At 34.4% G+C, this 72,089-nt stretch overlaps 2 protein-coding genes across 2 annotated transcripts; both read left to right on the forward strand.

Annotated features, from left to right (window-relative positions):
* The first annotated feature begins 3,367 nt into the window (after positions 1-3,367).
* LOC129804988 (uncharacterized) lies at positions 3,368-56,512 on the forward strand. The gene is made up of 5 exons (XM_055852790.1): positions 3,368-4,168; positions 17,744-18,085; positions 18,157-18,267; positions 22,880-22,983; positions 55,690-56,512. The coding sequence occupies exons 1-5, from the start codon at positions 3,742-3,744 to the stop codon at positions 56,170-56,172; spliced, it is 1,467 nt and encodes a 488-aa protein (XP_055708765.1). The 5' UTR covers positions 3,368-3,741; the 3' UTR covers positions 56,173-56,512.
* Positions 56,513-61,103: 4,591 nt separating this feature from the next.
* Positions 61,104-67,686, forward strand: LOC129804990 (uncharacterized). Its single transcript, XM_055852791.1, has 6 exons — positions 61,104-61,573; positions 61,687-62,061; positions 62,129-62,312; positions 66,570-66,601; positions 66,662-67,051; positions 67,107-67,686. The coding sequence occupies exons 1-6, from the start codon at positions 61,187-61,189 to the stop codon at positions 67,527-67,529; spliced, it is 1,791 nt and encodes a 596-aa protein (XP_055708766.1). The 5' UTR covers positions 61,104-61,186; the 3' UTR covers positions 67,530-67,686.
* The last annotated feature ends 4,403 nt before the right edge of the window (positions 67,687-72,089 follow it).

A 72,089-nucleotide genomic window follows, 5' to 3' on the forward strand; every position in this document is an offset into this window, starting at 1 on the left:
GTTTTCCAATTATGAATAAATCAATTTTTTGTTTTATTGATTCATCATTAACTCACTGGCCGTAACATATTGCTTTGAACATCTACATAGTTTGATCTCGAGGAAGAGGAGCATAGTACAATTAAATGATTAAACGAACTTACCAAGTGAAGTTCAATCATAATTGTACGCAGCTCCTCTTCCGAGATGATCAAACCCCACCCAAACTCAAAACAAACCCATCTTATTTCGTAAACTTATAATCCCTTAAGTTACGGCCAGTCAACTTTAAAATAATGACATTTCGGGGTGACGGTGGTGCCATCGTGGGACAGTGTTGGATAATATTGGATAATTTTAAAAATTTATCTACGAAACGTGTGAAAAAGGCATAGGGTAGGAGGACTACATAGTTTGATCATCTCGGAAGAGGAGCTGCGTACAATTATGATTGAACTTCACTTGGTAAGTTCGTTTAATCATTTAATTTTCTTACTTGTAATTTTATTAGAACAATAATTAGATACAACATTTAATATAAAATATGATATTTATGTCAAATATTAAAAAAAAGAAGAATTATTTATTGAATTACTGTCAAGAAACCTTAAAATAATAAGACCCTACCTGTAAAACTTCTGTTGGTGATTTCGTACACACATTCCTTAAATATTAATTAAGAATTATTATTTATTATTTCTTTTGTCACGTGATCATCTTATGACGGATGTTTGTGAAAATTTTTTAAACTTTTACGAACTCTTTAATGGGTTTTACGACTTACGAAAATTTGTAACTACCCAGTAGGATTTCACAAACATTTACGATCAATTTTGCGAAATATTTATTAGCTGTGGTTCTTTACAATTTTTCCGTGTGGAAGAATTTTTAAACTTCAATTTTAATGAAAAGTATTTCTATATACCACAGTTTATAATACGAATACTTTTGATTCAAATGACTTGCGCAAAAAGTATGGTTAATTACTATGTTATTTTAATGAGAAGAATTATTACGATATTAAATAAAATATAAGTGTACTTAACTATTTCATGGGTATATATTTTTTTCAAAGTGCTACGCGGCACGTCCGTGAATTGTTTAACAGGTTTATTTTATAAAAAATGAAAATAATATGCATGAATAATAATAAATAAAACTATGTTATTATAAACTGCAATTTTGGTATAACGGAATAAAAAAAGAGATGACAAACCGTCAAATGCTTTACATCGTGTTCGAATTTATCTAACTTAACTGACTTCGATGCTTAATATTAAAAAAATATATATATTTTCGCATCATTCTCCACTTAACGGCTTAAAACCGATTTAAAAATCATAAGAGATCAGTCAAAATAACTTAGGAGTAATACAATTGGGTTTCGGATAATACGGGTCATAATCAATTCGGTACCGGTTCATAACCGATTGAAAACGGTTTATTCTTGTTAGTTATTGCAAGGTCTTCCTAATGAGTCTAAACATGATACCATTCGGATGAGAAATACGCTCTAGGGCCTTCTCGATTTTTGACCTTGCAAACCGTTTTTAAGAATAATTCAATGGCATTTTAACATGTGGACGAAATGTCCGCATAGATGATCTCTATGACATGTCCAAAAATGAGAAGAATGTCATGACGCGTTTTCGAGCAATTTCGCAAACAAAACATGGTTTTAAACGGGAAACGGATCGATTTATGGGGGGTTCCCTGAATCCTCCAAGTCTCTATCACTAACTGTTTGGTCATTAAGTCTGTTGGCAGCCATACGAACAAACAAACAGTGAACTATAACTCAAAATTAAGGCATGACTGCTCGCTTTGTGGAGATCGAGCAGTAAAAATAAGCTTTATTTGTTATCTGTTTTTTGTTAAATTTAATTTTCTAACATTATGCATTATAAACAATAACACCCCTACAATCAGGGGCTCATAAAGCATAATAAAAGTGAAGCTATTTTTAACTTTTCCTTAAAAAATTTTACAGGTATTGCACCGGGACTTAAACAAATTTGCTCATAGTTCTTGTATTAATTCGGCGAACATTATGAAATATATATTTTAGATTTAGATAGATAATGCACAATTTCGAAATATATATGACTGATAAATCAATTCTCTTTAGGAAAAAACGTTCTATTAGGTTTCAGTGCTTAAACGTATGATAAAATGAATGTTGAGACTCTCAGAGGCCTCTGCCTACATTCCTTAAATTACACAAAAATATGATTTCAAAAGAAGTTTCTTGGAAACTTCCTAGAGTCAGGAAACGGACTCTTATCCAAACCTGGCGGGCTGAGAAAGAATTTTCCACCGTTTTTCTCTGGAGGTTGGCTACCAATGCTAAGGCGGTGGTGGCCGCTATCAGACAAACATTGAATTCCTTGAAAATATGTATCTGTCAAATTGTTGCTTCCGAAAGCTCTAGCTTATAGCAATATATATGAATAAATTAAATAGTTTGAGTACAAAAAAAGTATGACATATATGTCTAGTTTCTAAATAAGTTTAAAACGGAAACATGGAGTTTGCGTTTGCATTGAAATTTTACAACTATTTTTTTTTAATTTGATTGTGTCGTAAAGATTATACTTTATTCCAACATAATCAAGCAGTATTTTTTATTGCTGCTAATAATTTAATGTCTTTTGTTCCTATTAGTAAAGTCTTATGCTAATGTAGCCCGCCATAAACAACAAGGATACTTATTTTTGCGATAAGCCTTTTAAAATTCCGTGTTGGTTTTATGAAAAATTTTACCAAGTCCCCAAAATAAGTCACTCCGTATTTGTGCATGCTCCAACAGATCCCATTCCAGTCCCATTCGTGCTGCCATGGAAAAGCAGCGGAACATTTCAGCAGAGAAGGGAAAACGAGGCTCAAAATTGCGATGAGCGCACAAACAAATCCCCCCACATGGGGGGTTATATACTATAGCACTCCCCCTTTCCATCGTGGTGGATGTGTTGTACCCCATTTTATTCAATCATTGTCATGCATAAACGTATGCATAAAAGACTCACTTATCTTGTACCCATCATCATTGAGGATACAATAAAAAGGACTCGCAAGTAACCACGCCTTCTGTTTAAAAAAATATCCCATATAGTGCTATCTCTGTTTCACTCAACCCGGACTGGAGTGAGCAACTCTCCGGGGGTTGAAGAATGTCTGGGCGCAGTAATCCATCCCACTTCTGCACATCGTCATCTCTGGCAATTCTTCCGTGGCTTCTCCACCCTTCTTCCCTCTCGCTCGCACATGTCGCGCTCAAACCCCGCCAGAATGAATCAGGGGTGGGATTCGTACCCGATCTCCCGAAAATTTTCAATTGTCCTCAATTGGATTTTCCACAACTGCACCCGACTTTTGGGATTCCGCATTCAGTTTTGCCAGAGCCACGGCCTTGTTAGCACGCTCTTATCATCCCCTATTAACTAGGCGCCTGTTTGTTGCTCATTTACCACTCGAATGTACAACATTCCAGCGTTGTGTATGCAATCCGGACGCGACACGCGCTATAATTTGGTGTAAACATTCCTCCCACACTTCAGGGGGATGTTGGGTATTTTTGCATGAAATGAGCGTGAAAACAGTGATAAGCAATTGACCTATATTTAAGCTCCAGTTCGCGGAAAAAAAGTATCTGGAGGTGTGTGACAAATGAGGTGGAATTTTGGTGACATCAGGTGAACCGATCTCTGGGATAATTATAGTCCATGCTGACATGGTGATTGTGCGAGGATCGAAAGTGTGAATATGTCCACGGCTTTCCTCGTCGATAACATCCTCAATGACAAGGACGATCAGCCGGATTCGCTGGTGTCGGATACTGAATCGGAGAGTACGTCGACAGACCTGAAAGACTCTCTGTGTGACTCACCCACTCGTTCAGAGATGCAGTTGAGTCAGCAGCCTGAGGAGCGTCTCAGTCTGCCCGAGGATCTCCTCAGGACCTACACAATGCTCAATGGGCGGATGACCATTGAGGTCTGTTGCGCCAAATGTGGTCACTTCACGCGGCGCTCCATGGACAGTGATGTGGAATTTAAGTGTGAGAAGTGCGGCGCGGCGGAGTTTGTCAATGACAAAGAGACCATCCTCAAGGAAACCGCTAAGCCGGTGCTTAAGTTTAGTGTATCTGCGATCTTAGGTGATAAGAAGGACTGTGTCAAAGTTAGAAATGGTAAGAATCATAAAACGTTGTCTTCGGATTTTGAATTATAGATTGATGTACCGTCGTAGATGCGATTGGTTTTGCCCCCTGCTGTTCATAAGATTTTCTTTAATTGTAGCTATTAAGGCTGGGCCTTTATGGATCAGACATGGACGGTAAAGACTATCCTTAAGTTCTAGTATTAAAGAAAAGTTTACGAATAGCAGGGGATGCAAAATTACCCCCGAAGGCCACTATCTACGATACATGGTATGCCCAGCCGAAGGGGTCAGACAGAGACTGAATTCGATTATTAGTAGTACGTTTTTTGATCCTTCCTTTAAATCCCTTTGCTCAGGTCTTAGGCCTTAGGCCTATTTTGACCGATATCCTGTCAAATAAAATAACCTAAAAAGGATCAAACTGTCAATAACTTTAAAAAAAAATCAATAAATAACAGAAACGGACTACAACACACTTAAAATCCACTACTATAAGTGAAAATAGCCAGACTACTTTAGTAGTACGTATTGTACTAAATAACTCATAGGTTTCTCATTGAGCTCAAATTGAGCTAATCAGTATTGATATTTTCTGTAAGCCAAATATTCCAAAAATAGGGCTCAAAATTTCATATCTTTTTATTTTACAAAATCCTTCCTCGAATCCCTTGAAACTTTGTAAGTTTAAGAAGGTTCATGAAACCGATCTGTAAGAAAATTTCAAGCCTCAGTTTCTTTTATTTAAGAAAATAGTGAAAATTGAAATTTTCGTTTTGACAAATTATGCCCCAGGCTCCCCTACGCAGCTTAGGATCGTACGAAGAATGGGCACTTCTAAACTTAATTCGCTGTTACCCAAAACCCGATATCTCCATAGACGGTAAATCTAAGACTATGTTCTCAAATATCGTTATTCATCACCAAACATTCGTGCCTTATTAATGGATGATGTTATGTAAAGTTGTGTATAAGTTTCAGTAGTTTAAAGTTTTGAGTTACCCTTTCACTTACTGAACTTCAATTCCAGTGGTACACAAACCGCTTGTTTAAAACACGTAAATTTTAGAACAGTCCAAAGTTTTCAAACTGAATGTTTAAATTTATTTCTGAAAACTTATTTATAAAAACCAATAAAGAACACTGATCGTTTAAAGTCTGAATAACTAATTTACATTTATTTTTTCCTGTTTTAAGTTAAAATTTCTCATAAAATCTTGTTTATTTATTAAATTTTACTACCGATAAAGCTATTCAGCTATATTTCAGATTTGTAGAGTCCAAAGAAAAGCAATAGAATTTTAATATATTTAATATTTTAATACCACAAGCATTATGACCATTATGACGTAGCCAGTTTTAGTTCGCAGTTCTTTGATTAGTGTCAGCGAAGTTGGTTCAATTCATGGACTCATGCATGCCTTGAGTATAAATTAGAAATAAATGGAGTAGCAAATCTTCATGGATCATTTTGTCTGTTCAAATCTATCTAAATCAGTCTTTTAAATGCTCTCCTCAACTTATCTTCACTATCCTGTTTAGGAACAGTGTAACGATACCCTCCTGTATGGTATATTTTCTTAGACATTGTTTTATGAAGAGAACCTTAAACCTCTAAACGTCCTGAAGAACTAAATATGAAAAGAGATTGTAAAAAGAATCATAGCTCAAACGTAAAAATACCATGTTATTCCATTCACGTCCTATTTTACACAATCCCGAAATCCTTAATATCGTACACTAAAGCAATTTCTTTCGTACACTGTTCGTGTTCACTAAGTTCACTACTCATCGTATTCATATTTTAAAAACTAGGGGTAATTGCCCAGTTCTAAAAATATATTACGAAGTCACATTGATTTAGAAACATAGAAAGAATTTAGTTAGGGGAATGTAGGCATGGTTCGCATACAGTGAACATTCAAATGATGCGAATTTTCGCCTTGTTTGCAAAGAGCTGGTCTACCATTCTCATCTCGTATAATGAGGTTAATAGTTACCGATCTTATGGCTAAGAAATGACGAAATAGTGTTTTGCAACCAAAGAAAAAAATCTCACATCGTTTGAAGATTTACTGTCTGCGGACCATGTCTACATTCCCCTATTAAGCAGCGTGGGATCGTACGAAACATGCGCACTTTCCCCTACTGTCCGTGTCCTAGCCTGTTTTTAAAAATATTTAGCACAATCTTTAGATATCAAGATATGACATAAATATAAGAAATTGCTCTACCTACCAACATTATGAACCGTCAAATACAAAATAATTATAGGTTTAATTTCTCGTACTTCACAGAAAGAGAACTACTGTAATTCTTGAATTACAATTTAGTCATTTTCAATTTACAATTTCTCAATATTGTCAATTTCTTTTTCAAGCTTAAGTAATTAAGGAAACTTTAAGTCAGAAAAAGTGAGCCACATTGCTTTGTTAAAGTTTGGCGAACGAATAATTTTTCAAATAAAATTTGAAAAAAAAATTGTAGAGTTTGCCAAGGAATATTTTTTTGATAAATTTAGATAATTAGGGTGAAAGGAACACCTATTGCCACTTTAAGAACTCATGTAAGGACTTATTGACACCCTACTCTGTACCATTTGGAATACGAAATTCGAACATTTATTCTTATCGAAAAACGCAGATTAATGAAAAAACGTTATTATTACTTAGATTTCATAAGATGCACTAAATAAATTTCAACCTTTTGATAAAAGTGTCAATTGGGGTTGCCCGTCGAAGAGGTGTTCCTTCGACCCTAATTGAGACAATTTAGGTTTGTAGTTCTAAAAGCTTAAGAACTTGTTTTATTTCCTTTTATTTTGTTAAAGAAAAAAGAAAATGATCTGTTTTTAAATCTTCATGACTAACGTAACTGCTTAGGATCACGATTTATTGTATTTTCAAAGATGTTACATATCGACATTAGGACCATTCTATGCTGGATAGACCTTCCGTTATTATACACATATGAATTCTACGCTTTTTAAGAATCGCATTCGCCTAATTATTCTTTTTTAATCATAATATTCTTCGGAGACTTTATTACGGAAACTATTTAAATTTCTTAATAACTTCCTTGAATAAATTAACAATGCCGGTCATCTGTTAAACCTGTAGGTCTGGCCGAACCTCTAATTAGAAATTCCGTTTGAGAACCATCGAGGAATTCCTATATTAAATAAAGAGAATAAAAAACAGGCGCAGAAGAATGATAAATGCAGAATCCGACTTCTGCTAAATATCCGGTGGGGAGGGGCGAACATAAAAATGGGGAAAATTGAAATAAAACGACATAATTACGCTGCGAGCAGTGTATAATTTCCATTGGGTTTTCAAAGGGGAGCAACCCCCTGTCTATGAGGACTAATGGCGAAAAGTGTTTGGGGGATGGGTAAATGGTGAACCACTTTGGAGTAATATATAAATCGCGTCAGCTGGTGGCTCACTTACGAGAAGCTCGGTCCCTCTTTTAAACAATGCATGTACTCGCCTTCAGGGGGATCTTTCTGCAGCACGTATCGCTCCTTCTGGAGGATTTGTGGAGAGGTAGAGAGGATAGTACATAAATCTGTGCCGGCATGAGAAGGCCCCCAATACTCAGGATGTCTATATGGCTATGAACGCCAGATTCTTCGACGTATCTTTCTGTATTCTTCACCCACCGACGGCTGTTTCAGTCCAGTAATTGCTTACCTCATCCCCAGAGGGAGATCTGGGATGGGGTAGACAATTGTGGAAGCAAGTGCTCCAAATCGATTGCGCCCAGAGAGAACGTTTACAGATCCATTGGCAGGAAGCAATTTATATAGCACTCCCGCACCAAAAGTTTTATGACACTTTGTGTGTGATTTCCAATAGAGTGCCGAAGTGCCAAATAAATTTCCAATGCGCGGTTTATACTCTTTTATTGGCACTCTTTCATTTTCTCAGCCCATTTGGGGAGATTATATGGATGTGATTATTGGATTTATACCATCGTTTGTTCTCACATTATTTCACCCTCACTTGAGGAAGTATTTTATTGAATGTTAAATGCTATTGAAACGTTTGGGAGAGCCATATTGAAACTATTGAGTCTACATTTAGAGAATTTGGAAGATATTTAACATCTATGTAGGAATATGTTATGATGACGATTTGCAGTTTAACAGGGAATGCTTTTGGTAGTGAAAATTATGATGAACAGATAAAAAACAGAATTTAGTACTTGGTGAAAATGTATTTTCTTATGATATTCGAATTTTTCGACTAAAAATGTGAGAACTAAAAAATGAGAACAGTGTACTTGCGAGAAATAAAAGAATGTTCTTGTTCGGATAAAAATATAAGTAAAAATTTTGTTTATAGTAATTTTGCAAATAAAATACTTTGCGCAAAATGTATCGAATATATCCAAATCAATTCTTCGCAGATCATAATATTGAAAAATGTTGGAAAATAATATTTATAATCAGAAACATAAAGGTCTAAGGATGTTCTATGAATATATCATTTACTCAATAATCTCTAAAAGTGCTTTACAAGCTTTTAAAATCTTTTATTTTAAATTTGTTTTTCAATTTTGTAGAAAAATTTTGTAACAATATAGCAATGTCATATGACTTTAAATTTTTTTATGTGGTCTGATTTAAAAATTAATAATATTGAAAAACCTAAAACTTTTCGTTTTGTATATCAAATTTAAGACCATTAGTAACGGACAAATCATTGAATTTTTTGAAATGCCGGTCGTTGCGAGTAACTTTGCACTATTTTTCGCTATTTTTCAACTTTACCCCTTAAAAATGGGTAGTCAAAATGAAAGGGTGGGTGTGAATGGTTAAAATTATTTATATTCAGTTATTGATAAATGAATTTTGTGCCACTAGCATTTATTTTATAAACTTTTACTATGTCAAAAAAAATTAAGAAAAAAGGCTTGCATTTGGGATAAGGTGCAGGTGCACCTTATCCCTTTTTTGCACTTTTTAATAAATACTAAAAAAATAACAATTTCAAATAATAAAGTACAGTGAAGGTGTTCAAGTCTAAAAGTAAGATGCAAGGTCGTCACCTTGATTTGACGTTTCGGTTCGCAATTTTGAATAACTGTCAAAACTTAAAAATCGTCCGATTTGACTGAAATTTTAGTATGTTGTGGTTAATATCAAGACCTTTTCACGACATATCTATGTTTCAGTCTAGGCCCAGCATTTACCTAGATATACAGGCTCAAATTTTAAAATTTGGATATATTAATATTTCGGCGGTTTTTATTTTTTAACCTTGAAAATCTGAGACATAAATCAAATGTTTCAGTAATCATTAAAAATGGTTGAGGCTTTTATTTTTTATAATTATTTACTCTTACATAATTAAAAAAAATATAAACGAAAAATTCATAATTTTTGTTTTTTTCATCTTTGCAGCAACAATTCAGACCCTCAAATAATATGCTGTTTATAAGCATAAACATTACTTCTCTTTTATTTGTTTTAAAACTTCATTATCTAACGATAGCACTGTCTTTTTTGTGATGGTTTCAATAAAGACAGCACCCCGTATGTCTGTATTCATGAGAGTGTCAAAATTTTTAAATTGGAGTCCCGCGAGTCCCTGTATACAGACAATCACCTGATTTAGGTCGGATTACATATATGTGCTGAAAAGGTCTTAATATCAGCTAAAACATATTAAAATTTCAGTTCAATCGGACTAGTTTTAGGTTTTTGGCAGTTATTCAAATTGGTGGACAGAAACTTCAAATCAAAATGGCGACCATGCCAGCTTGTAGATCTCGGACAAATTATCGTAATGCCTCATATAAATTGGAAGATTTTTATTCAAGTACTTTTCCAATAAAGCTTTAGAATGACCGTTATATGCCGTTTTGTGACAAAAGTCATGCGTTCCTAGAAAGGAGATTTGGGTAATTTATTACTCTGAAATCGATTTTGAAATTAGACTTTTTGATAACATTTCATAGAGCCGTTTTTTTTTTTGTCAAAATACCTATATTTGCATTTTATTGACTATTACTGAAACTACAAACATCCTTTTGAAGATCCTTGTACGTTACTTAAAACGTGACATATCCCTATATACTTTGAAATGGTAGACCGGATCGGTGAAGATCATCAATAAGTGGTAGAATGTATGAGTGTTACGGATAGCAGAGTGCAATGTCAGCCACAAACGACGATACAAAATTCTTGTGCGCTGTGAAAACAAATGTTTACAAAATAATTTCTAGTTTCCTAAAGTTTTATTCACATGTTCCTTGTTTGTTTATTTGTACTCAAGATAACTCGAAGATCTATTCATAATGATAAGTTTTACTCCAAAATGTTCCCATTTAAATCAGGTTCTGAATTAGGTTATTATACCCTACCTCAAAAACTAAAAGAGACATACAAAATTTAGAAGAATTATCAATAACATCCAGAAAATTTTATTCAATCCGTAGAACTTCTTTTACCATCGTCCCTTCCTGATACTGAATAGGGTGGAAAATATTATTTAATAGGTAGACTCTATTCTGTGAATCTCATCACCAAATTTCCCCCCAAAAACGGTGAAAATGGTACGAAGTATTTTACAGTTGAGAACGGAACTAAATGCGCCAAAAGGCGTTAATTCAAGTGAGAAATTCACACTTCACCTCAACGCTTCTGATGAGAAGCTTTTCACGTGTGGCTGGCTTTTAGCCCCTCAGCAATGCCAACGAGAAACACAAAGCTCAACCCCCATTTGGGGCTGATTCTTACAATTTTCGCATGTGGAAAAGTATTCACCTTCGAGGCATAGAGGAAACAATTAGTCTCCAAGGAAGAAGTTGTGGAAGATTTTCTGCTCTTTACGATGTTCCAACTTCCGGCTATCGGAAGTTTATAAGTAATTTTTTATCTGTGCCTTTTCGACTTGGAATACAGCTGAAAAAAATATCAAGAAAAAAAAAAGAAATATGCCACACGAAATGCGAGAGATTCTCACGATATTTTGCTTACTTGAGGTGAATCTCGCTATTGAAAGTGATAATTTAATCAACAAGGTAAACTTTTGAGTTTATTGTTGGAGTTGTTTTTTGTCATTTTTTATTGTAATTGGCGGAATCGAATTCTTGCATATGATATGCATTTTTATATCATGCTACTCTGAAATTATGCATGCACTTGAGAGTAATTTAAAGTGAGGAAGAGGGGTCTTTTTTCCCGTGTAACTTATTGATATTTGTCGATATACTAGATGGATTATTAAATAGAAAAATTATTCTAGGATCGCTAAGATCTGTCCTTAAGGGGAAGTGGGATACCTTTGAATTGGACTACCTTTGAACGGGACTTTTTTTTCTCAAATTTTTAAAATGAATTAAAGTTTATCTTAATGTTATTTAACCTTATAATAGATATCGTCAGTTGGATCAGCATTTGTCGTAACTTTCTCAGCGCCTCATCAGCACTTCTTCTAACACCATGGAAATACACACACTATACAAGAAGTGCTGATGAGGCGCTGAGAAAGTTACGACAAATGCTGATCCAACTGACGATATGTAAAGGTAAATAATATCACGATAAGAACCAGTTCCAATAAAAAAAAATAGGAGAAAAAGCCCATTTTTAAAGCTGCCCCACTTCCCTCTACATATATTTTATTATATTCTTTTTGAATTTGTTATTGCTAAAACATAAAGAGAGACCAGTTACATATTTTTTAAAACCATTTAAAACAAATATCGAGGCATATTATTCTCAGAAAAAATTTCCATATTATTTGAAGATCATTTTTCACTGATCGAACTCAAAGAGACAGCAGTTAATCGATTTTTTTCAACTTGTCACCGTCCTGGAGGTTAAAAGGTAATAGATAATTAGTTCCGGTTTTCAGTGACCACCAATAATAAAAAACAATAACACCAGACGTGTATTACTTTGCCCCTCTATACCTTTCCAACCCTTCCAACTCCTTTTTTTGTTTTTCTGTTTTTCAAAAACGGCTCAAACGATTTCTATTATTTTGGATACGTTTTGGAGGTAGTCCAGGGGAACATTTCGTCCAAACATACCTATGACATAAAAAATATCGCCATCTTGAATTTTGAAAGTTTTTACATTTTTTTAAATTTTTTTTCATTTTTACTTTAGAGGGTCTATTTTTCAACCGATTTGGATAATTTTGGATTTCTTGGAAAGGTCTTGAAATTTCCAACCCGATTTCTTCAATCACAATCGGTAATGAATCGGTTAAGTACCTATAAATGACCAATGAAAAATGACAAATGAAAAACTAAATCGCAAATTTTCCTTGTATGATATTGAAAGTTAATTGAAGTGTATAACTTTATTAATTTTAGGTTTATTAAGTTTAAGTATAAGGCATTATCTTCGAGGTATTAAAATAACATTACATTATATTTATGACTCTTTTTTGTACGATTTTGAATTTTAACTAATCAGAAATATAATAAAACTAAAATATTTTGCAGGAATTAATATTACATGTACAATGTTTAATAGATAGAATCCTATCAATAAAATATTTAGTTTTTCCTCTTGTTTTGCGGGTCACTGCTAAAAGTAAATACATGAAAACTCACTTCAAATTTCCATCAAAAAGTGTAATGGAAAATTCACCAGGAAATGGATGGGATTGGATGCTAAATAACGAGGTATTAATGACAAAAATCTCACACTTATTTTCGCATTATGTTAGAAAGGATCATTTCTGAGTCCATCATAAAATATTAGTGGCAATAAGACACAATGCAACAGCAATAAAGCAATGAAGCAAATGCATGGCAAAAAAAAAAGAATTGAACAGCCCATAATTGTGTATTGAAAGTCCATAAAAAAGGCAATCCCCATGTTGTTTTTTTCAGGATGTTTTCGATCGTTTTTCCGGACAATGGGTGGATTTATATTTTATTATTTTATTCCATCCTCCTGTGACTCTCTTTTTTTATGCCATCGAGTGTGGCTGTAATTGTCGATGTGCAATTGGTCCTGGGATGCACTAGGAATGCACAAAAAAAAAGGTATACAACTCGTGGATTTTGGGCGACAACATCGACAATAATAATTCATAATGCAAAACGATGATGATTGCTGTTTTTGCAGCCTCCTCGGAACATCGTCGGCAGAAAAAGAGGAGGATTTACGCGGTGCAAGAATAACAATGTGCTTAACAATAAATAACAAAGTACGAGTTAGATCCCTCGAGGGATATTTTCCCAGTGAAAATCTCTCAGTCCCTAACTCCTTTTATATCGGTCACGAATTCAAAAGGAACGGCGAGGATTCATGAGTTTTAAGGATAAAATAAATAACTGTTGCTTAACTTTCAAATGGAGTGAAAAACCTCTTGTCAGAAACGCCTCTGTTTTGATTAGGGATTTTATTTGGTGGAAATAAATCCCATTGAATTTTTTCAACCACAAGATGGGATCTATCAAAAGGAAATTACGAATATATATAGGTTTGAATTTTGGTTTCAGAAGACAGAGTATGAACCTTGTTTTCTTATTTGGCCAATACGTTAATTCGTGAATATTCAGGTCACGACAAATAGAATGATCAAGTTTTTAAAATTCTAAATAGTTAGATCTCACGATCATAAATCATATAAGTGTCCTCATTTTTGAATCGACAAAAGATTGTGGAAATGTTTATATTAACTTTTCTGAGAATTATCTTTCAAAGTTTCGACTTATATGGATCACTCTTTTATGTTTAATTTACAAAAATCACAATGTTTATATTACCTTGAATAGGAATGTACATCTTACAAAATTCAAATCGGCATAAGATCATAAAATTCAAAAAATAGATATCTGATAAAAGACAAAGAAGATCAAAAGGAGAGCAATCATATAAATATCATGTATCAATAGAAAGATGAGAGAATAAAGTGGACATCGGAAGAAGAAAGACGTCTTCTTTGTTTCCAAATTCTGATTTCCCCGCTCGTAAATCATATTTAAATGTATCGAATACTAAACTCGAAAATGTCAAAAGTCCTTGCCACTAGAAAGTTTCATGTTATGAGATTATCTTCTCTGTTTTAGTTAGATCTCATATAACTTCAAATTCTAGAATGACTTTTTACTGCTCGAACTTAAAACAGAGCAGTTATAAAATCGACTTTCTTTCAACTTGTGAATGTGACACGGCTAGAGCAAAACGATGAGAGGTATCGACTTACAGTCTTCGACGACCCCCCCCCCCTCACAGGTTAACATTATCTAGGACAGTCTTTCCCTTCCCCCTCCTCCTACCCCCTTTAAACCATATTTTTTCCTTTATTTCGAAAATGGCTCCTAGAACTTTGTTAATTTTCGAATATGTTTTGGAGGTAGTCAAGGCAAATATTCTGTCCTTAGATACCGTAAGTATGGGTGACTTTGACGTCCTCCTGATCGTAAGCTTTTCTTTAATTCTAGAACTTCAGGATGGTCTTTAACCGTTCTTAAACATTAGAATTAAAGAAAAGCTCGTAAGCTGTTATAGGGTGTCAAAGTCACCCGCAGGGGACAAAGCCACCACCACTTACGGTACCTACATTCGAATAACATTTCGATATCGAATTTTTCAAGGCCAAAGGTTAACTACTTTGGAGGGCATATTTTCCAATAGATTTGCTTAAATTTGGATTTTTCTGAAAGATCTTGAATTTTCCAATCCGACTGCATCGGACTTAATTGGAAACAATGCTTAAAACCGCGCAAGTTCAACAGATCAGTTTTTTTCTTGTTTCTTTTTCTTTATGATTTTATATGAAATCATTTTGTTACAAGGTGTTTATCATACATCTGATGAATAATTTACCGTGGCATATACAATCTACGAAAAAGCTTTTCCACCGTTTTGCTTTGGAGGTTGGACACCAACGCTAAGACGGCGGTGGACGCAAAGTCATAAACATCTCACAAAAATCTTATTGTAACGCGCTATTAAGACATTGTTGATGAAATACATAAATTATCGATCTATCTATCTATCAATGTAATTATTCGGTGATACATTCATGAATGTGTTCTCGGCTTGACGTTTATTGTCCATATGATTTAAACTCATGATAAAATATTCTAAAATCTACTTTTTTAAAGCAATTTTTTATTTTGAAATGATCTTTTATATTTATGAATCAATTTAGGACAGAATCACATTGACAGTATGCTCACCGTCACCGTCAAAGCCTCACCGTATTTCGTTAATTTACGCATTTTTATTGCAATTCTCACGCAAATTTTCAATTACCGTATTACCTTATCTCATACCCGGTGGCATTAGATGAAAATAGTATAAGAAAATTGAATAAATAAAACGAAAAAGGACAGATAATCCTAACCGGCTTATGTAGGTGAGATTCTTAACGTGAGCTAACTCGGAGTGCATGCAAATTCGATTTGGAGCTGAAGTTGGGAGACGCCATTCAGTTATCTTGAATCAAATTCGTGAAATTATACAAATTTTGTATTTAAACCAAAAAATCAAGGATTTGGATGAACTGACAGAAAAGTGTTATATGGGTGAAATGTAGACCAGAATGTTCTCTATAATTTTGCCGTAGAACTTGAACTCATTGATTACTCAGAAGCCAAGATAAGCGAGGTTTTTTGTTTCTTAACTCGTTTTTTCATCCAGAGTTCCCCAAGTAATCATTTGTTGAACTTCAACTATATCAAAGAATTGTTGTCTTTTGTGGGACTTTCCATTTAAAACCCTATTTTAAGTGTCTCGGTAGAGTAGAGGCAGTCAAATTGGTATCTGAGTGATTTCAAAGCGTTATTATGGGAAAAATCAATTTTTTCACACTTAAACGGCAAAATCGGAGTGATAGCGTGGTCTGAGTGGAAAATGATGTATGGACGAAATGTAGAGACAAATGTGCTCTACAATTATGTCGAAGTAATCATCAAAATCGGTTAAGCACGTGTCGAGATAATTGAGGTTATGTGATATTGAAATTGGTTTTTCGACTGTGGCGCCCCTGGTGTTGGTCCCACGAAGTTCAAATATTCTAGAAAGTTGTAGCATTTGGTGAGATCTTTCGTTTAAGCCCTCATTCATCAAAATCGGTCACATAGAAGCGGAGATAAAAATGTCTTTGAATTTCGATGAATTTTGACGCTATCACAGCGCCACCTGTGGTGACTTTTTGAACTTCCATCTGAAAGTGCTCATCGAGACGAAACCAAAAAGGTAAAATTTATGTCGATATGTTAATTAGAACCGGAGATAGAGGCCGGTCAATGTTCGAACTTTGACCCCTTATAGCTCGGGTCAGGGGTTATGGATCGACTTAAGGTTTTTTTTGTTTGATAGGTATAATCAACGGCTACAACATACTAAAATTTCAGCCCGATTGCATAAGGAATTTTTAAGTTATTTAACTTTAAAGATTTAAAAATTTTCTTTTTAATAATAGCGCCCCTAGCGGTGGTTTTATGAACTTGTGATGTTAGAAGGGGAAGTGGCATTTCACGAGAGCTTTCCAAAAAGCCCTCACTTTTTAAATTCTGACAATTAGAACCGGAGTTATGGCCATTTTAAGAAATTTTTTTTGGACCCTTATAGCTCGGGTCAGGGGGGTCGGGGGACCTTAAGTTTGGTACTGATGGAAAGCTCTAAGGCCCGGCTATAACATACTAAAATTTGAGCCCGCTCGATGCCATAGGGGCGGAGCCATTAAGAAAACAAAAAAAGGGGGGTCTTCAAAATGGCGGAAGGAGGGGTGGGGGGTGGGGGGTCAATGCACCATGTTGCAATTTTCATACGATATTTAACCTTTGCCGAAAACCGCAAGTCGATATCTTTTTTAGTTTAGGAGCTATTAAGCTCCAAAGAGCGGCCGGACGGCCGGCCGGCCGGCCGGGAACGTAACTTAGCCCCCCATATATTCGTGATCAGGAAGTGGCGAAACACATTTTGGCCAAATTTGAGCGCGATCGGACGACATGAAATTTTGTTAGGATTATAGTAGGTGAGATTGTTAAGAATCTGACCTAATACGATAAACGGTGAGCAGAAAAACTATACGATTAATTTCTCGTAGTTTTTTTTGCTCACCGTTTATCGCATTTTCGTTTTATTTCTTCATTTTTTTTATTTTATTTTAATCTAGTGCCACCGAAAATAAGATAAGGTAATACGGTAATTGAGAATTTGCGTATAATTGCAATGAAAACGCGTAAATTAACTAAATACAGTTGAGTATTTGACTGTCAATGTGACTCTGCCCTTAATTGGTAGTGAAACAGTATGCACCCAAAAAGCATGCAGAAAGATAATACACGAAGAGATCTTTCTCGTGAATTCGAGCATTCCGCAAAGCTGGGGCGCTTTGCCATCTTAAAAAAAAACTCTTCAAAAGAGAACAATTTCAATTATTTTTAATATATTAATTTTATTGACTGATATTGAGAACTTCTGATACATAGCAATGAGTATATTATTGACCATGACCTGTGCTACCACCCTAGCCACAATTTCCACGATGATATGTGGTATTTGGGAATAGATCCGTCATTTTCATCGACTTTCATTTCCCATTTGCAGAATGCCAGCGAAAAAAGTCTCAAACCACTGTCTGTGCTAATTAAAATGCGTTCATTTTTCCATTTGCAGAATTCATCCAACCGCATATCTGGCCTTACATTCAACATAATTTAATCCACCACAACCAATTAGCAAATCCCGGCTTCCTCGTGAATGGCAATCAGCAGCAGCATATCGTGGTGGGTGGCGAGGGAGACCCTCACCAGTTGACCCACGCCCCACCGCATCAGAATGGGCTTCAGCATCCGACCAATGGAACGGATGGGGATGAAGCGCGCCTTCAGCATTCACGCGACAACAAAGTCATCGCGAAGCCGCTGGCTAGTCGTCCGGCACCCTTCCTTCACCATGGCCTCAACCACCCGCACTTGCACTCCCTTCTGGCACACTGTCGAAATCCCTACATGGGAGGTTGGTATATCCCTTCTGCAGCACGTGCTTATCTTCCCATCTCATGCTTTGCAATTCAATATCCTTTTTAGGTGGCAGTGGTCCCCAGGTGTTTCCCCTACCTCCGGGTCAGGGTTTCCCGTGGGCACACTCCACACGAGGAAAGCCACGACGGGGGATGATGCGGAGAGCAGTGTTTTCAGGTAAGTCATTAAGTCTGAGAGAGAAAATAGACGGGGATTGTTTGTTAAACTTTGACTGACTTATGACGTTGTAATGACGTGAGTGTCCTAGTTTGAAATTCTGTTGCTGGATTTTAAATTTTTTAAGAACTTCTTTACCCAACTTAGACCACTCATCTAAATGAATGATAGCATATTGAGCAAAAATGTATAAATTTTAGAAATTGCAAAAGTTCTTTAATTTGTAGTGCATACAAAAGTGCATATTACATACAATTGAATTGCTTTACAGTCCATTCAAGTTTTATATAATATGAAAATTTCTTTCAACTAGAGTGTGGAAAATCATAAGATTTATTGATGTAAAAAAATATTTTTTAATTAAAAATAAAAAAAACAAACCTATTTTGCAATATTCTTTTGGTAGAAGGAATAATTTCCATAAACTCCATTTATCACTGCAGAAAAATATAAAAGACATAAAAGAAATGGCAAAGCGTCCCAGGCTTTGAGAAATGCTTGAATTTATTACCCAGATAATACACCTTAAAAGTACTTTCGCATCATTTATATGCACAGAAAAAAATATTTCGTAAAATTGTTCGTAAATGATTGCACTGAGGAAAAAAGGGGGTGCGATTAACTTTTTTTCCTCGTAACTTTAACACTTTTTAAGTGTAAAAATATATCAACATTTTTAATGTAAAATTGACATGAAAAAGGGTAACTTTAACCCATAATATTTATACCGATTTCGGATCAATAATGCAGGGTAAAATTAACATTTCCGGAATGTTATATTAATTTTTCGGATTTCTCTTCAGTGTGAATTCCCATTGAGGACTTACGAAATTTTCGTATGTTATATAACCCGCTAAAATGTTTGTAAAAGTTTATATTTTTTCACAAATATAATTCGTTACGTAATCTCTTGGCTATAATTTTTGCTCAGTTACAAAAAATTTGCAAAGAAATGTTTGTAAAACAACATAAAATGCTCGTGAAGTTATTGGGTTACGAACAATGTTTGTGAAAAAGCACATTTATGAACTTTTAAGTGGATTATACGATTTACGAACATTTCTTAAGTCCACAATAAGAATTGACAAACATTTCCGGACAATTTTACGAAATATTATTTTTCTGAGGTTATTATTGAAGCTTTTTATTGGATCAATTCATGAGAATAAGAAAAGTATTTACAAGTTTATGAATTTCGCAGATTTTACTACTGGACAATTTCTTCTTAAGTTTATCGGTTCATAACCGATTTAAACCGATTTTTGTATTACTTAAAACATCGCCAAAAATAACTTAGGAGTACAGTAGAGCCTCGCTATATGCCATATTTGGTTTCAGATTTGACACTTGGGTCGCACTATTGTCCATGTCACTTTTTAAAATTATCAACGACTTTTTGTATTGAAATTGCTCGACGACTTCCACTTTCTCTGCGTTTGTGGTACTTGTCCTTGCTCTCTTCATTATGGACCACAATTATCACAACTACTCAATAGAGTTTGGCAAAAATATTAAAATAATTATGACAACATTGCATGTGGCGTACTAAAAAACATAACCTAACTTAAAATCAGTGTTTTGAAATCAACAGTCGATAAATTTTGGACTATATAGCGATGGCCTATAGCGGGGTTCTACTGTAATAAATTAAAACCTCGGATAAAATTTGTTATCGGTTATGAACATGTTCATGAACGATTGGAAACGGTTCATTAATTTTAAGATCTTTCCAACGAGCCCAAATATGATACCATTAATTGAAATATACGCTCCTTAGATCCGCCTAGGTAACCTCTACAATATATGAAAAAATGAAAGAAATATCGTACAATGCGTTTCCTATCAATGTTAAAAAAAAACAAGATTTAAAAAAAAAAACTTGGATTTACCACTACAGAAAATTTACAAAAAAAAATAGTGGAAATTTTTACAAAGCTGTCTGGTTTGCTCAGCTACGTACAAAATTTGTTCGCCTATGTACACATTATTTTCACCGTAAACCCTACGTCCAGATACAAAAATTTCACATCAGTATTTGGATAGATCATTAATCTACTTGTTTTGATTGTTTGTAAGATGTACTTTACGTTTTATAATTACTTTTATACAATTTTTTTTAGAGATGTTTCTTTCACATTTTAAAAACCAGAGTGTTTCACTGCATTCTGACAGTCAATTAGGTGTACAGTAGACTCTCGCTCAATCGGCTCTTTTTCAATCAGGCACAAAAATTTGTTCACGATATTCACGTTTGATTTTAAAGCAAATTTGTTCAAATTCGCTGTAGTTTGTAATTCTTTATATTTGAGCGCTTTTTGTGGAATTTACAATAATATTGATGCCAAAATCTCACGATAATTTGGACGATATTTTGTCCCAAATGCCCGATTGAGAGAGAGTCTACTGTAATCCTTTCATAATCACACCTATTGTGATCCTTGGATTTTTTCTAAAACATCTAAAATCTATCTTATTGAACATCTTTTGAATATCACTGATTACGAAAACGATCAATGACCAATTAAAAAGTGAAATGTGGAAATTTCGAATTGAAATACACTGAACTGACAATGATAGAATCACATCTATCATAAACAGATTTAAACTTCATGTTTAACACTTTGAAGAACTCTAACTAAAAGTGTCACGGAAGGACCAAGTGGCAGCCGCTGCCACTTATCGGATTTTACATAATATTTTAATATTTTTACATATATTTTAACATTCGGAGCCTCAGTCAGTTCTTTTCTGGTGTCTGAATCAGAAATTTCACCTCCTTGGGTACTGTATCTAAAGATTTTTAACCATTCGATGTTTTCATTTTTATCAGAATCATGGCGTCAGGAAAAGTGGTCTGCCTTTGAATGCGGCAGCCTTTGAATATTTCAATTTTTCTCTTATTTTTCAAAGCAAAAATTCTACATAATGAACAATAGTTAATACTATTAACTATTTTCTATTAACTTCGCTTAACAAAATGGATTTTGAGCTTTGGTAAATAAGAGAAAAATTGAATAATCCCCATAATTATTCATATTTCATACATATTTCCCAATTCAATATTTCCCATAATTCTTCTCTATAATTTGCAAAAACACTTTCAATTTGTTCTTTTAAGGCTTTTATACACTAACAATCAAGAAAATTACATCTGCAGAACGTCAAACTGCCATATAAAATGCATATGGCAGCTACTGCCACTTGGTCCTTCCGAGTGCAGTTTTTTGTTTTTGCAATATATTTACATTAATATTTAATTTTTATTAAAAATTTTATAACGAAAAAATAGCCAGATAAATTCTGCACGCATTCAATCGGGTCTCCAGGCGAAATAATATATTCTTCACTATAAAAAACTAAATTGAAAACTAAATTGGCAGCGGCTGCTACTAGGGTCCTTCCAAGTGTTAAATTGACAAAAGAAAAACAAAAACATCTGATGAAGTTTCATTTTGATGGGGAATAGTCTGTTTTCTTCGAGTTTTTCGTGAAAATGTTAAATATTTTTTTACGTTTTGTGAAAAATTCCAAGGAATCCATCAATGAGTTAAATATTCCAGAGTGCTTTCACAGTGTAAAGCTCAGCGCACAATAACTTTTGTTTGTAAATATGTTTTCAAAATTTCCCATGAGAGTGAGCAAAATGACTAGATCTAGATCTCATTCACTCTCATTGAAATGTCATAAATATATTTACAAAACAATATTTATTGTGCGTTGGGCATAATACAGTACAGTGTGATATTCCTAAAACCGGTGATCAATAAGTTTAAATGATCCTTTGCAAAGCTGCAATGTCATAAGGTATATTTATTTAGTAAAATATAAAAAGAAAATCGACTTTTAACGGAGCTGTAACATTATCAAGCTGCAAGGGTTTCCTCTACTGCTCTCTCTGTGGAATTCAAGCAGTAAATTCAAATTCAAATTTATTGGGTGTTTGGAAAAACGAATATCTACTTAATTTATGTTTTTTTTTATAAATTTAAAACTTAAAATAGAATTAAATAGTTTTCAAATTCGATTTATTCAGGAAAAAAACACAGAATAAACTTCATTTAACAAATGATTAATTTATTTAGTATAAGAGAAAGTGGGGCACCTTTGAATTGAGATACCTTTGAAATTAAGGTTTCCCCTATTTTAAGAATTTTAAAATGGATTTGAGACTTAGCTTCACAATTAATTGTCTAGCTAAATTATATCATAATAAAGTCCAGCAAACCATATTTCAAAGGTTCCCAAATTCAAAGGTGCCCACTTCCTCTTAAGGGTTAATCTATGATATTTGATCTACTTTTCAAATCTAATTTAATTTGAACTGGGCTGCATGCTGGGCTGCTTTAGAATATTATACACCATTTACTTCCAAACCAGTGAGTTACGATATAATCCTGGTGTAAATGTCTCATGTCTCAAGTACTATGAGAACATTTCTCGAGTTTGTAGAGTTTGTCATTCTCATAACATTATCCATCTTAATACTGTTGATGTGCAATAAAAGTTGTAATTAATTTTCTCTCTACACTGGCTGAGTGAAATGATATACTTTCCGTTGCATCTTGTGTAAGTACTTTCGTAATCCATAATACTTTTCTCTCAAAAATTGCAGACTCTCAGCGGAAGGGCCTCGAAAAGCGATTTCAGATGCAGAAGTACATCAGTAAACCGGACAGGAAAAAATTGGCTGAACGTTTGGGACTCAAAGATTCTCAGGTAAGGTAAAGTACCCTTACTCGACCGGGTTCCTCTATTCGACCGGTGGGTCAATTTTTGAATATTTGATGGTGAATTTCATCAATTTCTATGAATTTGTCACTGATTCGTATTATTTAAAGAATAATTGACCTATTAATGTTAGATCATACACAAAATATTATAGCAAATATAATTAAATTGAATAAATAAATCTACCGGTCGAATAGAGGAACCGGTCGAATAAAGGGTACTTTACCTTATTTTACTTTTTTAATTTTTTTCTTTTTTGTACACATGACGTGACGATATGGCAGATTTTTTGGCATATTGCTCAATATTTGGCATTGAGGGGATTTTGTGATTATGCGGTGTGCAGATAAAGTGAATTGTATTGGATTTGCTAAAGGAGGAAAAACTAGTCAGGACGGGGTTGAGGATTCAATTTTCCCGACTGTACATGGCAATCAAACTCCGCCCATTTTTTCACCCATCTAGCGTCTTTCATGTGCGCAGACGCCTTTTGGTGAAAACGCGAAGTTTCCCTGGCATTTTCTCCAAAATTCACACATACACTACCACACACTTTCTCTTAAGAGTTTTCAGTTGAAACCAACCCTAATAGATTTTATTTGATATTAATACGTACATATATACACCACTTGACGATTGTCTACACTGAGAGAAAATTCATATCGAGAGTTACGAAATGGTCATGATTGCGAAATACTTTCGAAATTGATAGTGATAGTGTAATGAATTAATATAATCAAAATTTGAATAAGATGTGAATCCAATACAGGGTAAAATAGCGTAATTTGGAATCATTTTCAATCTGAAATTCTGAGATTTTCTGTTTTAGATGCACAGAGGAAAAAAGAGATCACAAAATAGAGGACAAGCAAAGTAAGAAAAAACAGACAATGCTTCTTCATAGTTTTTTTTTTTGCTTTTTGGCCATCTAAAAGAGTGAAAAAAATTAAATTCGAAATTAGAATTGATTCCAAATTACCCCATTCTATCCTAGCCTTAGGTGTTTTAAATGAATTCAAACCTTTTCTTATACTTGGATTTGAAAAATCATTAGGCGGTGTTACGATTATCAAATTATAGGTTCGCAAAATAATTCATTCATTTCTAATATAATTCATGAAATAATTAAAGTCGCGAGATAGACATTTGGAAGTGATAGTAAAGATTTTCACACAGATTTTGGAAATTTAGACCAAGCAGTAGAGGAGACTGGGGCAAAATTTGTCAAAACGAAAATTTCAATATTCACTATTATCTAAAATAAAAGAGACTGAGGTTTGAAATTTTTATTATAGATAGCCTTCATAAACCTTCTTAAACATTCAAAGTTTCAAGGGATTCGAGGAAGAATTATGTAAAATAAAAAAATAATGAAATTTTGAGCCCTATTTTTGGAATATTTGGCTTACATAAAATATCAATACTAATTAGCCCAATTTAAGCACATTTCTCGTTAAGATAGAGAAAAATTATCTTCAACAAAGTTGTAGAGGAATAAATTTCCTATAAAAATATGTCCATTTGATATTTTTAACGTTTGCGAGAGTAAAACGTCACAAATTATCCGAAGACTGACAAAAATTTGCCCCAGCAATTTTGAGAATCTCCACAAAATCGACTTTTAGAAAATGATTCAAAAATCACATTTCTTTCGAGATAGAGGAAAATAGTCTTCTGCAATGTTGTAGAGTAGTAATTTTCCTATAAGAATATGCTCATTATAAAACGTTTAAGTTTTCTCAGAGCTCGCAAAAGAATTAAATATGCGTTTTGAGAAGATTTGCCCCAGTCTCCCCTACCTCAAAATATTTAGAAAATGTGTTATATTACCTCGACCTTGGGGCAGGCCTACGACAAGGCGGCTGAATCCACTTCAGGATTTTGCCTTGGAACGCCTTGGGATCGAACCTGAACATCTTCCTGAAGTGGCGGAGGATTGGTAGGCGACCTTGATGTTATGGACCCGCGCGCGACCCCAATAAGGATAAGCGGTTGAAAATGATGATATGTGTTATTAATAAATAGAAATTAGACAATATTGCCACATAATTTAATATCATAATATTTTGTATTTAAGTCAATTAGTTATTTGCCGCTAGGCTTTCTGTTGAAAGATCGGTAATCAACTAAGGACCTTCAATATCGATTTACCAAATATTTGCCATATTTTGAGAAAGTTTTAAAGAACGCTAGGACGGCAATGGCCATATAGGAAAAGGCAAAAAGAATTATGGTGCTATTCCAATGAAAAAGTGACAATTTTTTTAGCACATTACTGTTCTCATGTGCTAAAAAAGACCATGTCTATTCCCATACGTAATTTTAAGGAAAATAATGAGTAGAGAATATTAATGCTGGTAATGGAAAACCTGCGAAAACCCGCGGTTGAGGCTAAAGTTGCCAACTCCCGGCTACCCAACTGCATCACGCCATCAAGCTGACATGACAGGTTACTCCACACTGACTGAATGTCAGATGGCATTGTGATGGGGTGAAAGCTTGTTCGGAGGGAATATTCGAATTCGGATTTCGGTTGATCTTTTCTTATGCGTCGGTTCCTGTCATGACTATTTCGTGATTTTGAAACACGAAGAGTATTGGGGAAAATATGAAGCATTTTTGTAGAGAGAAGAACTTTACATCTTGTCAATCATGATAAAAAAAGTGTAGAAAATACTATGAAAGTGAAAACATTAAATTAATCTTGTCGATTTTCTAACCGAAATCCGAATTCGAATATTCCCACCGAGCAAGCTTTCACCCCTGATCACAATGCCATCTGACACTAATTGAAATAACATGTGGGAACAGTCATGGTTTTTTAGTACTTGAGAACAGTAATGTGCTAAAAAAACATGCTCATTTTTTCATTGGAATAGCACCATTAGGCTTGAATGGAAGTTAAACGAAGAAAAACGAAGATCGATTTAACAAATACAAGGTTGATTTTTCTGTTAATCATTCGAAAACACTATCTTACCATCTTTTACTATTCAAAAAAAATGATGAAATAAATATTTTATAAAGTAGTTCGTAACCCTCGTAACGGTTTGTGAATTTTCACTGATTTTCAAAATGCTCGTTAGTCGTATAACTCACTTAAAACATTAGCCGTACTCACTATGGCGCTGTTATCTTGTAATATCGTGATCTCGTTATCTCGTTATGTTCTCGTAATGTTATAATTGAAAAATTATAACAAGATAACAGATTACGGAGATTACGAGATAACAACGCCATAGTGAGTACGGTTATTGTAACAGTTTCTACTTCTTTCACAAAACATTGTTCGTAACATGATCACTTGACGAACATTTAAGATAGTTATATAGGATACATGACATTGCTTAAGTCCTCAGTGAGAATTCATGAACTTTTAAGATGTATTTTATATATTTTTTAAATATCTATTTCTTGAATATAATTTAATTTCGTTATACTCGGAAGATTATGACAAAATATATCTTCCTGAGGGAAATGTGTAATAAACTTTAAGTTATCCTGATTGCGACAGTTCATTTTACTGTGATACTTTAACGATATCTAAGTATGAGTCTAGCCTTTTCCGTATCTCAATTTTAGAAAAAAGGGATATGGTACTGTTCCAATGAAAAATCAAAAGGGGATATCTTTTTTCTGAATATTTTTAATACTTTACTTTTCTCAAATGGTTCTGCATTATCGACTTTTCTTTGTCTTGGTTCCTGTCTCGACTGTTTCCCCAGTTCTCTCAGTGTTATAAAAACACAAAACACTCGTGACAAAAAACCTAGAAAGGTTGATTATGTGGAAGCACTTCAGAACAGTAAATTGCTAAAAAAGTTCATTTATCATTGGAATAGAACCATGACTCATTTTTTGCGATACTAATTAGGCTCTTGTGCTAAGCCCTAATTAGATTCAAACTGATGCTCTAATATTCTGCTTGTAAAAATTAAAAATAAAGATTTATGCAAAAATATCATACACTGAGGGCTAAGGATCATCAATTAGTAGCCTTTTACATAAATTTGCTTTACCTAATCCTCAATTTTTAACCTAAAACCTAAAGTATTCATTTATACAGGTTTCAGACCTAAGTTTTAGCCATATGGCTTAACTGCTATAATTTCTTATCAGTCAAGATTTCTTGGAAAAATTTAATTAAGATTGAATTATTATTAAGGACAAATGTTCTATTAGATTTCAAAAAACCAATACAATTGGTTGCTATATAGGATTTTGAGACCTTCGGGAACTAGGCTAAACCTCTAGTCTGAAGACCGCTTTATGATGCTAATCCAATGAAAAATACATGTTTTTTTTAGCATTTTACTGTTCTCAAGTCTTTCTGCATTATCGACTTTTCTTCATGTTGATTCATGTTATAAATGTTTTCCCAGTATTCGCCTGGTTCTAAAACCATCAAACAGTCGTGACAGGAACCAATACAAAGTAAGTTCGATAATGTAAAAGGTGCAGTAAAGTGATAAAAAAAAGCTTGTTCATTTCTCATTGCAATAGCACCATTCTTCATCTTTTGGTACTGGAGATTGAACGTAGCGCTAAGACGGCAATGGTCTAATGAAAATATAATGACTATGCAGTGCCTTCTGTACTTTTCTTTCTGTGGAGCTCAATTAAGGTTATGAAACTATAGAGAATATGCCTGTAATTTTTCTTAAACAGATTTTTATTTTAAATTCCGAAGATTATCCCCTCGAATTCTTAAAATTTCCGAAGATGTCTTGTAAGCTATTCTTGAAGGAGTTTGTGAATTGCTTCCGTTACCGATTGTGACAAGGCATTGTCGAGTATTTAAGGACATGCTTTGGGAGTTCGTTCGCTTGGGCCTTATAATAGCACGAGGGTTGATGGTCTGTTTGTGACAGATACGAGAAAAGGCGGGAATACTCTGTTTGTGAATTATTACACTGTTGAGGATGCAAATGTGTAAATTGCTTTGGGATTTCACTCATATCGCCTCTGGAATGCCTTTTCCCTAAAATGCGCCTGCACTTGATACACTCCAAGTAACACATCCTAATGCTCACCAATTGCTCTCGATGTTTGCAAATTTTATTGCACCACCACGAATTTAACATAGGGATGTGCTTCCTCCCTTTTGCAAAACGATGGTGTCTCGTTGGGTCGAAACTTTCCTCAATTTCCCCCCTAAACTTCCTGTCTCAATTAAGGCATCACATGATGGGGAGGGGTATAAATAAATTAGGCCGACACACTTCAGCCTTTGGCCATCAAATAAATGCTAATGACAATCCATTGAAAATTAATTCGATTAATCAAATTACTTCCAGTGTTGATTTTTTTGTCACATCCATCTCTTCGACCAATTTCACCACATGATCCGGTGATTAAGATTTTTTTGTCCCACCCCCTATTTTTGTTTAAAAATTCAGTTCTTGAAGAAAAATGAGAACCCTCTCCGGAAATCATGGGTTTTCCAGAGTTTTCCTACCAGACAAAGTGATTTTGCGGCAAGATCCTCTGAATATAAAGTATACCCCCTCGAGGGTGATTGAAAAAAGGAGGGTGGAAGTGAGATTAAATCAAATCTAGATGATATTGAAAACATCAAAGTTCAAGTGTCAACTGCAGATTTGCCTCAATCTCCGAAGGGTAGCTAAAGAAATGAGTAAATAAAGTGGGAGAGCATTAATAGTTTTAAAATTTATCATTAGGGGTTTCATTTTTGGCCTGTTGTTGGTCTTAAATAAATTGTTTACATAAAGATTTAGGGTAAATAAAAAACAGAATTTGAGGGATAAATGTTTCGCTTTAACGAAAACCTTGAATCGGGTATCTAATTACCAGACAATCAAGAGAGAAAAGAACATTTTAATAATGGTTCCAATGGAAAATGAACATATTTTTAGCACTTTACCGTTCTCAAGTGCTACTGCATTATCAACTTTTCAGAACTTTTTAGAACACAGTGAGGACTGGGGAAAATAATTGAGACGGGAACCAACACAGAAAGAAGCTTGATGGTTGTAGAACATAGCGATAACTGGGAGAAAAGTCGAGGCAGGAACCAACACAAAGAAAAGTCGATAATGCAGAAGCACTTGAGAACAGTAAAATGCTAAAAAGACATGTTCATTTTTCATTAGAATAGCACCATAATGTGTATTCCTGTTTATACATTATGGTGTTATTAAATTATGCTGTTTCAGATGTATTTTATTAATTTTAGATAACAAATTATATTTTTGTACTAAATATTTTCAAAATATTCATATTGCTCGTAGCGTTGTAAAATATTTCTGAGATTTATCACTTAATTAAAAACTGCATTTCTGTTTGAACTGAACAGTCCCTCTTGTTCCAACTATTCATTTATGAAAATTTTGTACAAATATATAGTTTTAGTACAGATTTGTTCTAAATATTTAGCTCCCATTTCATTGCCTTTTCCTAATTTCGAAATATTTTCAATAAAATTTCTCTTCGAAACAAATAATCTATGAACAAACTTTTTTCCAATGGAAGAGGGAAAACCCATTTGTTCCCCCAATGTCTGAACTTCCTATTTTTCGCCCAAAACGACAATTGTTGCCACAAGGAGCATATGTTACCATTTTCCTCACATGAAATTTCCAGGATGATGTCTCCCTTCTTTGGCTCAAAGGCATTTAACACTCAATGCAGCATCTAAAGGAAAGAGGAAAGGTATTTGTGTGGGAGATGATACAAAGTGTGAGTTTTCATAGTTACAATATTTGCCTTTTTGCTGAGGTGTGAATGAGCAAAGGAAACAATTTTATGGTTGAGCCAATGGTCTAACAAATCTAACATGATGACTTTACCAACGGAACTTGCATTCGACTTTCGTCATCTCTATTTGTGCAGAAGGCAAAACAGTGTCTCAAAACATGGGACGGGGTCAAGGTGTTATCTAATTTTCTGTCTATTGTGACAAAACTTGAGCAAGTACATCTGCATTGACAATAATTCTGTGTAGTCTCTTTTCCAGTAGTATTTTGTAGAATGGTCTAAAAGCTCTGGAGGTGCTTCTGCCAATGGTGAAAAGTTTTAATTAAAATTCATGTTTATTCATGGTGTATTTTCCGTAATTTAAAACTATGTTGGAACGTGAGGACAAACACTGCATCACTGATTTTCTGAAATAAATTAGTAAATGAATTAAATTCAAATTGGAGCACCACGAGATAAAAGTTTTCCAATTTTCTCTCGGAAAAACAAATCACTTTTGCTGAGTGTTTTGTCTCTCTTTCCGCCAGTATTTTCACCATTTATATTAAATGGAAATTTGTTTTGTTAATGATGATTACGGTGAGTGGAAGATGATGAGTTTTGCTACTCATCAACTCGACCCACTCCACCCATTTGAAGAGATTTCGTTGTAATATTCTGTAAATGCCATACTGAATTTTATTAATCTGAATGAAAATTAGGCAGAATTTTTGTTGATTAAAATTAAATTTAGATTCCAGGTAATTTTCATAATATATACTTTAAATTAGATTTAGAATGAGACACAGAGGCTTCGTTGTTTTAGTCTTAGAGATTTGATATTAATGCTAAGTTCAGCGTGTATTTGTAAATTTACCTCTTAAGAGACATTCTGTTTTGAAGTGTTCAAGGTTTAAATAAATAAATAAGAGCAATAAGCTCAAATATTCAATTCATAAAATATTTGAGATAACATTGTATTGCTCTTAATATGTACTCTTTCTAATAAAAAACTTTCAGAATATTGGGCAAACTTTCTAATAAAGTTAAGAGTCTTACCTAATATGAATTATATTAAGGAGTTTAAGGAGTTAAAATCTTTCAAGCTATTTTAGAAAAAAAAAACACACAAAAGACTGCAAATAGTTTGACCAATGCAAACAACAAGCGTCGAGATATGATAATGACGTTTCTTTTCGCCGTGTGACATCAGAAATTGCTTCACTTTTTGTTACTTTTTACTCTATAACCTTTTGTTACTTTTTACCCCAAGTGCCCATTTTTAATAAAAGGATTTCTGGAGAAAAAAACTTTTGTGAAATTCTAAAATAGATAGCGCATTCTTATACAAATAATCCAAATTATTTAGAAAATATTCACCAGTGCATCAATTTTGAAAAATAAGTAGGTAATAATTGTTATCTTCTGCAAGGAAAATATTTCAAAAATGGGGCTAGAAATTTCGATATTTTTTATTTTCTAAATTCCTTTGTTCGAATTCTAAGAAACTTACGACATTGAAGAAGGTCTATAGAGGCTATCTATAGAAAAAAATTTGAGCCGCTATCTATTTTACCTTGGAAGATATTGAATTTTGAATTTTTCGATTTGTGACTTTTTGCCCCAGTCTCCCTTAATGTTTTGTATATTTTTTTTATTACTAAAGGGCGTTTATTGAAACACTCAGGTAGACTCTTAGTATAAAGTTATACAAATTGAGTTTTTAATTCCAGCTGCTAATTTTCACTGGAGAAGAGACTTGAACAGTATATCGTTTAGTAAGAAAAACCAAAACAAATAATAAAAGAAAGGTGGCAAAGCGTCTCAGGCTATGGGAAGTGCTTGAATTCGTGACTTAGATGCTATAACTCAAAATACTTTCGCATTATATACCGGTTACCGGTTCTCAACCGATTTATGAATCACTCAAAAGGTTCTCCGAATTAGTTTTAAAAGAAATAGAACTGAGTTTCTCTGAGTCTAGTTTTCCTTTTTTCCTCAGATCAATTTTTATTTTTATATATTTTCTCTCATTCAACCTGTAAAATTTTTTTTCTATCTTCTCTTATAGAGCCTGAAGAAGATTTTAAATAAATCGAAACGCGTCGCTAGCTAAAAGTTGCTATAAAAGATTTTGACTGCTTTTCCGATTATCACACATAGTAATAGAACTGGTTTTCGAACAAAAATTACTTATCGGATCATAACCGGTTCACAACCGTTGCCTGAAACACCTTAGGAGTAGTATAATTGAATTTGAGATAAAAATTACCTATCGGTTATGAACCGATTCCTAGATTGGAATTAGCTTGATCTTGTCAGAAATTTCGAGATCTTTCCAACGAACCCAAACATGATACCATACGGTTGATAAATGTGCTCTCTAGAGCCTAGTAAACATTTGACTTTGAAGATTGTTACTAATATTTTCGTGTAATAGCCTTTACACACTAGAGTAAATTGTGTCCATGTTGAAGCAAATTTCCTACGCTTCTGAAAAAAAAACTCTTCAATATTCAAATTTCTTTAATGTGTAGGCGCCATAAGAACGAAATGTCCGCCTAGATAATCTCTAAAACCGGTACCGACCAAAATCTTGAGTGTCAAAATCTCGAAAACCCAAAATCCCGAAAGGGTCAAATCCGGAAAAGCCAAAATCCTAAAAGTCAAAATCCTGAAAGGGAAAAATCCCGAGCGCAAAAATCTCAAAAGCCAAAATTCTGATGAGGTCTAAATAGCAAAAATCTTGGATTTTGTATAGGGCCGATAGGGCACAGAATTGGGACACTATCGGGAATAGACCACAATGACCACAATAGGCCTTCGCAAGCAGCAAATTTTTTGTGATGCGGTCTAAGTAAGGAGTTATAGAACCAAAATTCTTATGATCTGCTTATAAATAAGTGTTCTTGGTTCCGTTACTGAGCATACTAGAAATAAAGTAACAGATTCTTAAGGGGCTTAAAACCTTCTGCAAGGCTTTAAACACAAAGCTCTCATTATAATACTTTTAAACATGCATTAAGCAGACTTGTCAGTCGGTTTTATAAGGCCGATATATCTTGCGTCTTGGATTGGTCTTCTTAAGGAATATTTCAGGACAAAAGCCCTGCCACAATAATAGCAATGTGGGATTAGGATTGGTGAGTTCGACCGTCACATTCTACATTCTTCACACGTTATTAAATTTACATGAAAATTTGGAGTTTTATTTTATTACTTACTATAAGAAAACAAATACACCCTCGACTTGGAATTTAGCCCCGTGTTTGCACATTCAGTCTGGCATGGCTCAATATCATTATCTTGTTCTATTATTTTTCAGATGTTTTTTTTATCTTTTGTTTGTAATGGTTTGCAATTATAAAGACACTTCTTTTACTAAAAGCCGACATTCAGATTTTCCTTTCATGCAGCCCACCTAGTCTTCGCTGTATCCCGCCGAATTTTATTTTCTAAATTTTGAGCTGGATGATATCAGGGGATTTCTCAGAAATTCCACGAACAGAATTGTCGTCAACTTTTTGCTTGTTCTTGAAACAATATGACGTGCATCTTCACTCCTAACCAACATCATTAATCTGTGAGTGAAAATCGTTACAAATCATCTCTTTTCATATCTACACATTGTTAGTGCGGAAAGGTTGCGTAACAAATTTAATTGTTTGTTGCGCTCAAATGGCATAAAATGAACGTCAAAATTCATCGATCATTTTTTGCCATCCACTCTCACCTTTTGCCAGAGATGAGACCAATTTTTGGGCGACAACATAATCCATCATTTGGCACAATTGGGTGATATTTTAATTTCCGTAAAATGCTCACACACTTTTGTCCATTTTCCATTCACACATGAAGAGCTATGTATGATCCAAAAGGTACTGCCGGAAAATGATTGCGTCAAAATCCATGGACGTTCTCATTCAATTCAAGGATTGCATTCCAGGCTACAAAGGCGGTATATCATCTAAAAATCTTAATCCAATTTTTTTTGCTGCCTGGTCCCATGACTGTCTGCGCAATTGACTTTCTTGTCAAACACGATTCACGCTCACATAGCACTTGGGGGCTTGTTGGAACTATTACTGAGAAAAAGAAATAAAAGTAATTCTCAAAGTGTTTGCCTCATTTAAAAAGTGAATGCGATTTTGATAAATTTGTTCAACATGACCGTTAATTGTAAAACTCTTCGCAGGGATTTTTTTTCAATCCCACCAAAAAATTTGTTCAGTACTCGTGGGCAACATTGCTCTTGAATTTCTACGTTACGCAAGAAAACACGCATTTTAATGATTATACATACTTGGCGTCTGCAGAATCATTTCGAAGATCATTTCGAGAGATTCCATATCAGAGTTGAGTTTTTATGCAGTTTAACTGCGAATTGATTATAATCAATTACGTTTTATCTCACTACTCTTTAACAGTATACAAAATCACAGCTTATTTTCACTATCTTAGATAACATTAAGCTCAAATGTGGGTTTTTATTACACCGGAAGAAAAACAATTGAAAAAGATTAAATTATTTACTGTACCTTTTTTACATTAAAATTTTTATTTCTTGTCATTGGAGGAGAAATAATGAGTTCAATAAAATTATAATCGGTTATTCAATTTTAGAGAAAATGATAGTAAGGGAGGTGGAGCTACTTTAAGCTGAAGGCTCCATTGATATACGATTTTTTGCATATTTCTAAAGGAAGCTGGGTTTTATTATAATTTAATAAGGGATACTGGGGTAGTACTAAACACTGCTATTTATGTCTACACAACTCGGACTTATGACGAACATTTCTTCAGTGGACAAGGACCCATATAGTATCTATAAATTGATATATGTAAGTCTCGTTTTCTGAAATTCAATATCTAATTGAAAAAAAAAATGCATTGTATACAACTACCCCGCCTTTCTTGCTTTCCCAGTTTCCCCTGAGTTCCACAATTATTTTGTAGAAATAAGTTGTATTTGGGTAAGTGTGCCAAATTTTGGCATAGTTGCATGCAAGCGCCAAAGTCTCAAGTTTGAAATGTAATACCTTTAATAGAAATTAATTTTTTTCACTCCTTCTACTTAAGGAGTGTTGCTTAGAACCTTGTAGAAAGTTTATCGTCTTTATTTATTTTAAAATCATTCTTAATACATTTTAAAATGACTAAAAATGTAGATATAGCTTTGGTGCCCTATTTCGGCCACCTTCATTCACATAGTTCCTTGCCCTTCGGGAATTCTTCCAATGTCTTTTTCACGTCATCTCGTCTCTCGAAGCTACATTTTTTGTTATTTTTTTCATTGTGTAATCTCTAGAGTATGTAAAAACTAAAAATTCATGGAAATTCGAGGAACAAAGAAGGTGGCCGAAATAGCAAGCTGGCCAGAATTTGGCACACTTACCCTACGTGAAAAGGCAGTTTCCTTTAGAAATTTGCGAAAAAATCGTTAACCAAATGTAGTTCCACAGCTCAAAGTAACCTTACCTCGTCCTAATATCTTTGGATAAGCAATAGAACAGGGTGGAGCAGTTTAACGAAAAGACACTTTAAATATTTGAATATAACTGCTTGAACTCCACAGATAGATCAATATAAATAATCCTTCGATTTTTAAGTTATATGTATTTCGAGTCCTTATACCCCAAAGAGTCGTATTTTGGTAGAATTTTGGAAATCTGCAGTTTCGAATTTTTTTACGGAGCGTTGCTTGTCCGGCCGGCCGTTACCGCGCCTAGAGCTCAAACGGTTAGAGATAAAGACTTGGGACCTTGGGTAGTCCTTCCCATAAATCGACTCTTGGACCATTAACATGCCTTTCATTTTTCCCTCGCACTTCTTTCCCTTCCAAACCATGTTGTTTTTGGGATTGTTCGGATTTTTACCTCTGAGTTCTCTATGAAGTTAAATTTTCATCTTTATGCCCTGCAACCATTCATTCCATATATCATTATTTTTTTTAAATTTTCTTCTTTCAATTCAATTACCTTAATTCAAAAGTTGTGCAACGATTTTGGTTGGTTTAGTAATTTTCGGGTGAATATCTTTCGAGACGGGTAAATTTATTTCCATATCAGGTCAGGAAGCATTAAATTTCATGTTGGGTCGGGTTCGGATTCCATCGTAGATACGGGTTGGAAAAATCTCGGCCAATTCGTCGGAATTTTAAATTAAGAGAATAATTTTAATAACTGAAGGAAAGACCGTAGAATGTTTTAGAAATTTCCTAGGCGGGCATTCGTCCTTTTACGACAATACCGTTTAATCAATACTAATACCGGTTTTCAAGGTCGAAAGTCAAAAAGGCTCTATAGAGCGTATTTCTTATTCGAATGGTATCATATTTGGGCTTGATGGAAAGCCTAGGTGTTCAGACCTGAACATGGCTTTCGCTAATTTATCTCATCTTTAATCCGATCTTGTGCGGAAATAATTTATATTTAATTAATAAATCCCCAACTAAAGTATTTTTACTACTTTTTAAATATACGCACAAGAAGTTTCATTAATTAACTGTCAATAGTTTGCTGAATATTAACAATTAAAGTTGTAATGTTTTTTCTTAACTTTACCATAGGTCAGTATATCTATACATGTGACTGTGTAGATATACACAACCGATTGAATTTGCCTAGTCATTATATATGAAATTAATTTCTCCCATTTCTCCCTACACTTTCGGAGGCGTGCACTTTTATGCACTTTTTCCCCAATTTTCTCCCACTTCAATTTGTATATTTTAGTACTAAGTACCTTTGTATAAATAGGCAATTATGCCGAATAAAGACACCTTTTGATCATAAAACCCCGAAGACTTCTCATTGCGGAGCTAAGCATAGAAACCCATATTTGGGCGATGCTGTAGGAGTTTTAAGAGAAAGAGGTCAAGACAAGCAGTCAAGTGAAGTTGAGAGAAGTAAGACTTCTAAAATCCCTAGCAGATGAACTCCAGAGGACTAAGTAGCCGAAGGAGTTACCAGAGACATCAACATTGAGTAAGATATTCCTCCCAAGAATAATTTTTGTGAGACGCTTTGCGCTCCTGAAATTATTCTTCTCCCCCCATTTCAAGTGTAGCGATACACGCTCCTTAAATTGGGTCCTAGCTCACGGGAGCACATCCCTACACTTCCCCTTTATCAGCTCTGCCACTGAACATTGGTCCTTCGCCCCTTCATTAAGGACAGATTATGGTTTTTTAGTTGCCTTTTCCGTCTTTCATTGTGATTGAACCGCGATTAATACTAATTTAAAGATTCCGCGATTTATTCAAGATTCTAATCCTTCCAAGGATAATTTGAATTCACTTATTTGTCATCCCTTAGAGGACAATTTTAATATATTACTTACAGAAATCGCGAGATTTTTTTTCTTCATTTTGATAAAACTTTAATTTTTTTTTGGTACATCTTGTATCACCTATTAATTCCCGGATAATATCTTGCAAATTTCTAGGAATAAAATAGAAATCTCTCACCATAAATCAATTCGCCATTGCAGCTTCCAGCTTTCAGATGCTGCAAAATTAATCGAAGACTGATATAAGTAAAAATTCGATAAAAATTCGGCTAAAATTGTTTTGGTTTTGGTGTAACTTGCGTGGGAGAGGAATCCATTGACTCAAAGTCTCAAACAATTCTAATCAATCGCCAGCCGGTAGAGTGCAAAATCCGCCGGAGCCAAGTTGCGTCTTTTCTAAGTGAAAAAAGCCACAAGTAGATTATTTTCTGACCTTTGGTAAGACAAATAATTGGAATTTCACTTAAATTTTCACTTTTTCCCCATCGATCGCGTCATAACACATTTTTCACGTCTGCACTTTTCGCACATAAAACGACACAATGGAATGTGTGAGGAGCAAAATCGATGATCAAGCAATTTTGGCGGGTGAAATACAGTCTTTATTTGTGACACACAATGAAGAAATCTCTTATTTTAAGACTAGGGAAATATTACTTGATCGACTCAGCAAGCTTGAAAATGCTTGGATTAGCTTTTATATGAACCACAAAGAACTTAAGAGAAGTTCATTCAACGATGATAATAATTATTTTAAGAGTATTTTCCATTCGATAAAATCGTTATATTTTGAAATGAAATCATCAATTGAGCGCAAGCTCATTGATCTTGGATCTCTTGAAAATATTTCAGAAGAGAAAGATTTAAATTTAACAATTTACGAAGATCAATCTGAAATCCCAAATTCGCCCTATGGGCAGCAAAATCCAAACTTTTCAGTGAAGGGAGGTAAGTCTCCACCCGCACTATTCACGTCTCATATAGAAGAGACACATTTCAATGAGCATCAGGTAGAAGAAATTTCACAAAATGTTTCTCAAAATGAGGGTCTTCCAGAAAGTTCGTTGGTTCGCAAAGACAATGCAGTTTCATTGGAGGTCTTGGAATATCAATACCCGGTACAAAGGGTGCAATCGCGACATTCGTTGGTTCAAAATGACAACATAGTTCTTCCAGGACTCACAAAAAGTCAATATCCCTCTCAAATTGAAAAATCCTCTGAACATTCATTGGTTCAAAAAGACAATGGAAATTCAGAGAAATTCTCAGGATATAAATGCTCAGAACAATTAATGCCATCGGGACAAACATTGGTTCACTACGACAATGTTTCCTTCGGGTTTAATAAAAAGCTTTCTTTGCCATCGGGACAAACGTTGGTTCACTACGACAATGTTTCCTTCGGGTTTAATAAAAAGCTTTCTTTGCCATCGGGACAATCATTGGTTCACTACGACAATGTTTCCTTCGGGTTTAATAAAAAGCTTTCTTTGCCATCGGGACAATCATTGGTTCACTACGACAATGTTTCCTTCGGGTTTAATAAAAAGCTTTCTTTGCCATCGGGACAAACGTTGGTTCACTACGACAATGTTTCCTTCGGGTTTAATAAAAAGCTTTCTTTGCCATCGGGACAATCATTGGTTCACTACGACAATGTTTCCTTCGGGTTTAATAAAAAGCTTTCTTTGCCATCGGGACAATCATTGGTTCACTACGACAATGTTTCCTTCGGGTTTAATAAAAAGCTTTCTTTGCCATCGGGACAAACATTGGTTCACTACGACAATGTTTCCTTCGGGTTTAATAAAAAACTTTCCTTGCCATTGGGACAATCATTGGTTCACTATGACAATGTATCCTTCGGGTATGTAGGACAGTCAGTTCGTTCAAATTTTAATTGGATAAAAGCGGGATATACGATTGATAATTACAATATTGAGTTATTCAATAATTCAGGATTTCTTTGCAATCCTAAAAATACTTGGTTGTCATCAGAAGATCCAACCGTGGTTCATAAAAGCAATCACTCTTTGGGACATCAGTGCCCACCTCAAATTTCCGGGATGCATCCAGGGAACAAGTTGGTTCATAAAGACAACGCATATTCTCTGGAATATTTGAGACATCAGCTCCCATCCCAAATTAATTGGGTGCCGCCAGGTTATCAGTTGGTTCATAAAGACAACAGATTTTCTTGGGAAAGTTCGGACCCTAATTTTAATCAGCAAAGGAAAAACAATATTAATATTCCACTTTATTACTCGACGCAGAAAGAAACAGTATTTCAGATTTCATGCTTTTCGCGTCCCAAAAAGACAAAACTCTCTTTAGGGTTGACGTCATTCAAGAAAAATAGAAGTGTACATCAGGGACACTCAAGACATCAGAGCCTATTTCAAAATCGCACTCCAGAAACTCCTACAACCGCAGCGTTCAAGGATTATTATGTCAATGACACAATAATGGGAGTAGATCCTTTAAACCTGGTAACATTTAATCCTCGCGACTTATTGTTACAAAATGAATTCATGAAAATTCGAACATTACCGAACAATTCTCGGGAACTGCTTTCAATAATTTCACAATCTCAGAAAAGATATAAGAAATTAAATGTTGCTGATCGTAATGCAAGCAGTGCATTTTATACTGTTTGGTGTCCACTAACGGACAATTTTAAATACAAAACTAATTTTCTTTCAATTGGTAAAATTACCGCAAGTAAGATCCATTCGGATATTACTTCCATGTTTGATCCTTTGGGATGTTTGGCTCCGGTCGTTTCATATGCCAAGCATATAAGAAGACGACTGGGTTGTTCTAACACACCTAAAAATTCAAGGTTGCCCAAGGATATTCTCAAAGACTGGAGAACGCTCATACAAACGTTCCCAGGAATTGAAATGATCAAAGTTCCAAGATACATTGATTTTTCTTCTGGCGCTGAAGTACAACTTTACGCATTTTCCGATGCTTCCGAGACAGAGCTTGCAGCGGTTGTCTATGCACGGATTCTTCGCAACGATATTCAATCAGTGCATCTAATTGCTGTAGAATCACTTATGTGTTCTATCACAAGTAATACAACTTTGCCAAGATTAAAATTAAGAGCAGCTTTTTTGTCGGCAGAACTTATGCAAATGATAGAGCAAACCATGAATCTTGATAAGATCGATAAATTTGCTTGGACAAGTTCGCGAGAAGTATTGGCATGGATCGCTCAAGATTCATCTACTTGGTTAGGGTTTGTATCCTCCAGAGTAGCAAAAATTCATGAATTAACCGACAAATCTCGTTGGAATGAAATTCAGGAAAATCCTGTATCATGGGTGGGACAAGGTATCCGTCCATCCCACTCAAAGAAAATCAAACAATGGGTAGTAGGTCCTTCGTGGCTACGACGATCAGAATCCGAATGGCCAGATAAAGAGGATGAGCATTTAAGAGCAGCAGATAGAATTGCAATGGAAATGTCATCTTCTTTAGTTCCTTTAACTTACTACGAAGAAATGGAAGTAGTAGAAGCTATATTGAAGGAAATGAGAACGTAAAATAATCTGTTTTCTATTCAATCCTTTTGTTCTGTGGTTTTGGCAAATTTCCTTCGGAAAGGATTACTTTTTTCAGACTGACAGATATTACCCGAACATTTTTTTTCAAATAAATAATTCCAAATATTTTTAATTATTGTGGATTTGGGAGACTTCCTGAGGGGAAAGATTTTTCAATGATAATCCTCTGGGCAATTTAAATTTTTATTGAATCATTTTCTTTTCTAATCCACGCAAGGACTTTCATTAAAGCTTTTTTAACAATGCAAAATAATTGAATAGTGTTTGACATAGTTAAGCCATAGCAGCGACATTCTTGAAGGATAGAGAAATTTCTATTTTCAAAATAATTTATTGACAACAAGAAAAATGCAAGGTATATTGCGTTGTCCTATTCTTTAATTAAAAATAAATGAGCTAATTCAATCACAATTTAAAACTATGAGGATCAGACCTAAAGACCATAATCAATTGGCATTGAAGCTTTAGTCCAAAGGAAGCAGTTCTCTTTTATGTGATCTGTTTATCATCGCATGGAAAAATGCACCCCAGAATTGCAGTTAAAGTGTATAGCTTGTTATGCAATAAATGATCTTGGTGGAAGCAATCCATGTATCTTTAAAAGTAAAAACTTTATGATGCTGTAATATAGATAGACTATTTCAAGATTGCGGTTCAAGCAGTCATCAATCTTTTGGACTAGTACAAGATAAGATGCAGTTTATCAACATTAGGGTGAAACTGTGAGGGATTCATCATTTAGATTATCATCATCGATTAACAACTGAATATTCAACGGAGATGCTATATCATCAGATTCTTCAAAGCTTCAAGCTGAAAAGCTGTATGCAAGTTGCAGTTAGAGTTCACGATTACTCTTCATGCAAACCCAAACATCAATACGCATTTCATTTGCGTGGTAGATTAACTCTACAAGTGAAAATATCGGAGCAGTTCACATCTGTGAACATCAAGGAAGCTTCAATATAAATCAGTAAATGATAAGGATTTCTAAATTATCAATTTCACAAGTTGATTTTGATAATATTTTTCGGATACTTCATTGAGGTAGTTCCAGACAATAAGTCTACTAATATAAATCTAGTGGTGAATGCTTCATTCAAATTATAGCTTCATAATTCCACTATAATCATTTGGCTTGACATCAAGTTAGTGCCAACAATATGCAGGAAGAAAAGTATTTGATCTTCTTGCATTTATATAAAATTTCAACATATTGTCGAGTACAATACGTAATTGATCATACAAAATCATGTGAGCCTACTACGAAGAAGAGGTCTTCAATTCCCAAGGACATCGTACAACAAAGCTTCATCACTCTTAAAGAAATCGTGTTGGACATCCAAATCAACATTATCCTGAGTGGAGTGAACATCATCATCTTCTCGCCCGTTCCGGCCCCAAGATGTTCAGACCTGAACATGGCTTTCGCTAATTTATCTCATCTTTAATCCGATCTTGTGCGGAAATAATTTATATTTAATTAATAAATCCCCAACTAAAGTATTTTTACTACTTTTTAAATATACGCACAAGAAGTTTCATTAATTAACTGTCAATAGTTTGCTGAATATTAACAATTAAAGTTGTAATGTTTTTTCTTAACTTTACCATAGGTCAGTATATCTATACATGTGACTGTGTAGATATACACAACCGATTGAATTTGCCTAGTCATTATATATGAAATTAATTTCTCCCATTTCTCCCTACACTTTCGGAGGCGTGCACTTTTATGCACTTTTTCCCCAATTTTCTCCCACTTCAATTTGTATATTTTAGTACTAAGTACCTTTGTATAAATAGGCAATTATGCCGAATAAAGACACCTTTTGATCATAAAACCCCGAAGACTTCTCATTGCGGAGCTAAGCATAGAAACCCATATTTGGGCGATGCTGTAGGAGTTTTAAGAGAAAGAGGTCAAGACAAGCAGTCAAGTGAAGTTGAGAGAAGTAAGACTTCTAAAATCCCTAGCAGATGAACTCCAGAGGACTAAGTAGCCGAAGGAGTTACCAGAGACATCAACATTGAGTAAGATATTCCTCCCAAGAATAATTTTTGTGAGACGCTTTGCGCTCCTGAAATTATTCTTCTCCCCCCATTTCAAGTGTAGCGATACACGCTCCTTAAATTGGGTCCTAGCTCACGGGAGCACATCCCTACACTTCCCCTTTATCAGCTCTGCCACTGAACACTAGGAATTCCTGGCAAGTCTAAATAGGTTCCAATCGGTTATAAACGGGTCAGAAGCAAGTTATAAACCGATAAGTGATTTTTATCATAAATTCAATTTATATTACATCTAAGGTATATTTTACGCAATGTTTTGAGTGATTTATAGATCTGTTCAAATTAAAAATCGTTTAAGAACCAGTAATGAATCGGTTATGAAAAGATAAGCATTTTTTGTCCGATAATTATTTTATTAGTCTTGAAACTATTTTAGTGGATCTGTTGAGTGATTTACGAATCGATTCAAATCGCTTAAGAACCTCTAATCGGTAAATATTGAGAAATGTACTTTTGAGGTATAGTAGGACAAGAATTCGAACACTTTGCAAAGCCTGGGTATGAATTCTGAGAATATGAGTTTATCACGTGATAAATTCACTTATGTGAGATCATCCTAATTAAGTGTTTCACAAGACTTATCGAAAATTATCATGTAAATTCTAGGATACCGTGACTGTTTCCCATGAAACTTTGTGTGAAAAGATCATGAAATACTCAAAAAAGACGATCTAAGAGTTGTGAAATTATCACGTGAAAAACTCATGGATATCAGAATTTACCCCCAGAAAGAAACGCTTTTCCGCACCTTTTCATTAAATATTATCACTGAGAAAAAACGGGGGTGCGATTGACTTTTTTTTTCCTCATAACTTCAATACTTTTTAGGTGTAAAAATATATCAACATTTTTTAATGTTAATTTTACAGCTTTTTAAGGGTAAAATTAACATGAGAAAGGGTAACTTTAAACCCAAATACACCTAAAAAGCATTATATTTACACCGATTTCGGATTAACACTGCAGTGTAAAATTGACAATTCCGGAATGTTATTTTAACTTTTTCGGATTTCTCTCACTCAGTGATGGTATAATCCTCAATTCCGGATAATCTAATTTGGGAATTCGGGCTTTGATAAACTTATAAAAATTAGTACAAAATATAATTCTAAAGTTACTTTGTATATTATTTAATTAGTACTGAAAAAGTTCACTGGGGAACATTTAAAACTTAATTTTAAGAGTATTCTTTTACATCGCATCATAAATATATTTTTTGCATACTATCATATACTTTAAAGTAATTATCGTAATTATTCTTTCGGTTTTAGCAGAATAGTAATGTCTCATTAGGATAAATTTGCAAATAGTATGCTTATCCAAATCGCAATCGAATTTCTGACAAATTTATCATTGTCAGTTATATCTTAAATGACCCGAAACAAATCATGCTTTCGTCTAGACCAAAGCATTTTAAGAAGTTGTTGTTCAACTTTAAGAATTAAGCAATTGTAATAAGTCATACAAGAAAATCAACTAATTGGATCATTTATAGCGGAAATTGTTTGTCAAGCATACATTTATATTTGAAATACGATCATACAAATTATTGCTGTTGGAGAATTAATAGTATGAAGCTCGTCTTGTAAACATTAATACTCACCTTGAAGGTGCAAAGAGACACTGAGAAGGCTAGCAAATTGTGGCAGGGCATAGTGAATTTCTCCTTGTAATGTGTGCAAAACTAACACTGGCCAATTTGAGCCAAGAAATGACCTCAGAGGCACAAAACCCAAATTAAATGGTTTAAAAGAGGCTAAACGGGCTATTTGGGCTGTTTTTTTTTGGCGCCAAAACATGGAGAACACCTATTGGCATTACTTTGCTGGGGGATTCAATGAACTTATCAAGTGAATTCTTGGGCAAATTGTGAACTTGAGTTGGTTAAACCTTTGAGAGAGTTCGAGGTGATTCTTCTCTGATGAAATAATGCGCCTTTAAAATAAATGTGCAACGATTGGGATGGAAAGTTGTAGTCTATATGGCGGGATTTTATGCAATTTTTGCTGAAAAAAAAAAGAGAATCGTGTAACACAATAGAGCCCCGAATCCATGAATTGTGGAATTGAGAGTGAAAGTGATCTCAATTGAATATTATTTAAGGGATTCCTGGTAGTGCGAAAAAGGGTCCTTTGATCGATGACAACCGCAGTTGATGCTGACAAATTGACAATGTCATCATCGATTTTTTTTCTTGTATCATCAACACCAACTCTTGAACAGTTTAATGCGTGTCGAGCAAAATCCAGGGAAAATTTATTTATCGATTTACCACAGCCTAAGACTTTAATATTCACAAGCACGATGGATTTTCTGTTGATTTGTCAAACGTTTGGACAATCACTCGATGAGATTACGTGATTATAGAGTCCAAGTGGCTCTTGTGACTAATTGAAATTGATGTTGTTATGTGTGGCTATTTGTCTTTGGAGCAATAAAATTCAATAATACCTCTCCCGGATAAGTTAGAATGCAGAACCTTATAATGAACCCATCAGATGCTTGTTCCGACTTCCACTTCAAGAAATTCCCATATGACGAGATAAGAGTAGTCACAGTTCTGTGGTGATAATAGTGGCACAGGATTTTATATCTCATTCAGCAAGATTAGAATTATTTTTAGAAGCCAATGATACATACTGCAAAGACGATAAATTTATTTTACGACTAGTTAATACAAGACAGTATTGTTAGAGATAATTTTAACTAGTGTGCTTTATTCTAAAGAGTTATTGCATATAGAATTTAATTAAAATTCTCTCGAATGTGAATAGCAAGAAGTTCTAGAAATTATGCATAATTGCAAAAAAGACAAGAGGCAAATAAAAGTAATCTTAGGTAATCTTAAAGTAAATATCGTCTGATCGGCACCGATTAGTTGCTCTTATCTGTTAATCAATGCCGGTAAATCTCCATGATAGGCGGATTCAGCATCGCATATCATGGTCAGCTATTTTACCCACTGGAAAGGTACTTTTTCAATGGGCTATCACTGATTCAAGATTAGAAAACCACTGCTCCTATACAAAATTTTATTTTAAAATGAAGAGATTTTCATTATTTAGAATGCCATAACATCTTAAAGTAGGAAAGCTTCAAACACTATTTAATAAAGACTTAGTATTTCTTAGGTTCTAAAAACTAAACTAAAAATAGCAATAAATAAGACTGAAAGTACGTTCTTAATATCGTTCTTAGATCGGTAATAAACCGATTTATAACCGATAACTATTTTTTATCCGATAGTCAATTTACTCCTAAGGTATATTTTGGATAATATTTTTAGTGATTTATAAATCGATTCAAACCGGTAATGAACCGGTTACGAACCGTAATTTTTGCACAAAATCAATTCTATTACTCTTAAAATTATTTTGATGATGTATGATGATGTATGAATCGGTTCAAATCGGTTGAGAAACGGTAAACGGCAAATGATGCAAAAGTACTTTTGAGGGATAGCATCTAAGTCACGAATTCGAACACTTCGCAAAATCTGGAACGCTTTGCCACCACTTTTTCGTTAAATGCTCTATTTGTTTAAATATGAAATTCCCGGTTAAAAAAGATTTTTAAATCTTCTTCGTCATAATGTTTTAGTATACTTACCAGGAATTAAAGTTTTAATGATATTTATTGCTTAAATAGCACATTGTAATTAGTTATGTACACTTGAAAAACAAGTAATAAAATGTGAATAATAGTCTTGCAAATTGAAGCAGTTGTTTCTTTTGAAGTTTGCAAAATAATTTCTTTTTTGTGTGTTTTTTAATGATTATCTTAAGTAACATGTAGAACAAGCTATACTTTGCTTTAAATTATTTTAAAGATGCAATTTCTACAAGTGTTGTACAGGTTTTACGATAGGTGCTTAGGTGTCCTTATTAATCGTTTTTTATGCGTCATTTATTAAATCTTTCGCGCATAAAATGGTCTTATGAAAAGTTCTTAAAATCGGAAAAGAAGAGGAAAACTCTTAAATAAAAAAAATCTTAAGATGAAAATATTATATTACTTGTGGGAATTGAAATGATATGAATTCTTTCTATTGAACAGCGTGCTACCTTCGAACGACTCAAGTTTAGATCATACGTACACACACCTTGCCATATTCCCACTAGATCAGGTTGGCAATCCTTGTACAACGTTGGCTGGCAGTGCGATCCTGGATCGAATGTACAAGGATAAAAATTTTTGGCTTTAAATTTTACAGCCAGTTGATAACTCACGCCAAGTTAGTAACCATATCTTAATGGCTTTAGGACTGTCAGTGACCTAACGGCTCAAGTTTCGGACAATTTATCTTTTTTATATTCTTAATGAATTTGATTGACCCATGGATTTTATGAGGAAATTTGAGACATTGGACTAGCTATTAAAAGACAGTATTATAATGGATCAAATTAATAAAATATAATGAATCGTTGGAAACTTGAGTCGTCCGATGGTAGCACGCTTCCTACTATGTCCTATTTATCAAAGCTTTTGCAGAGGATTTTTCACAATTTCACTTGTGCTTAAGCTCGAATAAGAATCAATCGATCGAAGAAGTCACGCCATATTGCATCATTAGAGAAAAGTCAAATTTTTAAAGTTAATTTAAGTCGATTTTGTGATTTATTAGTCGAATTGTTTGAGCAAGGATGGGAAGAATCTGGTAATTTCATTCCGAATAATCATAGATTCTTTCTTTCTACTGGCTTATTCATTTCGGTGCGGGCCATAATCCCCCGCGCCAAAATCCCGAATGACATAATACGGAAAAGTCAAAATCTCGAAAAGCCAAAATCTCGGATGGGTCAAAATCCCAAAAGTTAAAATCCCAAATATCCAAAATCCAGAGAAGAAAAAAATCTTGAATAGATAAAAGCCCGAAAAGCCAAACTTGCTAAAATCCAAAATCGAGAAAAGAAAAAATTCAAATTCTAAACTCTCGAATGGGTTAAACTCAGGAATGGGCCAAAATCCTGAAAGACAAAATCCCAAAAAGCCAAAATTCTGAAAGCTAAGATCCTGAAAAGTCAAAATTAAGAAAAGCTAAAATCGAGAAAAGCCAAAATTCCGAATTCCAAAATCCCGAAAGGTAAAATCTCGAACGCCATATTACCGAAAAGCCAAGATCCTGAAAATTCAAAATTCAGAAAAGAAAAGTCCCGAAAGCCAAAATCCTGAAAGCCATAATCCCGAAAGCTAAAATCCAGAAAAGCCAAAATCCCAAAAGCCATAATCAAGATAAGCTAAAATCCAGAACAGCCAAAATTCCGAATGCCAAAATCCGGAAAGGTAAAATCTCGAACATCATATTTCCGAAAAGCTAAGATCTCGAAAATTCAAAATTCAGTAAAGAAAAGTCTCGAAAGCCAAAATCCCGAAATCCATAATCCCGAAAGCTCAAATTCAGAAAAGCTAAAACCTCGAAAAGCCGAAATCCAAAGAAGCCAAAATCCCGAAAGCCAAAATCCCGAATGTCGAAATCTAAAAAATCTGAAATCTTTCAAAATCCCAAAAATCTGAAATTCAGAACAGTGAAAATCTCGAAAACCAACAACATTCTCTAACAAAAAAAACTAAATAGAACTCTATTTACACAAAATTCAATTTCGATTTCGAATTTTCAAACAAAAGTTTTTACGGAAGATGAGGAAAATTTATTAAATGTGATCAAGAAGCTGCTAAAAGTAGGAATTTATTGCTCAGTGATTATGAGGGGTATTAAAACAATATGAACCAAGTTGCATTTATTTTCTCAAGAACAAAGTAAAATCTGATACGTTTTGCCACTCGGGACACTTTGAAATTCTGAAGGAAGTACTGATTAATTTGATTTTCGAAACCGATCTTCGAAATTTAAGAGTTCTATTTACCTTTCATCTGATACTCTTCCGGAGAATCAAGCTCCGTCTGTCAGTACACAAAAATGGCATTTAAATTAAAGAAGAATGAGTTAAGATCTTGCTGATGTTCGAAAACTAAAAGTAGATTTTCGCACATAGTTTTTTTTTTAAAGATGATTATTCAGAAATTTCTAGAAATTCGCTAATTTTAAATGTCCTTTTTCATAAAGAAAGAACTTTCTCAAGGAAGATTGTTTTTTTAGAAAATAAAAAAAAAACATCGCTGGATCTAAAAACGTAAAACGTAAAGCTTTTCCACGTATTATCATTTATGTGTCGAAACTGTAATATTTCACACTGCGACATCCGCAAATCAGTGACCACAGAATATGGAATTCACTGAATTATGGCGTCTGGACAGCAAAGATTTTTCACCACAGATTTTCCATGTGGGAAATATGTGAATAAATTGCGCGAAATGTACCCGATGGGATACCTTAAAGCGTACCGCGTGGGAAATGGTAAAATATTAACGTGACCTGTCTCAGAAATATTCGTGTTGAGTGACTCTAAAAACAATAAACAGTCCTTGAATGTTACAACTCACGTGCAGATCGAATTTATTTGATAGTAGCCATTCATCGATTAATTGATAATTGTTTGATTTTTCAAATTGGGGTGGGATTTTTTTAGTTTAGCAAAAAAAATCTATATTACTCTGTTATATTGAGCTTTCAATCTCCATGCATTGTAAACGCATATGATTTCTCGCAATCTTTTATGATGGGTTGAATAAAAATTGATGCTCTTCGGCAAATTATGTGTTAAATTATCAATTTGACCGAAAAATTTCACAATTTCTATCATCTGAAAAAGTAATTAACATGACTGAATCCCACCGTATTGATATACGCGAAATTACTTTAACCAAAATGTGTGTCAATCATCGATGGTGCGAGATGACGAAGAATGGTACGATCTTGATGCCTACACCTTAGATAATGCTTCTTTCACCAATTTCGCGCCACCTGCCCAAGTACCATCGGAGAAAAGTAAAAGTGGCCCTGGGTAATGCTACTTTTTGCTTCTCCTCGCAATTGGTGGTTGATTGATGCGAGATGGGTGTTTGATTGATGTTTTGGGAGAAATTTTTCTAATAGCTTCCAAATCAATTTTTGGATATTAAAGTACCCGAAATATTACCATCATTCTTAAATCTGAAAGGTATTTTTGTTGCTAGAGAATTTCTTTGTGGGATTTCCCGTGCGATCATCGACCCCTGAAATTAGTCAAGATAAAAAGTGCTCGTGCTGTGGTTTTTAGTACTTTTTTTTAGCCTTGGTTAGACAAGGTCTGATTTTCCATCTGCAAAACATCCAGCATTGCCAAGGATGATCTGAAGATCGGTACGTTTTTTTTGCATTATTTTTTTTGTGATGCCCTCAGTGCCCATATAATATTTTCTTGCTTGTACTGTACAAATAGTAAACAAATAAATTTAGTTAGTAAAGAATCAAATGTTTTGGTTCAGAAAAACGCAAATCTTTCGGTCCCAAAATTTGACTAAACTAAGTTTAAAAGACTGGAATAGACATATACAAAGGTTTTAAGAAAGGGACGTGCGAATTTTGACTTAATAAAATTTTAACTATGATACCAGGGACGCTGTAGTTTCAAATATGTCAGAAAACATGCAAAAATTGAATATTTTAGCAACTTTAATTAAAAATATCTCGAAAACTATGACTGTCCCTAATAATTTGTTTAGTGGGTTTGATAGAGAATTATATTAGCAACATTTTCATTCATGTACAACTTTTCTCTCAGGTTGTTTCTTAACCTTATTTTTCAATGGAATGACCCCACAAAGCATTTTCGGTTTTTCAAAGTCAGGATTGAAAAAGACTCTAGAAAGCGTTTTTAGCAATCAATTGGAGTAGGTTTGGGATTGTTAAAGAGGTCTGGGAATTTCTGAATGGTGTGAAAAGTTTAACTAACCTAATAATAAAATAAGACCGATAACTTGTCTTTATTGGAAATTTAATTGTATATTTAAATCGGTTCAAATCGATCGTGAACCAGTGTAACAATAAAAAAATACGTAGTCAAATATAATTTCCGAAATGCGTTACTTGAAAGGGCATACCTCTCCCCTATGAATTAGGGCCCAAATAGAGTCAGGCTAATCCTCGAAAATATTAGCTAATAAAATTTTCCAGAAAGAGGGATTAAGGAAATTATACAAAGGACCTCTAATGGATGATTCTATTCTATATCTATACCCTCAGTGTATAACAGTTTAGGACAAATATTTACTGCCAAATGTTACAGCCCAAATATTCTCGATGATCAGTCTTATTCTATTAAGGCCCTTAGATCGCTAAATAACTTTCCGAAGATACTTTTGGGGTATAGCATCTAGATCACGAATTCGAACATTCTGTAATAAGGGATTCAAACTGGATGTTTAGCCCAACTCTCTCCTAAATAACACCAAATTTTAGTGACTTTTCATAGTCTAAACAATCATTTGCCCTTAGCATTCAATCCTGAGTCGGAATACTCCTAAAAATCTAATCTGTGATTAGGATTTGGAGAAGTTAAACCGTATGACCAACCCTTAGGTCTGAAGCCTTCATAATTCCCTAGACAAACTTACAGCTTAATCCGAGTGAGGGCTTATAGGGAAACTAATGGGAATGCATTCCATGCAGTCTATTAATTATTTTGATTATAATTACGTTAAGCAGTCTCTCAGCTTAAGCTAAATATAAGTTTGTCTAACACATTAGGTTGGGACGATTATGTTACATGGTCGCCTGATCTAAAAATTTTAGCCACATGGCTTAACTTCTATAATATTTTACTTAACATGACATTTGGGAGAATTTAATCTAAATTTAAGACTAGATATTATGAGCCATAACAATCCATTACATTTTGAAAATCTATTGCATTATAGCTTGTTATTTAAAATTTCGAGACATTCGGGAACAGGGCTTCACCTCCATCTTGAATTTCGAATTAGCCCTCACTCGAATCAGTCCTTACTGAGCTCTTTAAAAATTTTAAATAATTAGTTCGATGTAAAAATTATTTAATTTTTCTTAATAAAAATATAATTAGTTATAAAATTTAGCCCACCGTTTACGTTTTTGCAAAAAGGCCAAAAATTCAGACTAAATGTAAAGTAGAGAACAAACTTTTCATTATGTTAAATGTTTTTCAGCAATAATTGTGAGAACTTACTACAAATTGTCTTTTATGGATAGACAAAAACACTCTCCTTTCAACCCCAGAATCAAGTGATTCCCTGGGAAATTCAATCCCATTGCGAAAAGCATCACTTTGTTGCACTCCATGGCAGAGATTCCATCATCAATTCGCAAATACCATTAACTGCAATTAAAATTGTCTGCGGTAACTGAATCTGCAAATGTGGGCTTAGTGCAAACAGGGAAATATCGGAGATGATTTGTAGCAATTTAGTCACAAAGATGCATAGGCGGGAATTCCCCTAGGATTTTCAGCCTCATTCTCTTCACCGCAAATAAGCCTTCGAGATTCGAGCTCTTGTGTTCCAATGCAAGAGTAAAACAATTGAACTATTTATTTTGGCTGTCTGCTTTCGTATTTGCAGCTTCTTTCACCGGTTCAGAGAAGCAAATTGACTGTGATTGAGTAGTAAAAACCGGGGGAAAGGAAAGCGAAAGGGTTGGGTGTTTGTGGCTTCCGCAACAAACAAGGCAAGGTGAAAAGGTTCCCCGTCGATTCTCAGAGAAATTTAATCATATCATTCCTATCTCGTGGATAAATCAATGCTAGCAAAATAATGTTTATTCGCTTGTTTACACAGATTACATGCAGAAAAAAAACTTGTGAAAAATGTGATGACTTTAGAAAAAAATGTACATTTGTTTATTTGTTTGTTTATTTAACTGTTTCCTTTGTTATTCTCATGCTCATCTACCTATAATTAGGTTACTAATTAAACTGCAGTTAAATTTAATTGAACGACATGGTAGTATATACTAAGTAAACTCTCTGCAGTATAAACTGGATTTGAAGCATTTTTTAATTCAAAGTTTCAGTTTGCAATTTTTTTGAAATGCTTATAGGGTAGAGTCAGTACTTTTGGTTAACCTTAGGATTGAATGGTCTTGTAAGGTATAAATTTTCTATCAGATTAAAATGAATTGTTGTATAAAGATACTTTGAAACAATATCTATTTATATATCTAGAATTTGTCTCGATAATTTGCAAACAGCTACCCAGCAAAACTTCGATCTGCAATTCTGCACTTTTGAAATTTTAACGTTTCTTGTCATTCAATCGGATACTTCGTGTGGCTTCGGGATAGTCGTGCGACTTCGTGAGCATCGCGAATTTCTTTCGTGTTTTCTAACCATTTCCTTCCCCTTCGTATTTTCTATTATGGCTGATTTAATAGTATTGTATTATAACATTATAATAATATTGTAAAAAAGAGAGTATTCACGTAAAATTGTTGAATAAAAATTGAATTTTAAATAAATTGAAATATATATTTTTATGTAGTTAAAATAATGTTTAAAAACATTAGAAAGGGTAGAAGAAATGTAGAAATCATCTAAATACTCTAAAGAAATTCTGCCGATAATTTTAAAATTTTCTATAGAAATTCTGCAGAAAATTCTGCAGAATTTTCATACAACGATCGGATCCACCGTAGAACAAAATTCTGCAGAAATTCTGCTGATTTTTCGGCAGTTAGTAATTCAAATCTGACGAATTTCTGCAGAATTCTGCAGAATTTGCCGGGTGGGTAATTCGTCATTTCTTAGCCATAAGATAGATCATTATTAAGCTCATGAAACAAGATGAGAAATGGTAGGCCAGCTCTTTGCAAACAAAGAGAAAATTTGCATCGTTTGAAGGTTCACTCTGTGCGAACCATGCCTACATTCCCCTAGATCACTTTCAAGAAAGCCGGGCTAAAATAGTTTCAGGTTGATCCAATATAACATTTAACTTGTAAAATTTAGAAGTTAGAATTTATTCCAAGCTGTCCAAATTGTCATACACTGAGGCCTTATACGGGCTTCAGACTAGAGATTTATGGATGAGACTTAGCGCTTAAGGTCATAGTCTGAAAAGATCGAGTTGCGGATAAGCCCAAAAATTTAGAGACTTGGCTAAGTGCTTGTTGAAATGAAGATTTAGTCCTTTGTTATCGTTATTGATGATGACGCACCATTGCAGTGACATAGTGAAACATAAAATCAGTCATTACAGAGATGAAAAAGAATTATACACGTATGCAGCTAGTGTTTTATGATGATTGATTGATTAATTCTTTATTGTACTTGGGCCTAGAGTTGGTAAATTTAATGAAATTTCATGAATTTCCGCCTAAAGTAAATGGCGACTGCTGTGAGATTTCTGAAATTTTACCATCTGTGCCATTTTGTACAAATACAATATGAATCCAACTTCATCTAATCCCTAATTTACTTGTCAACGTTGCCCTAACTGAGGTCTAGCGAGAAGTCAATACTCTTACAAAAATTCGAATTCAAAGTGATGGTTAAATAACGGTTCAAGCTCTCAGCAAAAGAAATGAGGGATATTTAATTCAGGTACTTTTACTGAGATACCAAAAAAAGCACAAAATGAAATTTCTCCACCATAATCGTGAAAGAAATAATTTTGTGTATAAACGTTTGACAATGCACTTTGTTTATGTTTTCGGAAAATGCCATTTGACAGCCCGCCAGATTTCAACGTTAAGTCTAAGTCTCAATTTAGGTCTGAAAAGATTTTTGGCTCATTCTCAGTCACCAACAAAGCCATCTTAGTGAGGAACTGGCATTAGTCTCAGGTCTAAAGCCGGCCTGGAGGGGAATTCTGTAACGCTCTGACAATGCCATATGACAAATTGGGTTTAAATCTTAGGAGAGCTTTTTCGAAAATGCAATTCTGTCGCCGTGAGGTTGCCATTTCAGCTCACGTGACATTGTCAGAAGTCACACATTTGAGATTTTTGGCAATTAAAATGACAATGAATTTTGTTAAACCAATCAACCAAGATGTACTGTATTTTCACAAAATCATCAAGTAAAGGGATTTTATTAAAAAATCAATGAATTGCATTTTCGAACTCATATGAGATGACAAAAAAACGCTCGAATGGCATTGTCGGGTTTCGAACTCACGGGTGACAATGTCACGAAAATTACTTTGAAAATTACAGAATTCCCCTACTGATCATCAAACAGTGGCCCTTTGTTTGCAATAAGACCAAAAGAAAACTTTTAGGATGGAAAGTGAAAATTTCGAAGTTTAGCAATTAGAATCATTACATGTAACTCATATAAGAATGTCTATCTCCGTAGAATTCTCACAATAAACAGTAATGTAGTTATTATGAGTCTTAAAACCATATTTCGAATTCCGTTTGGAGATCCATTAAAAGTCCGAAAAGGTGATTCACAGATTCTCCGTTAGTGCTTTAGGGAGAAGTAGGGTACTTTTTATTTGGGACACCTTAGATTTAAGGGCTTTTTTCTCCTAATTCAAAATGGGACTGAGCTTTACCATAATGTAAGTTAGCTTCAAAATTGTTTTTTTTAAGTTACATTATGGTAAGGTTCAGTTTCATTTAAAATTAGAAGAAAAAAGTCCTATTTCAAAGGTGTTTCAATTTAAGGGTAACCCACTTTGTTCTAATAGTAATTTCTAGAAAACACTTAGAAGTTGTTCAAGTACCAAAACACTAAATTTACTTTCAATTCTGTCTATTTTCGAAACAACTTTCAAAAAATTGTGAAAAATCCGACGTTAGGGAAATTTAATAAAAGGCCAGAGAGACTCCATTTCCCGATGAATTCCGGTTCCCTTGTACTAAGCTTTTAAAAAACTTTGTAAGTTCGAATAACTTAATTGTAAAAACATGCGATCTTCTGAATTAATAATCTAATATATTACTCCTTAAATAAATAATCAATAAAATTGAATGAAATAGAAACATCATCTTGAGTTAAGTTTTGTTCTAAAAATTCATTAAAAAAATTTCTGACACAGAATTTTTGATTTTCTCGTTTTTAAAAGGTTAACACCAAGAAATAGAAGAAAAAACTTATAATATTGAAAAAAATAATTTTGATTTTCGAAATTCGAATGAATATTCAAATTACTATAATATATGCATTTTTAATTTTTAACCGTGTGCATTTTCTTTCAATTTCAGGTGAAAATTTGGTTCCAGAATCGTCGAATGAAATGGCGCAATTCAAAGGAGCGGGAGTTACTGGCCAGTGGTGGTTCTCGGGATCAGACGCTGCCCAACAAGAACAACCCCAATCCCGATCTTTCCGATGCTCGTTGCGATCGCACAAACTCTCTGTCTCCACCTTCCTCACCCCTCGACGCCACTCACCAGGCATCCCCACCAAAGGCTCCCATTGGAGATGCTCTGAAGCCCAAATTCGAGATGGCTCCGAAATCTCCAGCCACAGATTCCGGTGATGGGTTTAAGTTTGATTTTGGGGAAGAGAGTCGTCAGCAGAGACCTCAAGTTTTTGGTGGATTCTATGAGCAGGGCGATGGATCAGGATACAATGGATCAGCACCTGCTCTCTCCGAAGCTGGTGATGACAAGACCAAGATGTCCTCCTTCTACGATGAGTATGAATCCCATTCCGACAGCGACGAAGAGATTAATGTAACGTGACTGACTTAAGACTTAATCCAGAAAAAAAGTGTGTTTTCTTGCGTGGAAATTGGAATTCTTTGCACAATACTTGCTTAAGACGTTACCTCTGATCTTTGACATTATACCAAATACCATTTCCAAATGAAAGCTCATTCAATCTTATTTGTGGGAAAATTATGGAAAAAAATGTAATAAGAAATTCCCACGAAAATTTTAGCCCCAGAGATAATAAAAGACAGCCAAAGTAGAGATTTGTAGGAAGGAAAACATCGAACATTTAACAGTTTATTTTGTACATAATGGAAAAATATATATTATCAATGTGTCTTGTAAATAAAGAAATGAAATAAATGTACAAACTGTGTATTTTTCTAATTTGCATTCCACTTTTTTTTGGAGGTTTTACAATGTTTCATTCGGATTTCATTCGTGTTTCTCTTATGTTTTTAGATTTTTCACAAATTAACTGAATATGGTTTATTTGAAACCAAGAGTCCTTGCTAAAGAATGTGGAAATTATCATGGGCACTTTAGAGAAGACTTGAATCATTTCTTTGTCCCAAATGTCCCAAACGGTTATATCTAAGACACTAAAACTTCGAAACTTAGAACGTTTCATAGTTAACCCTTCAATGATTTTTAGGATAAGTAATATTTCCAACATTTCAACTAAATTAATTATGCTTATCTATATAATTTCATAACCTTTAAAATATTATATCATAGCATAAAATTACACTTTATTTTAAAATTTTCGCAATTTAATATTTTTAGTAAGTTTAAAATTGGTTCAAAAGACCCTCGTGAACAGCTTTAAAATGTGAGATGATTAAACGTTTTAAAAACCAGTGGGTATCTGGAAGTCCAAAAACAAAAGCAATTTATTGACTATAACAAGCTATTTCATTTTATAACCGCTGGAAACCAGGCACAGGCACGAAATTCATTATATTCGATACAGTATCAATTAACTTTTAAATATACTTTAACGCCACCTGCTGTTGGTTTGGGAATTGATAGCCAAATATGTAGAAAAAGTGTAGAATTTTAACAAAATTACTTATCGATTCCTAATTTTAATCTATTCTGATAATAAAGAGCCTTTATCAAACACACGTCAAAACGATTACTGAATTTAAATTATTTATATTTAATTACTGCTTGAACGCAAAGCTTCAACTTGTGATATCGACTTCCGGTCTTGGACGATCCCCCCTTAAATCAACATTATCTAGGGCAGTCTTTTTTTTTAAAAGCCCCATTTATTTAAATAGTGTAACAACATAAGAAAATAATTTTTCATAAAGAATTCAAATTGTGAAAGAAAATGAAGGTAAGTTTTATCAAAAACGACACGGTGTTCAACTTTCCATATCAAACTTCGGTACAACTTTCCTCAATCACGTGTCGGGATCGCACGTGAATGAATGTTTGCTCTTCATTTCCTGAAGAGATGATACATCAACGCAATGATTAGGATAACCAGTACCAGTGTTAGGATTTTCTTCATATATTCCAGATTCACGAAGTCTTTCATCTTGGAAAGATCACATTGCACGAGCGGATTCTTTACAGAGACTTGAACATCATCGTCGTTGATCTGTGCACGGCGTGTGTGGTATCTACCGGTGTACATTTTGTTATATTTTTACACTTTTCACATCACAGTTCATGTCACAGTCACGATCGCCATGTCGGGAACGCACTTTAATGAAACAACTTTATCCATTGACGGCCATTCTAATACTCATATTAATTGAGTGCATGGTACATCGATCATACACATACTCATATGTTCATATACAAGACACGGAAAGAAAGTAAATAAGTTTTTCTATCTCTGTTGGATTATTTTTCGCATACTATTGAAGAATTGAAAAAGTAAAGTAATCAGAATTCCTTTTCCGGCAGCAATTAGGACATTAATTAAGCACAAATATTTATATTTTCTAAAGTGGTCTAGTTTACGTACTATGTGTAAATTAAACGGTCTCCTTAATTAAAAATGATGTGAAAGGATGTTAATCCTGCTCCTAAAAGGACACTTATGGCAAACTTACGCGTCTGATCGCTCCTGAAATTTCCCAGTGTTTGCTCCATCATATAACATCCAGGCTGCTCGTTATCAGGGATGCCTCATGAACTTACAGTAACGTTCAAAACATTAAATACACCCTTTGTAAGTTTAAATACACCTGGTTTGGATCGGTAAAACGCTGTAATATCCAGTGCTATTGTCTGAAATAGTTTCATATATAAACCTAAGAACAGTTTTAAACAAAATATGAGAAAATACCTGGGCAAAAAAAATTATAATTTGAAGATCAGTGAAAAATGATCTTTTTTGACAAAAATGCAAAAGTAGCCCCACATTCTAAAACTGATCTAATCTTTTAATAATCATTTAATATAAGCTAAATACTATTAGTTAATTTTATTATCAGTCAGAAAAACTGAAAATAATGCCGAGGGAATATTTTTGGTACAGATTGTGGTCGGTTTCCGATGTGATCTGTTCTTCTTTGAATATTAAAATTTCCGGACCAAATTCTACTTTTTCATATATTTTTTTATTATTTTTCAAATTACTTTTTATTATTGTTGCAAATTTATTTCTTTTACTTCATTATTTTATTTAAAAAAAAAACATGAATAAAATCATCAAATTCAGTACTCTTCCATACTATGACGAAGTTCTGTGGATATTTTTCCAATTTTTTGAAGATTTTTTCTACATACCAGACTTTCCAGACAGCTAAGTATTTAAAGATAGTTTTCATTTAATTTTGTTTGCAAAATTTAATAGAGTGTTTTTTAGTGTTATTACAATGTTTACATAAAATAAAGAATTCTGCGACGCCCTGTTATAAGTACCCAGCAAAACTTCGATCTGCAATTCTGCACTTTTGAAATTTTAACGTTTCTTGTCATTCAATCGGATACTTCGTGTGGCTTCGGGATAGTCGTGCGACTTCGTGAGCATCGCGAACTTCTTTCGTGTTTTCTAACCATTTCCTTCCCCTTCGTATTTTCTATTATGGCTGATTTAATAATATTGTATTATAACATTATAATAATATTGTAAAAAAAGAGAGTATTCACGTAAAATTGTTGAATAAAAATTGAATTTTAAATAAATTGAAATACATATATTTTTATGTAGTTAAAATAATGTTTAGAAACATTAGAAAGGGTAGAAGAAATGTAGAAATAATCTAAATACTCTAAAGAAATTCTGCCGATAATTTTAAAATTTTCTATAGAAATTCTGCAGAAAATTCTGCAGAATTTTCATACAACGATCGGATCCACCTTAGAACAAAATTCTGCAGAAATTCTGCTGATTTTTCGGCAGTTAGTAATTCAAATCTGACGAATTTCTGCAGAATTCTGCAGAATTTGCCGGGTGGGTAGAGAACAGTGAAGTAAAAACTTTAAGCAGAGTGTCGATTTCGACCTAAATTTCGTGTTTTTGTATCATATCCATTGACGATTTTTAAGAAATCAGTATTTTTGCTCGCATCTTTTTAATTATCTAAAATGTTTAATCGGTAATGCTTGTTAAGCAGACCATACCATTTTATTTGTAATTCTTACAGTTTCTTCATAAATCAACAATATTTTTGTGAAGTAATGGACACTATGCAGATTTTCTAGGCAGAAATTCTGCCAAAAATCTACAGATTTTCTCTGAATATACTGGAATATACCGTTACAATTCACAAAATCTCTGAGTAAAATCGGCAAGTAGAGCAACTAGAGCAATGATTTGACAGGCGAAGTGTCGGATGAAGAGCTGAGTGTAGTGAAACCTATTGTAACATAACCAAATTTGAAAATGTCAACAAACTTTTATCAAACTTAATTTACTGGCCGAACTAATAGCCCGATTATAAAAGAGGTGAATTAGTGAGTCTACCGAGATTATTGTAAAAAGAAAATAAATTGCTAAAAATAAAATTAATTTCTTTTTTTCACCCCTCCAAAATTTCCACCTTCCACCCCCCGGAGACCACTTTTGTTAACAAATCTTCAGGTTTCAGACGATTTCTGAGAAATGTCGTTACGCTGTTTGTCCGTCTGTCCGTTTGTCCGTCCGGCTGTCGCCAGCTCTAGAGGCCAAACGGTAAGAGATAGCGATTTGGGACCTTCGGGGGACCCCCCATAAGGCGACCCAAGGTTCGTTAACATGCCCCTCATTTTACCCCCACTCCACCCCTTCTCCAAAACCATGTTTTTTGGGATTGCTCGAAAACTCGTCGTGCGATCTTTTTCATTTTTGGATATGTTTTAGAATTTGCCTAGGCGGACATTTCGTCCTTATGGCGTTTACACATTAGTAGAAATTTCTTTAAAAAAATGCCTTTTTCAAGAAAATTTCCCCTATCCTTGTAGGCAGAAACGTCAGAATTTTTTAAAAAAGGCCATTTTTGACGGAAATTTCTACTAGTGTGTAGACACCATTAGACAGAAATATTGTTGAATGATTCCTAGTAACGAATTTTCAAGGTCATAAGTTGAAAAGACACTAGAGAGCGCATTTATCAAGCGAATGGGGTCATGTTTGGGCTCGTTGGAAAGGTCTTGGAATATTCTATAAAACTGAACCGCTTTCAATTGGTTTTGAATCGGTAATGAACCGGTTCATAACTGATAAATAATTTTTATACGAAATTAAATTAAACTACTTCTGAGGTGTATTTTGGGAAATATTTTGAGTGATTTATAAATCGGATCAAATCGGTTGTGAACCGGTAATGAACCGGTTATTTACCGATGAGTAACTTTTTGTTCGAATGTAATTTTTATTACTCTCTAAACTTTTTTGTATAACCAACCTATTGTTTTTTCAATAGTCGTAAGAAATTTATATGATCTTTGAAGGGTTAACACTGTCCCAAAATCGTTGCCCTTCGAAAGATAACTATGAAGTTAGCTTGAGTTCTTGTGTGTATGTGTCCGCGTGTGACATCAAATGTCAATGTGTAGTGTATTTTGTGGTTGGATGAGTATTTAACAAAAATTCAAAACAATGAATTATGATATAGAATTTGTGGAGTTTTCTGATGAAGAGACGGAGGAATTTAGAGACATGTCAGATCCTGATGATGGCGACATCCTATCGACCATCAAAAAGGAAGCATGTGTCGGTCCGGATGTTTATATGGATTCGCATGACATCCTTCCTGATACCCATGAACCGGATTCAGATCCTGAAGGAACTGTGATGAGACTGTTCAGGTTCTGGGGACTCCAGACAAAAGCCACCGAGAGATTATTTTTCTGTGGCATTAAAAGTGAACGACTCCTCCGCTTAATGCACCATCATCATATTGATAGCATCTTCTCGCAGGACGAGCTCATCGGGGACAAAATCCTATTCACCTATAAACTGCAGGAATGGAGGCTGAAGCAGAAGGTAATAATTTGTTGAAACGGAATTTTTAATAATGAACTATTTTGATGATTTTGATAGAGCTCTTTAAAATAGTAACCGGGTAAATCAATTAGGATTTTCTGCTTTGCTTTCAGTGTTATCCTTTGGGATGCTGTTCCATGACTTGCGTTCCTTCAACCCAATCCACCTCATTGACTTCAGACATTCCAGAAACACGTTCTCTCTTAGGTTCTTCCTTCCTCAATTCCCACCAAAAAATGCCTCAAAAATCTCAATCTCAATCCTCAGAACTTGGAAACTTCAACCTGAAGAGAATCCTTCAAAAAACAGCCACAGGGCAGCAAGTTCTGACGAATTATGCAAAAAATGGTTTCTTGGTATCCAAGGAACAGTCTTACCTAGCTCATACTATCATTGATTACCATTTTATTACCAACAAGAGAATGTCTCCATCCTTGCTCTCCCAGTACGCAGCTGAGATCATTAAGCTGTTCCCTTCTGAGACAATTGTAAGTTCACTTCAATTTTCAGCCTCTTCGAATTTCCTTTTGAAAAAAAAATCGTTTTATGTTTCAGGGAACTTACTACGTTCCTCGGAATATTCAATTGAAAAAGAATCCAACCGGGAAATTATACGACAGATACAGGAATAGGTTGTACAATCTGAAGTTGTTCAAGAACATGGAATCAGCACCGAAGAAGACTACTCCTGGAGAAAACAAGAATCCACATCCTATTCAGGTTGTCCTTCCTGAAAATGGTAAGTTTATGATTTTTAGCTTTGTCTAGGTGTTGCTAAACTTCGCGATCGAATTGGATGAAATTAGAGCTCGATGGGATTCTTAGCCCCAAAATTCAATTCACAATCGAATTTTCTCGGATTTCGAGTTGCAAACGCTCCGCGGTGGTCTGTAAAGGATATCAGATACCATAGCCTTATCTGGACTTATCACTGGTTTTTGGCTCTCATTTTGAGGATAAAATTATTTAAGAATTTAGATTTGGATATTCCTATATCAATCATATTAACTCTTTCGCGTCATACTTTTATTCAACAGATGAATTCATGTAAAATTGAGTTTTTCCTAATGCTTTATGATCAAATATAATAGTTCAGAGGAAAAAAAATTCCATTGCGTGAAAACTCCGAAAAACCCTTGGTCATATATGACCCTATTGTCCTCAAGGGAAGTGTACATACCATTTTCAAAATCTATATCACGGGCTTAAGAGTTTTTTTTTTTTGCTTGAAGTTATTAATTTGGCTAAAACCATGGAAAATTGGATTGTTTTGATGAACACTGTACTCTTGGTGTTCAAGGAATCTTCCTGGTAATCCCTTGAACAGTCTCTGTCACAATATTTTGAGTGGTATTTGGCAAAAATAAACTTATCCACATTATTTATTCACACACAATACAATTGCACAATATGAGACGCTTGCAGAATACTCTAAAATATTGCAAAATATGTTATAATTCATCAGATATAAGATGAAATGTCCAGGAGCGAGATGTCCCACCTGCATTTCACAAAGAAAAACAATGTTCCAACCACATTTCGCTATAGATTTGGGACGAAAACACTGTTACCCTTGGGGACAGTAGGGTCATATATGACCCGGAAAATTCTACACGCTTTTCTGGAAAATTGAGAGTAGTTTATTATATCAAAATATGCAATATAAAGCGTGTCCCAGATTTAAATACCTAGAAGACAAATGACTCTCATTAAAAAACTATAGTACATACAGTAGACTCTCTCAAATTCGGGCATATAGAACCGAAATGTCAGCCGAATTAGACAGAAATTCGGGCGACATGTGCATATAGATATTGAGTTTACACACTGATATATATCGTAAATTGCATGAAAATCCCTCAATAATGCAAAATCACATCAAAACTAAGACAAACCATGCTAAATTTGAGCATATTTGATAATCATAATCAAACTTGAAAAATGACAACAAACTTTTTTCAAATGTAACCGCTGCCCGAATTAAAAAGTAGACCGATCTTAAAAGAGCCGAATTTGCGAGAGTCTACTGTATAAAAATACTATTTATATTTCTTGAAAGGGTATTTCATTGTGATTCAAACCCACTTTATGGTTTTTTATTCAAGCGGTTTCTCCGCGAAATCTTCGTACCATCTTCTTTACCCCCCTCCGAAGGCTCTAGACAAGGTCGTCCCCACGATCTCTGACGACTTTCTTCCACTTTCGTGCGAAGTCCTGCAAACCTTTGGCTGCATTAGCCTTCTTCTTCAAGTCTCCTTTCATAATTCCCCAGTATTTCTCAATGGGGCGGACTTCTGGAGTGCAGGGCGGGTTGACCTTCTTATCTACATATTTGACATTGTTGTTGGCAAACCATTCCAGGGTGGCTTTCGCGTAATGACATGATGCCAAATCAGGCCAAAATAGAGGAGGACGAGGAGGACACTTTGATACAGTGGCAAAAGTCATTTTTGGAGGCACTCTTTAATGTAGATATCCACGTTCATCGTCCCTGTCACAAAAAATTCTTCGCTGCGACGTCCACAAGAGCAGATTGCCATCCAAACCACATATATCTTCGGGAACTTGTCGTACTCTTCGAACCTGTACTTGCTGGCTACACCCGTACGAGTCTTCGCCGTGTAAAACTGTTTGCCGGGCAACTGAGTAAATTTACCTTTTACGACAGTTTCTTCGTCCATCAAAATACATCCTTGAAAGCCTTTCAAAACTCGATCACTCAGATTTCTCGACCACGTTTTGGCACTTTGCTTCTGCTTTTCCGTGCGATGGGGAGCAGCTTGAGCTGTGTACGTTATCAATCTGTTATTCTCTTTGATTCTCTGCACTAAGCTCTTGGAGATACCCAGCTTTTTGTCCACATCTCTGACTGAAAGGCAAGTTTGCTTCTGGAAAAGCGCCAACACTCTTCTCCATCCTCTTTCCTACAGCTCCAGGTTTTCTGCCACATCCTGTCTTTTGAACAACCGTCTTGAGTTCCTTGAAGCGTAATATAACCCTTCGCACCGTGGATGGACACTTTCCGGTGATCCTTCCGATTTTAGAATAGCTCGCTTTTGGATTCTTTAGGTACGTGTCCACGATCAATTTGCGCAGGTTCTCCATTTTTATCACTTTTCTCAGCCAAAACACAACCTTTTTCAATATGTTTTTCAGAAATGAAAAGCTGACGAAATTCTCTTGAAACTTCAAAAAAAAAAAAAATTAAAACAAAACTCAATTCCTATTGTGACTAACTTCATGTCGAAAACTTGGATTTAAATCCAGGACACGCTTTACAATCTTTGGATATCCTATTTTGTGTTTATAAAGAACTTTTTGCTGAAAAAAATAAATTAATATAAAAAATTTTGAAAAAGAAAAGTCATTTCACAAAGTTCGAAATTAGTGATTTTTGATCTCAAATATTTTCTTTTCCTGAATATCTGAAATAAAATTAGCCAAGAATCTTACATCCTTCTATTATGATGTCATGCACAAACAGATAGATTACAATTAATGTAAATAGTCCAAAAAAAAATTTTTTACCCGGGTCCTATATGACCCTAATGCCGCGGAAGAGTTAACAGTACGATTTTTTTTTCGATTTTTGGCGCAACTTTTTTCAAAAAAGTGATAATTTTCAGCCACTTTTTAACATGTTTTATACTATAAAATCCGTCAAAATCAATATTTCTAAAAACCCTCATGTTAAGCGCAAGCCAACTATATCAAGAAGAAGTCTGCAAAGTTTTCCGAAATATCGGATCAGGCGTTTTGGAAATATCTTGACAAACGGTTTTGAAAATGGTGTTTTGAGAAAATCGTGTTTAAAGTTTTACAACAACATACGCGCGCGGCCAAAATGCATAACTAAAACATGTTGCGAGTGCGAGTTTTATTTGTTCAATTTTCTTATTATGTTCATTTAGTGCCATCGAGTATGAGATAAGGTAATACCGTAAAGGAAAATTTGCGTAAGAATTGCAATGAAAATGCGTAAATTAACGAAATACGGTGAGGCTACGGCGAGCATTTTATTGTCAATGTGATTCTACCCTAAAATGTAACTTTAGATGACTGTGGAAAAAAAAACATTTTTGGGTGACCAAATCGTCCTTAACCCTTTAACGATGAGACACTTTTTACAGACTGAAAATCAACAATAAAAATTAAACTGAGAAACACAATCAATGATAAGTCTTACATCTAACTTTGGAAAATCCAACAGAGTCTGATTCGGTGTACAGTAGAGTCTCGCTATAGGCTCGCTCTATAGTCCACAATTTATCGACCGTTGATTTCAAAACATTGATTTTAAGTTAGGTTATGTTTTTCAGTATGCGAAATTCATAATTATTTTAATATTTTTGGCAAACTTTATTAAGTAGTTGTGATAATTGTGATCCACAATGACACAAGTACCACAAAGACAAGTACCACAATCGCAAAGAAAGTGGAAGCCGTCGAGCAATTTCACTTCAATACTAAAAGTCATTGATAATTTTAAAAAATTACATGGACTATAGTGCGACCCAAGTGTCAAATTTGAAACCAAATATGGACTATAGCGAGACTCTACTGTATTTTGTGCTTCTGGACAAAAATAGCCCGAAAATTTAAGTAATTTTTCTGACAATACCAATGAATAATATTTTTTCGCTTTAATTAAAAATATTACGTATGAGTATTGTAGTTTTTATTGCCAAAAGGGTTTTGCTTATGAAAGTATAAAAAATAAGTAAAATCAATTATGAATTTGAGAATTTAAAAATTCTCCATTTTTGAGCTTAAATTTTTACTACATAGCAAGTAGCTAGGAGACTTGCAAAAAATATTCTAGATTCCTTCAACCTTCTACTTTACAATTATGTAGAGACATAAGAAAAAAATGACTTTGGGTAGTCAGGAAAAATTATTTTCTTTATGGGACACCGGTGTTCCAATCGTCCATAAAGGTTAACTCTATATTTTTTTCAAATATTTTTTTTTCTCAACGACTGAATTTTCTACGCAGTATCCCCTGCGGCTCCAGTGGATGACCAGAATGTAAGACCTTTTGTGATATTGAGGTAAAAAAATGGGAAAGTAAAAGTTATTATTTTTAAGGAGTTAACGGCCGAATACGATGACCCATCTACTGAAAGTTTCGCAATAAGTTTCAAAGAAGAAGGAAACTCGTGCAATAATTCAGTTTCTGAAGATACTGAGAGGATGCAGCTGGTGGAGTCTGGCGAGGTCCAAAGTAATGGTTGTGCAATTGATGAAATTAGGGATCTCAAATCTCAACTGCGGCAACTGACAAGGAAGATGACACAGATGCAGACACTTGTACAAAAAGTTGGATCCTTACAAAATAAACCTCAAGTAAGCCTGGATTTACCTTCTGATACCGCTGAGGGTCGATTGGTTAAAGAGGCCTTTCCTCTGAAGTGCTATGAGAAAATGCAGTTAGTTGAAGAGCAATTGGAAAGCAATGATAACTTCTACAATGAAATGGTAAGAACAGTCGGTAAAAATATAAGGTATGGCTTTGCAATTCTAAGATTTTCAGGTTAAACATTTTGACATAATTTGCGGATCTTCGATTGGTGTCGCAGGAATTGGTACTGGGAAAAAATATAGCTATATACTTTGTGATCACTTCTTTGATCGTCAGTTCTTGACGTCATTCACATGGACAGGAAGCACGAGATTAGAACAACCAAAAAGATCTATGCGTGACTTTAAACAAATTCTCATATCGTTTCTGAGGATTATCAACAGTTCAGATGCCACTTTCAACATGATTGATTTGGAGGAATTCTTCAAATGCGTCCTGAAGAATTCAAGGAAAAGGGCAGAGTCGTCAGAAAGCATGAATCGTCGAATGTCAGCTCCTAAAATGAAGAAAAAGAAAAATAATGATCTCAATGAACTTGATGGTTATGCCTTTGAAATTCATGCTGCGATGAAACACGAAGAAGAAATTATTTGAATATTAAACAAATCTTGAACGATTTCACTGGTTTCATAACGCTTTGTAAATAAAATTTTAGTTTAAAGAATTGAAGACTGGAAAAAATAATTTGAATTAACTGTACCATTTGATGGAATAATTCTAAAATATCTTAAAAAATAAATAAATAAAATAAGTAAACTTATAATGCTTCATTTATTGAACTATTCCGACTATTCCTCAATTTTGAGATAAATCTTTAGGCTTTAAACTTTGAACCTTTGGTCAATATTGACATGAAATTCTCAAAATCATCTAGGGGAAAGTGCTCTCCCTTCGAACGTTCATGCCTTTGAATAATGTGAATTTCTTTTGTATTTCGTAAGAGATTTACACTAAATTATCATGGAATTATCAACAATTGATGATAAGCCAACTAATATTTAATAGAAATGTGTGTAAGTCTCTTAGGAAAACTAAAAGAAAATTCACATTATTCGAAGACATGAACGTTCGAAGGGGGAGTACTTTCTTACTATGTATTATGCTGCAGCAGAGTGGACAGTATTTTGATAAAAAACGGCCAGTAAAACTTAAATATGGTAAGTATAGAAGTAAAAAGGAAATTTTACATTATTTGTAAATGCCAAATATTGTGAAACATTTTTAAATGTAGGAGAAACATCCCCTGTTTTGTAAAATGCGCGTATGTCGTTACAACTTCGATGCTTCATCTGAAAAATATTTTGTCATTATTTACTAATTACCGGTTCACTCAAAAGATCCCCAAAAATTACTCAGGAGTTCAAATAAAAGGTTTTCAAATAAAAATTACTATTTATCGGTTCATTACCGGTTCATTGCCCATTTGAACCGCTTCCGACTTATCTGAAAATCCAAGACATTTTTAACGAGCTCATAACATAACTCCATTCCGTTGAGAAAATGAGGAGAATGTTAACGATCCTTGGATCGACTTATGGGGGGGGGTCCCCCGAAGGTCCCAAGTCGCTATCTCTTACTGTTTAGCCTCTAGAGCTGGCGACAGCCGGACAGACAAACCGACAAACAGCGTGACGACATTTCTCAGAAATCATCTGAAACGTGAAGATTTGTTGACAAAAGTAGTCTTCGAGGAGTGAAAGGTGGCAATTTTGGGGGGGGGGGGTGAAAAAATCGAGAGATTATATATACTGCTCTCTCCGTGGAGTTCCAGCAGTAAAAAAAACCATACCAAAACAAGAAATTGCTTAAGAAAAGTAGGTTTCAGAACTTTTTAGCACTCTTGGATTCACTTTTTTATTTATTCGGAACAAATAAAAAAGTAAATCCAAGAGAGGTAACCATTTACGGGTATATTACCGAGTCGGGTTGGAAATTTCAAGATCTTTGAAAAAAATCCAAATTTAAGCTAATCGATTAAAAGAAAATGCCCTCCAATGCGGTTAAACTGTGATCTTCGAAAATTCGATATCGAAATGGTTTTCGAATATAGTTGTCCAAGGTGTAAAAATTCTTCGCTTATGGGATTGTCCTTTAAAACTTTTTCCCTCTAAATTCTATAGCTCAACAAGAGGTACTGGTCTTAATTAAATATATACTGCAAAATCATTCTATCTCTTTGTCATTTCGTTTTTCTTGCTGTGATTTTGCTAAATTCTCATTTTATGTACTAGTGTCTTTCTTTGTAACACAATATAATAACGAGCCCTATCGTCATCATAATTTTCAACCGGTTATTCCTACTGGGGTCGCGGACCCATAACATCTAATTTACCAACCCACGTCTGTTGATCATTCGTCATTTCAGGAAGATGTTCGGGTACGATCTCAAGGTGTGCCAAGGCAAGATCCTGAATTTGATTCAGCCATCTTGTCCTAGGTCTGTCCCGAGGTCGACGTCTCCTCACAATGTCTTAGCTTATCAGGGGAAGCTTTATTCATTCATGAACGTGGCTATACCATCAAAATTTTGATCTCTCATCACGAAGAAGTATCATGGATTTTAAGTTCCTCACGAACGGCTACGTTCCTCGCCCGGTTTCGGCGAGTGATACTCGTGATTTTACTGTTTTGGTCATTACCCAAATCTCATTACCATGGGATAATAGCAATGAATACAATTTTGAAGACCGATAATTTAGCCAAACGACTAAGCTCGGCCTATCTCACTACGCTTCTGCCACGCTACCTCAATACTACAGATTAACAGATGCCTGTAGGGGAATTCTGAAATTTTCGTGGCATTGTCACGAGTTCGAAACCGTGGCATTGTTGAGCTCGAAACCTGACAATGCCATACGAGCGTTTTTTGTCATATCATATGAGTTCGAAAATGCAATTCACTGAATTTTTAATGAAATCCCTTACTTTATGATTTTGTGAAAATTCAGTACATCTTGGTTGATTGGTTTAACAAAATTCATTGTCATTTGAATTGCCAGAAATCTCAAATATGTGACTTCTGACATTGCTACGTGAGCTGAAATCGCAATGTCACGGCTACAGAATCGCATTTTCGAAAATGTTCTCCTAAGATTCGAACCCAATTTGTCATATGGCATTGCCAGAGCGTTACAGAATTCCCCTCCGGTCGATCCGTGACGAGAGTTTTACCTCCATCCTATCATCAGTCGTGAAAAACACCCCAAGATTTTTGAACTTCTTCATCTATTTCAATGAGATACCATTAACATGTAGAGTGCACTGTACAGGTCTTGCTGATTTTCTATATATTTCGGACCTAATTTTTTTTAATATATTTCCTAAAATTTATGCAATAGCGTTTTTTCAAAATAATTCATATCTGTTGAACATATGAAATCAGTTCGGTTTTAGAATTATATGATTAGTTTTTACTGAAGAAATTAATTTATTAAAAAAAATCTCATGGGGTAAAAAGTAGCAGAATTCATAGGCTTTATTTTCAGTCCTTCTTTACTGCCTTCTCCAAGGTAATAGAGAGATTTTTCTTGTCCAAAACAGCTTCTGAAAAGTGATTTAAAAAACACATTTCAGCCTGAAAGAGGAATCAAGATGCTATTTTTTATCCTAGGTCAGTTAATATTTGCCCCATAATTCATTTTTTAGAGGCTATAATAATTATGTTAATGAGGAGATGGTTTCCTTAATAAATTGCGGATAATCCTTAGGAATTGCGAGGTGCTTCAAGTTGTCTATATTTGCTCGTAATTCACTTTTTTCTTTCATCACTCTTTTCCACCAAGATTGAGAAAAGAAGTAGAATGCAAGTTTTCTCAGTTTAAACTCCCAAATGCACTAGAGTAGAAGTCTTGAAAAATATTAATACCTTCTGTCGTTCCAAGGCGGAAATATGGAAATTGTTTTGAATTATGTTTTCTTGCATCTGTGCCTTGGAGGATTTTTCACGTCCATTCTTATTATTTTCAGTTACAATTAATGATACATTGAAGCTGAAGACTATTTCAGCGGGAAATGTAAATGAAAACGTGGGAATTCTAGGGGGAAATGTGAGTGTGGTATGCTTCATTCAGTAATAATCACCAACATTATTTTCCCGAAAGTAAATCTTTCATCATGATTTCTTTAGAAAATGCCAGTGTTCCTACATTGTTAATTAAATTTTGATCTTGCGGAAGAATTCTAAGAAATATGGTGTGAATTAAATTAGATTTTTCGGGAAAATCATCACCGTTAAGGGAGGAAAACATACCATGTTGACAGACTATTGGAATGTTTGAGGATCAGCTTCAGCGTAAAACATCTCTGTGGGTCGTGCACTTTTCCCTCAAGTGACTTGGGGTATTGGAAAATTGGCATGTATAACATGTGATCCCCCAGAAGCTTCTGAGAAAGTCATTGATATTCACACACTTGAGCAATGTTCTTTGGTGCTTTTTTTTCCCACTTTAACATCCGCGTGTGAGGAAATGGGATTTTTGCTTCTCAAAGAATCATATGAACACAAATTCACACCATACTTCTGCCAAAATGGATAATCCCGTCTTTCCACAGGCGCAGCGGTATTTTCAACCCCTTTGCTTTCACAATTGCTATGAAAAAAGTTGAGGGTGATTCTTCTTGGTTTTCCCACGATCTGCTCTGCACCCCAAGCACTTCCGAATGAAATTCAATTTTATACACAGTGTAATAAATTCCAACTCACAATAAACTGTACATTGGAGCTATTTTTCTTGATTTCCTTTCACGCACCTTCATTCGCTGTTACCTGGCTTAACTCACCCTTTGAAAGATCCATTTGCGGTGATTTCTTCTTTTTGCAATTACATCAACTTCCTCACTCCAAGAGAATTGCACTGTAAGGTCGCTTATGTCGGCAATCTTGTATCGACCGTCTAGAAATCTTCAAAATCGTACATCTGACTGTTGAAATTACAAACATGTTTGAAATTGCAAAAGCTCATAAGAAGACATTCTAATAAAATATATCAAGGGAATCAATTTATTCATTTAATGTTTTTAGAATTTTTAGAAAGTTCAATGTGCATATCCTTGATTTTTTTAGCTTTTGGAAAATGTAGGGGAGACTGGGGCAAAAAGTCAAAAATCAAAAAAATTCAAAATTCAATATCTTCCAATGTAAAAACGATAGCGGCT

The sequence above is a fragment of the Phlebotomus papatasi genome, chromosome 2 (genome assembly GCF_024763615.1).
Source record: "Phlebotomus papatasi isolate M1 chromosome 2, Ppap_2.1, whole genome shotgun sequence".
Taxonomy (NCBI): Eukaryota; Metazoa; Arthropoda; class Insecta; order Diptera; family Psychodidae; genus Phlebotomus; species Phlebotomus papatasi.

Excerpts from the sequence above, each read along its gene's own strand:
- LOC129804990 (XM_055852791.1), top strand. The coding sequence starts at position 61,187 with ATGAATTATGATATAGAATTTGTGGAGTTTTCTGATGAAGAGACGGAG. Across the intron at positions 62,062-62,128 it reads TGTTCCCTTCTGAGACAATT|GGAACTTACTACGTTCCTCG; the intron begins GTAAGTTCACTT and ends TTTATGTTTCAG. Across the intron at positions 66,602-66,661 it reads CTCCAGTGGATGACCAGAAT|GAGTTAACGGCCGAATACGA; the intron begins GTAAGACCTTTT and ends ATTATTTTTAAG.
- LOC129804988 (XM_055852790.1), top strand. The coding sequence starts at position 3,742 with ATGTCCACGGCTTTCCTCGTCGATAACATCCTCAATGACAAGGACGAT. Across the intron at positions 4,169-17,743 it reads CTGTGTCAAAGTTAGAAATG|AATTCATCCAACCGCATATC; the intron begins GTAAGAATCATA and ends TTCCATTTGCAG. Across the intron at positions 18,086-18,156 it reads TCGAAATCCCTACATGGGAG|GTGGCAGTGGTCCCCAGGTG; the intron begins GTTGGTATATCC and ends TATCCTTTTTAG.